The sequence below is a fragment of the Camelina sativa genome, chromosome 14 (assembly GCF_030686135.1).
Source record: "Camelina sativa cultivar CO46 ecotype springtype chromosome 14, ASM3068613v1".
In the NCBI taxonomy this organism is placed as follows: Eukaryota; Viridiplantae; Streptophyta; class Magnoliopsida; order Brassicales; family Brassicaceae; genus Camelina; species Camelina sativa.
This window is the reverse complement of record NC_141893.1, coordinates 24,571,432-24,643,520: the sequence shown is the minus strand read 5'-3', so window position 1 is coordinate 24,643,520 and position 72,089 is coordinate 24,571,432. Positions and strand designations below refer to the sequence as shown.

At 37.6% G+C, this 72,089-nt stretch overlaps 1 protein-coding gene, 3 long non-coding RNA genes and 2 other non-coding genes across 19 annotated transcripts; 4 read left to right on the top strand and 2 right to left on the bottom strand.

Moving 5' to 3' along the window:
* Positions 1 to 2,210: 2,210 nt before the first annotated feature.
* Positions 2,211 to 2,317, bottom strand: LOC147928554 (small nucleolar RNA R71). The gene has a single exon (XR_015581035.1). It is a non-coding gene; the product is annotated as a small nucleolar RNA R71 (small nucleolar RNA).
* Positions 2,318 to 9,030: 6,713 nt separating this feature from the next.
* On the bottom strand, positions 9,031 to 9,137 carry LOC147928553 (small nucleolar RNA R71). The gene has a single exon (XR_015581014.1). It is a non-coding gene; the product is annotated as a small nucleolar RNA R71 (small nucleolar RNA).
* A 20,661-nt stretch (positions 9,138 to 29,798) lies between these two features.
* On the top strand, positions 29,799 to 31,268 carry LOC109128782 (uncharacterized). Its single transcript, XR_002035097.2, has 3 exons — positions 29,799 to 30,074; positions 30,638 to 30,723; positions 30,890 to 31,268. It is a non-coding gene; the product is annotated as an uncharacterized LOC109128782 (long non-coding RNA).
* A 15,906-nt stretch (positions 31,269 to 47,174) lies between these two features.
* Positions 47,175 to 48,600, top strand: LOC104742105 (uncharacterized). Of its 11 annotated transcripts, none has more exons than XR_015580750.1 (6): positions 47,175 to 47,250; positions 47,527 to 47,605; positions 47,706 to 47,788; positions 47,942 to 48,004; positions 48,093 to 48,179; positions 48,315 to 48,600. It is a non-coding gene; the product is annotated as an uncharacterized LOC104742105 (long non-coding RNA). The 11 variants fall into 11 exon arrangements; XR_015580748.1 differs by having other exon boundaries at positions 48,083 to 48,179; XR_015580744.1 differs by having other exon boundaries at positions 47,177 to 47,250; positions 48,278 to 48,600.
* A 636-nt stretch (positions 48,601 to 49,236) lies between these two features.
* On the top strand, positions 49,237 to 51,030 carry LOC104742104 (uncharacterized). 4 transcript variants are annotated; one of them, XR_015580739.1, is made up of 5 exons: positions 49,237 to 49,601; positions 49,779 to 49,872; positions 50,157 to 50,233; positions 50,593 to 50,634; positions 50,727 to 51,030. It is a non-coding gene; the product is annotated as an uncharacterized LOC104742104 (long non-coding RNA). The 4 variants fall into 4 exon arrangements; XR_015580738.1 differs by having other exon boundaries at positions 49,241 to 49,705; positions 49,800 to 49,872; XR_015580737.1 differs by having other exon boundaries at positions 49,246 to 49,601; positions 49,757 to 49,872.
* Positions 51,031 to 55,374: 4,344 nt separating this feature from the next.
* Positions 55,375 to 62,077, top strand: LOC104742103 (L-ascorbate oxidase homolog). The gene is made up of 8 exons (XM_010463073.3): positions 55,375 to 55,802; positions 56,000 to 56,109; positions 59,589 to 59,859; positions 60,382 to 60,481; positions 60,582 to 60,927; positions 61,035 to 61,400; positions 61,487 to 61,565; positions 61,654 to 62,077. Exons 1-8 carry the CDS (start codon positions 55,659 to 55,661, stop codon positions 61,864 to 61,866), a joined length of 1,629 nt encoding a protein of 542 aa, XP_010461375.2. The 5' UTR covers positions 55,375 to 55,658; the 3' UTR covers positions 61,867 to 62,077.
* The last annotated feature ends 10,012 nt before the right edge of the window (positions 62,078 to 72,089 follow it).

Below are 72,089 nucleotides of genomic sequence, written 5' to 3'. Positions count from 1 at the left end.
GGATTGGACATGGGGCCCATTGAAAGGTGGTGGTCGGGCGTTACAGTATTTGATTGTTTTAACTTTTTATCTATAACTCTACCCCATACCCGGACTGGCACTCAATCACCAGCCTCGTGTACACCCTTGAGTTGTTGATCTCTGTGGTCTTGTTTTTTTTCTGTTATCTGACCACCCACTCAGTCTGGTACTCGATTGCTTCCATCATGTACTTAGGTCGTGTGGTACTTGTTTTTTATTTATTTTCTTCTTGTTTACCTTATGTATATAGTCAAAAATCCATACTATTGCTTGGTTTGACTTGCATTGTTCTGATCACATTTTATCAACTAACATCACAACCATTTGGATTGATAACCCTTTGTACTACAACTATATAGGGAATTGACACCCTGGGTGAAAAACCTGTTATCAAATATCTTATTAAAATTTATAAAAAAATTAACCCATTTGGATTAAAAAATTAAGATTTTTAAAATAAATTTAGTTTCTAAAATTATTTTACAAAATTAAATGAATATTGGTTGGTAGGACAGGTTAGAGTTGATTTTTAAATACATATTGTTGAGTTTTAAGCCTTCTTTTGCTTAGTTTTGTTGCATAATCTTGTAATTTGAGGTTGTTTTAGGAGCATATGCATCTAGTGTGTTATCTCTCAGGTTATTTAAGTAATCTCATCACATTTGGAGCATTTGGACTTGTTTTGGTGCAAAGAAGCAAAGAAGAGTGATGTGGAGAAGTGGCACAAGATCAGGGGGCATCACTAGCCAAGCCCATGGGCCAAGTGATGTCGATGGAGCCACGAGACTTCACCAATAGGCCAAGACCACCCCTGAGCCGTCTTAAGTCCACACTTGTTTTAGTTTTGACCAGGGTTTGACCTGGTCTATTTTGGGTTGACCCGGGTTCCCTTATGTTTTCCTATATATACATTAACCCTATTAAGGTGCGACTTATCTTTTGTTTTAGCAGCTTTTTAGGGTTCTTAAGCTTTCTTACTCTTGGTGTGTTGAAGGATTGAGTACTTCTAAGTTTTTAATAGCAATTTCTTCTTTATCTTCTCCTAATCTATAATCTCTTATTATAATTCCACAAAGACCAAACTCTTTCCTTTGTGTGATCATGATGATGATTGAGTAGATCTATAGAACTTTGGGCTAGGTAGATTAGGGAGATAGAAGGTTGATCTATGATGTCTAGGGCTTTATTTATGTGTTTTATATATTGTTTAGGGTTAATATTGCTAGATAGCTTTGATCAAGCTTAAATCTAGACTTTAGGATTTCCATGCCTAGAAGGTGTTTGATGAAATTCCTGAACCAAACTATTCAAGAGCTTTGCATTACTAGCCGATGGAAACTGATGATTAGGGTGCTTAGTGGTATTTAGACTTGTTTATAATGCATGCTTACCTTGTGATGGCCTTTGGAAATTGTTGATTATCACTTGATTAGCATAGGATCTCTATCATGGAAATGAATTGATTTGATAAGTGTTCTTAGCCATAGTGTTCTTGATTGTTGCTTAGACATCTAGGATTGATTAGCTATTTCCCAATTCACTAATCTTGCCCAAGGTTCACTTGTTTAATCTTGATTTAAAATCTGTTTTTAGTTGTGTCCTTGTTTGCTTTTAGTTTGTTTTGCTTTGAGTTTGTTAGTTTTCTTTAATCTAGTTTGTTATTCAAGATTGTAACAAAAAGCCAATTCTTGTTTAAGTTTAGATTAAGCACCTTTGTGTATTTTTAGTGAGTTGATTAATGCAGATTGTTGATTGATAATTTGATTGAAGTTAAAGTACTACATCAATTTGGCGTCGTTGCCCGTTTGCATTGCATTTGACCATTAGAATTTCAACTTTGCTTGAGCCTATTCGTTTACTTTACATTGTTACTTGTGAATTGCTTTGGTGTTTTGAATTCTCTTTTTCCAGGTGTATGAACTTGAGAAGTCAACAACAAGCTATGGACAACAACCCTCCTCCCGCTGCTGGTCATAATGGAAATGACCAACCCAATGAAGATAAAGTTCCTAACCATGTACCAAGACAATGGTATCTCTGAAGATACTTTCAAGCTCTTCCTTTTCCCATTCTCTCTTGGTGACAATGCTCACATTTGGGAAAAGAATCTGCCTCACAACACCATTACCTCTTGGGATCAATGTAAGAAGGCCTTTTTATCCAAATTCTTCTATACTACAAGAACAACAAGGTTAAGAAATGAAATAACAAGCTTTTCTCAAAAGGGAAATGAGAGTTTTTGTGAAGCATGGGAAAGATTAAAGGGGTACATCTCTCAATGTCCACATCATGGTTTCTCCAAATAGTCACAGTTGAGTACACTCTATAAAGGAGTCTTGCCTAACTACATAATGCTTCTTGACACAACAAGCAATGGAAACTTCTTAGGTCAAAATGCAAAATAAGGAATCTTGTTGGTTGAGAATCTTGCTCAAAGTGATGGGAACTATGGAGAGGATTATGATAGAACTCTAAGGGACTATATATATATGAATGAGCAGCACTGCAAGGAGATCAAAGCTTTGAATGACAAGGTGGATAAGATGATTAGTGTCACTCAAAAGCCAGTTCACTTTGTCAATGAATGTGAACTTTATCAAGAAGGTATGGACGCTTGTGTTGAAGGTCAAGAGGAGGTCAAATATGTAGGTGGCCAAGTGTATAACAAGTTCAACCCTAATTACTGCAACCATATGAACCTCTCTTACCGCAACACCAATGTGGAGAACCCACAAGATCAGACTTATCCACCACAAAAACCTCATGGTTTTCCTTCCCAACCCACCCTTCAACCTAAACCTAAAGGGAACTACCAAGCCAAGCCTCAAACCTATTCCCAACCTCAGCATCAAATGCCTGCACCACACGTCAAGGTCAAGTAGATGACACAAATGCTCTACTTAGACAACTCCTAGAAGGACAAGGAAGAGGTGCCACTGAACTTGCCACACAAATGAAAGCCATGCACAACAAGGTTGAGAATGTCTATGGTGAGTTAAATGCTAAGATTGAGAAGTTGCAAACACATGTACATGGACAAGCTTTTTCCTCTTCACCAAGACAAATGGGTTTATTAGCGGGAAAACTGGAACCAAACCCAAATGAGTACATCAATGCCATAATGCTGAGAAGTGGTACGCAAATACCTACTAATGAGCTCCATAGGGACTTTGAGCCTAAAACAGGGGAGGTAGTGGTTGAGATTGAAGATGAGGATGAGTTGATAGTGAAAGATTTGGGTAAAGACAAAGAAGTTGATGAAGTTGTGTGAAACAGATATTTTTTTGTGGTGGTGATGAATGATGTATGGAATGATGACTTATGAATGAATGGATGGCAGGGTGTTTTAATTCCCCTTATGCGGTTGTAGTATAAGAGGTGTCAATTCAATCTGAGTGTTTGTGAATAATCAAGATGTGCGTATGAGTCTAAGTCAAGCCAGATGTAAAGGTTGTTTGTCACTAACAATCCTATGATGAAATGGAAAGTGCAGAAAGTAAAACTAGAAGAACTAGGAGCTAAATGCAAATGGAACAGAATGATTATGACAATTATGAAGCTAAAACAGAAATAGAAACTATGATAATGCAAGTATTCAACTAATGCAAGGTAAGTAATGAACATGATACTAAATGAATGCAACAGAAATGCAACTAGAATGAAACAGGACAAACACAAATCATAAACACAAGTTCTGGGTTGGAACTCGAGCAAGCACTCGATCGAGTGTAGATCGAGTGCAGGGTCGAGCTGGACAAATACGCAAAACAGAGCAACACAAGAAAAACAGAGCAATACCAAAACGAATCAAACAACGATCAAACAACAGGATTTAAGCTAAGAAATCAATAAACAAGGAATGTCTTGAGGAGGGATTCATGGGATGGACTATGATTGAGGTCATCTAACTTGGTCAACAAATCTCAAACAACTTGAGCTAATCTCTAGACATATATTTCTAAGACATGTTTAATCCACTCTCATGGCAAGAAACAATCAAACTCATGCATCTCTAGACTTGTTCTCACAAAGTAAAGAATCTACACAAGCAGGCATTAAGCAATATGTCAAAAATCAAACAAGACTTCTAATCTCTTAGCAAGCCTAATGATAGTCTATAGATCTAGCCTTATCTATGCTTCTTAGACATTGGTGTGATGCTAAGATGCTTGAAATCAGATCCTACCCTCTCAGATATAGGATCAGCATTAAGAACATCTAGCCTAGAAGAGATCTACAACAATCAAGCTTGACCAAATCAAACAAACCTCAAACACAACCCAACCTAACCCATCCTCAAGATCCTAAGCAACTACTCACAAGCATACATGATGAACATCAAAATCATAAACCCAGAAAATGATGAAACTTGCATGATTAGATAGATAAAGCAAAGATCTACAATATTGAAGAAAGAATCAAACTCAAATTCTCAATATTCTGAAAGTTATGAAACCAACAATATTGAAGAATTTAGTCTTTTTTTTCCTTTTAAAAGAAGTACAAAATCTTAAGAAAATAAAAGTGCAAAAGGAATAATTCCCAAAAAGGTAAAAACTAGGTTTTTGACTCTCTAAAAAGCTGGCTTTCTTTGTGGCTGCTGGTACAAGCCCTTATATAGAAAAAGTAGTGGAAGCCCTAAAAACGCTAAAAGACAAAATAGCCAGGCGGCTCGACCAAGTCGACCTGGTGCTCGGTCGAGTGACCGGTCGAGTTAGCTCCTCTTGTGCTCCTCCCACTCGGTCGAGTCCCTCTCAGCACACTGTTGAGTGTCTGGTCGAGTGGGCAGTCGAGTTGGACTCCGGACCTTGGTTCTTCAGCCTTAGCTCTCTTGCGTTCTCCTCATGATTGCTTCACTTCTCCTCAGCATTGCTTCCATGCTCATTAAGCTCCAAAATCATCTGTTTATGCATGAAAAGATGCAAATGCAATGCAACTAAACTCTAATGCAAGAACAGTCCTAAAGCTATGCAATAATGGTCAAAATGGATAGCAAAAGATGTGAATATATTAAGGGAAAACAGGGTAAAATATATGCACATCAACACCCCCAAACTTAGTCTTTGCTTGCCCTCAAGCAAATGAACAAGACATAAGAAGGTAGGTGAGGTTTGAAAGTGGGATCTCAGCTCCTAAAGCCTGCAAATAGACCATCTAGAATCAATGTCCAAGTTACTAGTACTATGATGCAAGTTGAATAAGCTGTACTTAAAGACTTTAGACAAGCATATCACAACCTTTACTGATTTGAGCCTTAGATGTCCACATGCATTCAAATCAACCATTTCCTTTAACATTCATTAATCAAGAACATGAATCAATTCTATGCAATGCTTAAACTCATTTGGCTTGGTAGTAAAAGGTTTAGAGACAATGATGGTCTCTCTTTAGAGTGGGGCTTATCAGTATCAAGGTTCTTTCATAAAAATGGATTTAGCTTTAGAAGAATGCTAAAGGTAAGAACACTTAGACACATACAAGAACAAAACCTTGTCTACCCAAAGGCACCCAAAGTGTTTATCCTATCAATCTAAACCCAATTGATCCTAGTGCTACCCTTTAACTTCTTCTCTTCTCTTTCACCCTTTTCTCTTTTGATTTTAAAGTCTTAGGAGAGGTTTCTTATATGATCTTTCTAGTGGAATGGGAGATTCTTACTTATTTGCTATGGTTTTCTTTACTTCTTATTCTTAAGACATAAAAGCATTTTGCTATACTCTTCTTTTTCTTTCTTTCTTTTCTTTGACTGAAACCATCTTTAAACAATATCATACTTCCCATTCTTTCACTAGACTTTGATTTTACTTAAACACATTCTCCTCCTAAAGACTCTAACCTTTTCTTTCTCTTTTCCTCTTTTCTTTTCTTTCTTTTTCAAACAACCAAATCCCAAACCCAACAATTAAACCACCTAGTCCTATCTAGTTTGAAAATTGCAAACTAGAACTACACAAGGCTTTACTCTTGTCAGCTCAAACCTAACACTTTCTACCAAGCTCAATCCCAAAAAGGCCTCACACACTCAAGAATAAACATGGCTTGAAAGAAGGGTTGGTTAAGGGTATTGGAAACTGATTTTAATGATTCAATCAGCTACTTGGATCAACAAGAGTGGTAAAAAGGAGAAAGATGATCCAAATATGTATATGATATCCATGAGTTTAAAGCAATGCACACATTGATATTTAACAGTCAATATTAAGTTCTTATAAGTAGGAAATGGCATCAAATTACAACATGCTTCAATTTAGACCAAATGCAATGCAGGAATTCAAGGCTTGGTTCAATCTTATGCTTCTAACCACTCAACTAGCATCAAAGTACTATTAACTTAGGCATTGATCCTAGTCTAGTGAATAAAACAAGCTAACAAGGCAAAGCTCATCATAGATCCCTAATGCAAATATTATACAATCCTACATGAAACATGCTAAACAATATCCTAATATGCAATGCAAACTACATGAACACTCTTTTTTTTATAAAGATTTTTGCAAAAAAAATCAAATTTTTAGGGTTTTTCTATGCCTTAGATGCTATGCAAATACTAACATGATGATGCTAAAAATTTGAAATAAGAAAACAAAACACAATATCAAATGCTATCTCAAACCCTCCCCCAAACTTAAACCACACAGTCCTCTGTGTGAAAGAAATTTGTAAGAGGATTCAAGATCAAAAACAAAACACAATATCAAATGCAATGGTATTTACAAGGGAAGGTGATTGTGGTACCTTAAGGATTGGAGAAGAAACTGTCCACATCCTCTTGCATGCTGTCAAAAGTGTAGTTGGGGTCTTGTTGATGACTTGGAGGTGGAGATTGGGGCAGTTCGACGATGGGAATCGACCGGAACTCGGTGGTTTCAAGTCAATCGGATGTGTTGTTCAAGAGTTATCCCGAGTTTACTGAATAGATATAATCCTGATCGAAGACTCGAGCTACGTGACGGACCAACCACTCGACCATGCACTCGACCGAGCACATGGTCGAGCACTTGCAGTCGACTTTCTATTTTGTCAGCTAGCCAAATCAGGGCTTCCTTCCCTCACTATATATACCCCTTGTACCTTGTGCCGCAAAGAGGGCAGAAAATATCTTTTTAGGAGTGAGAGAGAGTCAGAAAACCTAGTTTTTCCCCTTTGGGGATTTATTTACTTTATTGCATCATTATCTACTTTTGTTCTTATTTTTTCCAGAATTTTCTTAGTTTGTAATCTTTATAACTTTCTGTGTATTGAGAATCTGAGTTTGCTTCTTTATATTAAGTTGTTGTTCATCATCTCATCTTGCTTATCATGCTTGTTTCATCATTTTCTAGGTTTATGTTTATTATGATCATGATCTGTTCATATGAGTAGTGAGATAGGGTTCTGGAGATGGATTAGGATGGTTTAGGTTTGTGGTTACTTAGACTAGTTAAGCTTGATTGTTTAAATATCTCTTCTAGATTAGGTAAGCTCTATGTTGTTCTTATATGTGAGAGGGTAAGAACATATCCTAAGCTGCTTAGCATCATACCAATGTTTAAGTTGCTAGATAAAACTAATGCTAGAGAATACTGTGCCTATCCCAACAGAGTTGTTGTATAGGATGGTTTTTGACAAATGATGATCTGGAACTTTAATGCCTGCTTTTATATGTAATAGCTAGTGAGAACTAGGTCTAGGAGTGTCTAAGCTTGATTGTTATTGTCATGAGAATGGATTAACAAGTATTAGTGGATTATTGTCTAGGGATAGCTCTTATTTGTTTGAGGTTTGTTACCTAGTTTAGGTAGGCACAATTCAATACCAGCCATGAATCCATCTCTAGAAGCCTACTTTGTTATTTGATTGTTTGTTATTGCATCTAGTCGTGTTTTGTTGCATTCTGTTCTATTTTAAGTTGTTTGGAATTGCTTCTGTTCATTTGTTATGATCCACTCGACCCCCCCCCCCACTCGACCATGCACTCGACCGAGTGCTACTCGAGCTCTAGTTTACTTTCTTATTTATACTATGCTTTTATCTAGTTTGCTCTTGTTTACTTCTGCTTATTAGTTAATTCTGCTTAGTCTTGTTTATTGCACTTGTTTACTAGCTTAATTTCTCCTTAGTACTTCTTTAAGTTATTTTAATCTTCTGCATTTACATTTGTGTCATTAGGCTGTTAGAAACAAATCAACTTGATATTTGGCTTAACTTAAATGCATTGATCAAGTCTTGACTGCTTACATATCACTCTCTTTATGGATTGACATCATTTATGCTACAATTACATAAGGGTATTGAAAAACCTTGCATACCATCTGATCATCTTAGCCTAAGTCTGTTTGTTTGTTATCATCCATTCATTCATAGGTTAAGATAGAAAAATATGAAGTTTCAATTGGCGTCGTTGCCATTAGCGTGTTTATATGTTCCAGTCGAGATTTCATTTTTTCAAGATTAAACTATGTTACTTTTTATTCTATTACTCACCTCATTGTTGTTCTCGTGTTCTGTTTTGATCCTCAGGTACCACTCGACCAGGCCCTCGGCCGAGCACCTAAAGCCAAACGGTCAAGTGCTTGTTCAAGCACCTGGTCGAGCACCTGTTCAAAGTTTCAAAAACACAGAAGAGGAGGTGGAAATGGAACTCCAACAGGATCAGATTGAACCTCAAAGGAGAAGGAAGATTGGTGATAGTGATGCTCCTACTACCCATACTCAGAGATTTGGGATAGTGCCTCCTCCTATCTACAACACAACCTTCACAATCAAGAGTAGTCTGATCTCAATAGTTAAGAGCAACATATTTCATGGACTGCCTACTGAAGACCCCCTTGCATATCTTAATGAGTTTGACAGGCTCTGTAGCCTCACCAATATAAATGGAGTTAGTGAGGATGCCTTGAAGCTGACCCTTTTTCTCTAGGAGATTAAGCCCATCAGTGGGAGAAGATTCTACCTGCTGGAAGAATCACCTCTTGGGTTGATTGTAAGAAGGTTTTCCTTGCAAAATTCTTCTCAAGTTCAAGGACTGCAGATTTCAGGAATGAAATATCAAGATTTCTCCAACAGAATGGTGAATCTTTCAGTGAAGCATGGGAGCGCTTCAAAGGCTACCAGAGACAATGCCCACATCATGGATTCAGCACTGAATATTTGTTGTGTGCTTTGTATAGAGGTGTTCTTCCCAAGATCAGGATGCTCCTGGACACAACCTCCAATGGAAGCGTAATGAATATAGATGTAGATGAAGGTTGGGACTTAGTTGAGAACTTTGCTCAGTCTAATGGCAATTACAGTGAGGAATATATTAGAAGCTTACGAGAAGTTGTTGCTTATGAGGAAGGGCATATAAAGGAACTACAAGCCTTAGATGAGAATTTTGGGAAGCTATATAAACTATTTCTAACCCAACATAAGCAAGTACCTGTTTTTTGTGAAGATGAGAAGTTTATGGTTCAAGTCTCTCCACAACAGCCCCAACAAGATCCTACTCAAGATCATGAGATGAAGAGTATGCTTCAGCATATCCTACAAGGTCCAGCTAATGGAGTTATGGAAACAAGTAAGAAGCTCATAGAGATGAATAACAAGATGGACTGCACATACAGTGACCTTAATATAAAGATTGAAGCTTTAACTTGCAGAATGCTTCTCCTAGAGAGCAAGAGTGAATCTTCTTCTTAGACAACTCATTGGGACATCAATTGACAATCTAAAGGAGTTTGCCACTTCCTAAGCTATCTCTCTCAAAGAACTATCTACAAAGCTCACTGAGGACAGTGACGACCAAGTTGGGGAGGATTTTCTTCAACCGGAGGTGCAGAATGAGAAGAGAACTGAGTTTGATAAACCACTCGACCATACACTCGACCATGCACACGGTCGAGTGCCTGGTCGAGTGCCTGATCGAGTCATTGCTCAAGAATCTAGCAAGCCGGTTCGGTTCATTCCTCCTCCCTATCAGCCACCTTTGCCATTTCTAGGACGGTTTAAGGAGCGAATGCTGAAAAGGTACAAGGCTTCTATTAATCAGCAAGCAATGATGGTCTTGAGTCATGAACCTTTGTTAGAAGATGCTGAAATGAAGGATAAGTCACAAGTTAAAGAGCATGAGCAGAAGAAGCCAACTATTGATGGGCAGACCTTAAGGATTGAAGTGAAAGGTCATGAAACTGAGTCTAAAATCTTTGAGGGTGTGAATGGGGTAGAAACAGAGATTTTAGGTCGCTCGACCAACTGCTCGACCTACCACTCGACCGAGCACCTTAAGTCACTCGATCGAGTGGTACCAAGTCACCCAGAATGTCCAGACCTCATCCCCAAGCTTCACCAACAACAAGGGCCAAGAAATCCTTCCTCTGATGGTTTGTCTGAGCTTCAAACTATCAACTGTCTACATGATTCAGTGAGGGAGTTAACAACTAAGGAAGAGGAGATAAGTGGGCAAATCAAGCAGCTCTATGGTAAAGTCAGAAGTCCCTCCCCAAAGAAAGCAAGGCAAGGTCTGAGCATTATTAGCAGACACAGCTCTTTTAGCATTGACCCAAGAATAAGAGGAGCAATGCAATCTTTAAGAACTGAGGGGACTTCATCACATCTCTATGATCCTTCCAAACCATAAGAAGTATGCAAAGTCAAGCTTAGAGACTTTAAACAAGCTCACTTGGGAGGAAGTCCCAAAGGTATCCTTGTACATATTGGTCAGGTAATAGGAAGGGAGTTTAAGCACTTGGTGATATTCCAACAAATGAATCACACCCTCAGCCCATCCCAAGTAATACTCCAACTCTATCTTTGTATATACCATTGCATTTCTTGTTTTTATGTTTTTCTCTTGATTCTTGAATCCTTTTCCAAATTTTTCTTACACAAGGGACTGTGTAGTTTAAGTTTGCGGGAGGGTTTGAGATGACATTTGACATTGTTTTCTATTTTCTTATTTCAAATTTTTAGCATTGTCTTGTTAGTACTTGCATTTCATTTAAGGCATAGAAAAAACCTAAAAAAAAATAAAAAACTTTTCACAAAAAAATCTTTAAAACACAGAGTGTTCATGTAGTTTGCATTGCATATTAGGATCTTGTTAGCATTTTTCATATAGGACTGTTTCATATTTGCATTAGGGATCAATGATGAGTTTAGCCTTGTTAACTTGTTTAAATTCACTAAACTAGGATCAATGCCCAAGTTAATAGTACTTTGATGCTAGTTGAGTGGTTAGAAACATAAGATTGAACCAAGTCTAGAATTCCTATATTGCATTCTGTCTAAACTGAAGTATGTTGTGATTTGAAGTCCTTTCCTATTTATAAGAACCTAATATTGATTTTTAAATATCAGTCTGTGCAATGATTTAAACTCATGGAAACTATATACACATTTGAATCATCTTTTCCATTTTTACCACTCTTGTTGATCCAAGTAGCTGATTTCATTATTGAATCAGTTTCCCCCACCCATAACCAACCTTTCTTTCAAGCCATGTAATATCTTGAGTGTGTGAGGCCTATTTTAGGATTGAGCTTGGTAGAAAGTGTTAGGTTTGAACTGACAAGAATAAAACCTTGTGTAGTTCTATTTTGCATTTTTTAAACTAGATAGGACTAGGAGGTTTAAATTCTGGGTTTGGGACTTGGTATGTTTAAAAACAGAAAAGAAAAGAGAGAAAAGAGAAAGAAAAGGGTAAAGTCTTGAGGAGAGAAGTGTTTTAAAGCAAATTTAAACTCTAAGTGAAAGAATGGGGTGTATTAAAAGTTTTAAGTAAGGTTCTGGTCAAAGAAAAGAAAGAAAGAAAAGAAGAGTCTAGTAAAAAGCTTTGTGACTTGGGAAACAAGTAAGAGAAAGAGCCTTAGCATTTAAGAAAGAAACCCCCATTCCACTAGAGAAATCAGTAAGAAACCTCTCCTAGGACTGAAAAACAAAAGAGAAAAAGGTCAAAAGAGAAGAGATGAAGTTAAAGGGTAGAACTAGGACATTATGGGATTAGAATGATAGGAACAAACACGTTGGGTACCTTTGAATAGACAAAGTTCGGTTCTTGTATGGGTCTATGTGTCCTTACCTTTAGCCTTCTTCTAAAGCTCAATCCACTTTTTGTGAGAGAAACCTTGTTATTGATGAGCCCCCACTCAAAAGAGAGACCATTTTTGTCTCTAAACCCTTATTACCAAGCCAAATGAGTTTAAACATTGCATAATCTGATTCATGTTCTTGTTGAAGGAATGTTAAAGGAAATGACTGATTTGAATATGCATGTGGAAGTCTAAGGCTAGAATCAGTTAAGGTTGTGAAAGGCTTGTCTAAAATCTTTAAGTATAGCTCATTCACCTTGCATCATAGTATTAGTAACTTGGACATTGATTCTAGCTAGTTTATTAGCAAGCTTTAGATTCTCAGATCCCATTTTCAAACCTCACTTCCCTTTCTTGTCTTGTTTATTTGCTTGAGGTCAAGCAAAGACTAAGTTTGGGGGTGTTGATGTAACTATATTTTACCATATTTAAGGCCTTGATTAGTTCATGCTTTGCATCATATAGAAGTGATTCCTTAGGTTTTATAGCCATTTATGTCCAAATATGCACTTAGGATGTTTAGAAACATGCATTGCATACATTTGTGCATTTGGAGTATTATTAGGTGTTATGGAGCTCTAAAAGGGTAAGGAAGGACTTGGTGTTATTTCTGGAGCTAAACAAGAGGATTGGACGTATCAGGAAGGGAAAAGAAGGCATTCGACCATACTACTAGAGTAGGCACACAGTCGAGTACTTGGTCGGATTCATAACGATCTCCTCAAAGATACATTCGAATGAAGATCTTTTATTGCGATTCAGCTTCCGCCTTATTCATCATAGTTGTAGGAAATTGAGTTACCTTTCCAATGCCGGTGGTTGCAAGTCAATCGGATGTGTAGTTCAAGAGTTATTCTGATTTTACTGAACAGATATCATCCTAGATCGAAGACTCGAGTTACGTGATGGACCAACCACTCGACCATGCACTCGATCGAGCACATGGTCGAGCACTTGCAGCTGACTTTCTATTTTGTCAGCTAGCCAAATCAGGGTTTCCTTCTCTTACTATATATACCCCTTTTACCTTGTGGCCGCAAAAGAGGGCAGAAAATATCTTTTTAGGAGTGTGAGAGAGTCAGCAAACCTACTTTATTGCATCATTATCTACTTTTGTTCTTGCTTTTTCCAGAATATTCTTAGTTTGTAATCTTTATAACTTTCTGGGTATTGAGAATCTGAGTTTGCTTCTTTATATTAAGTTGTTGTTCATCATCTCATCTTGCTTATCATGCTTGTTTCATCATTTTCTGGGTTTATGTTTACTATGATCATGATCTGTTCATATGAGTAGTGAGATAGGGTTCTAGAGATGGATTAGGATGGTTTAGGGTTGTGGTTACTTATACTAGTTAAGCTTGATTGTTTAAATATCTCTTCTAGATTAGGTAAGCTCTATGCTGTTCCTATATCTGAGAGGGTAAGAACATATCCTAAGCTTCTTAGCATCATACCAATGTTTAAGTTGGTAGATAAAACTAATGCTAGAGATTACTGTGCCTATCCCAAGAGATTGGTGGTATAGGATGGTTTTTGACAAATGATGATCTGGAACTTTAATGTCTGCTTTTATATGTAATAGCCAGTGAGAACTAGGTCTAGGAGTATCTAAGCTTGATTGTGATTGTCATGAAAATGGATTAACAAGTATTAGAGGATCATTTTCTAGGGATAACTCTTATTTGTTTGAGGTTTGTTAACGAGTTTAGGTAGCCATAGTTCAATACCAGCCCATGAATTCATCTCTAGAAGCCTACTTTGTTATTTGATTGTTTGTTATTGCATCTAGTCTTGTTTCGTTGCATTCTGTTCTATTTTAAGTTGTTTGGAATTGCTTCTGTTCATCTGTTATGATCCACTCGACCCACCACTCGACCATGCACTCGACCGAGTGCTACTCGAGCTCTAGTTTACTTTCTTATTTATGCTCTGCTTTTATCTGGTTTTCTCTTGTTTACTTCTGCTTATTAGTTAATTCTGCTTAGTACTTCTTTAAGTTATTTTAATCTTCTGCATTTGCATTGTGTCATTAGGTTGTTAGAAACAAATCAACTTGATATTTGGCTTAACTTGAATGCATTGATCATGTCTTGACTGCTTACATATCACACTCTTTATGGATTGACATCCTTTATGCTACAACTACATAAGGGTATTGAAACACCTTGCATACCATCTGATCATCTTAGCCTAAGTTTGTTTGTTTGTCATCATCCATTCATTCATAGGTTAAGATAGAAAAATATGAAGTTTCAAACATAGAAATGTCAAGGTATATGTCTATATAATAGTGGACTTTCTTCTATTCTGTGTGGACAACAAACTAAAATCTTCCCATAGTAGGCCACATTAACATGAGGCCGCAAAACACAAGATCCTGCTCAAGATTCGTCGTAACCCGCAAACTTCACGAGATGTGGTTTGTGTTTGGCGGCCACCCAATCTGTTTCAGCCTCTGAGAGTTAAGTCTGCTAACAGGTCTCAATTGTAATCCTTATCCTTCACAGTTGTAGATGAAAATTTTGGAAACGCCAGCTGAAGGGGACCAACCTTACTGGTACACTCTGGTTGGTCCAAAAGATTCGTACTCTATTCGGGACATTGTCCTCATGTTAAAGCGATACAAGATAAATGTGTTAATTATGCCATGAACAATAGATAACTTTCACGCATATGCCATTTTACATAACTCATTTTCCCGCCTGCCACATAGTGTTCGAAAAAGACCCATCTGCCCTCAATTGAGGGGGCTAGTGATTGAAGCGTCGGGGTAGGGACACAAAAAAATAAAAATAAAAATATAATGATGAAGTGATTTAAAGTTGTAAGTGGAGTTAATTACTGCATTGGAGATGGTGTAGTACTTTTACTTCAATTAAATTATCAATCCACAATCTGAATTAATCAACTCACTAAGAATACACAAAGATGCTTAATCTAAACTTAAACAGATATTGATTTATTGTAACATTCTTAATTAACCAAATAGATTAAAGAAAGAAAACAAAACAAACTCAAAACAAACAAAGACACAACTAAGAACAGACTTCAAATCAAGTTTAAACAAGTGAACCTTTGGGCAAGGTAAGTGACTTAGGAGATAGCTTATCAGTCCTAGATATCTAAGCAAACCATCAAGACTATTCCTTAGGCTAAGATCCCTTATGTAAATCAATTCACTACCATGATAAAAATTCTATGCAAATCAAGCAATCATCAACAATTTCCAAAGGCAATCACAAGATAAGCATGCATTAAAATCAAGTATTTATACCATTAAACACCCTAATCATCAATTTCCATTGGCTAGGAATGCAAAACTCTTGAATAATTTGGTTCAGGAATTTCATCAAACACCTTCTGGGCATAGAAATTCTAATATCTAGAATTAACTTGATCAAGGCTTATCTAGCATTATAATCACTAAACAAGAAAGGAGTTACATAAATAAAGCCTTAGATATCAAAGATCAATCATCTATCTCCCTAATCTACCAAGCCCAAAGTTCTAAGAGATCTACTCACTCATCTTCATGATCACACAAAGGAAATGGTTTGATCTTTGTGAAATCATAATAAGAGATTATAGATTAGTATAGTAAGGAAAACATGATATTAAAAACTTAGAAGCACTTAATCATTCAACAAATCAATAGTAGAAAAGCTTAAGAACCCTAAAAGCAGCTAAAAAGAGATAAACAAAAGATAAACAAAAGATAAGTCTCCCCTTAATAGGGTTAATGTATTTATAGGAAAATAGAAGGGAACGCAGGTCAACCCAAAATAGACTGGGTCAAACCCGGATTAAGGCTAAAACAAGTGTGGACTCAGGTGGCAATCGGGCAAGCTTTGGCCGATTGGAGTGGCCGATGGTGTCAACTGCGCAAGCTTTGGCCGATTGGAGTGGCCGATGGTGTCAATCGGTCAAGCTTTGGCCGATTGGATTGGCCGATGATGGCTCCTGACTTTTTGTCTGATCGAGTGAAGCGGGCAGGGTTTGGCTGATTGAGGTGGCCGATGGTGCCAATCTGTCGAGCTTTGGCCGCGTGTGCTGGGCGCGTGTGGCTCATGTTCATCGTCTAGGTGGATTCAATTGGGCATGGTTTGGTTCAACTTAAACCCCTTCTCTTCTTTATTTATGGTCTTATTCACTTCCCTTTTTTTTTTATAAATTACTAAGGTTACTCTTTACTATAAACACTAGCTCTTTTTATTCATTCTATTCTAGCCTCCCAATCTTACTAGACTTTGCTTTAACTCTCCCTTTTCTTTGGTTGAAGCTTTTCTAGGAGACAATAACAAAACTTTACTCTTTCTTTTTACTTAGAGACTTAGAGCTTTTAATCAATATTAACCTTAGAGACTCTTTTTTTTTTATGACCATGTAAACCTTCATTTTTTTTTTCATTTTTTTTTCTTTCTTTTTTCCAAACCCAAATCAACATTTTAACCACCTATTCCTTTCCAAACCAGTCCTTTTAGCTAGTTCTAATGATTCCAAAGCTAGCTAAAACAAGAGCCAATTCTTTGTCATTCTCAATACTCTCAAGGTTTAACACCCTATAACACTATCAACAAAGAGGCCTCACTCAACAAATCAACACAAGGCTTGAAAGAAAAGGTATGGCAAGAGATTGGGTTAATCAAAATAGAGTGGCAAATAGAGATTGTTAACCCAAATGAAAGTTCCATGAGTTAGCATTCATAGTCCATAAGCAAGATAATTTAAAGATCAAATTAAAGTCCAAATAATATAGAGATGCAGCAATGATCATGCAAGCTTTACACTAGAAGAGAGTGTTTTCAAGTGACATAATGCTTAACCTTAGACTCTTCATTTTTCCCCAAAGATTAAACAAGCACCAATGAACTATAAATGAGGGTTGTGGGTTCAATCCTAAGACTCTACTTCTAACAAGGCAACTTAATCATAATCCCAAATGCAAAATGCATAATATATACTTCTAGACTCAATCATAAAGACAATAATGAATATGCAAAACTACATGCATTTGTTTTTGGTTTTTGAAAATTTTCAAATTTTGTTTTTGATTTTTCTCAAAACATAGATATAAACAATGCATCACACAAAATATGAAAATCAAAACAAAACACAATTTTAGATGGTTAGTCCCTCCCTCAAACTTAATTCACACTGTCTCGGTGTGAGAAAAGCTGAGAAAAAAGACTAACAAAAAACAAATAAAAATGTAGACTCAAAGTGGTATAGACAATGGTAAAGTTAGGACCATACCTTGGCCCTAGTTGTGAACCTTAGGGAATGGAGTGAGTGGAGGTTTAATGCTCCCTTGAGATCCTATTGAATTGGTGGAAGGAGAGTGGAGGTTGATAGTGATGACTCTTGAGAGATGGTCATGAAGCTTATCTTTGTCATATTGATTCTTGGGATCTAGCTTGGCTTTGACACTTGCAAAGGGTGAAGAAGGACATTTGTGCCTCACTTTGTACTCTATTGCTCCATCAACAAGCCCCAAGGGATGCAAACATAAAGTCATAGGAGATAAAACAATTGTGGGAGGGTGGGTTTGTTTCTTCTTCCTCCTCTTCTTGTCAACAACTTTATTTACTTGACCTAGATCCCCTTCTCTAGAATCTCCTTTGAGGTCATCAAATAAGGAGTCTAAACACTCACCATCCAAAATGTCATCATCAAGCTTTATAGTCTCTTTAATCCCCACATTAGCAACTTGGAGCTTTTCATGTTGATCGTTCAAGTCTCTTGGCTTCTCCTTAGTTGCCACTTCTTCACTAGTGTTTGTTCCACAAAACATTGTAGAGGAAGGTTTGATAGGATAGGATGTGTTGGGATTCACTTGAAGAAGAGTTACTCTCTTGCTTTGGAAATCAATGCTTGCCCCCACAGTGTTGAGAAAAGGAGTTCCTACTATGAGAGGGAGCTTGTTGGTTTCTTTCATCTCAACTACCATGAAGTCTGTTGGAACTGTGCAATCACCAACCTTGAGTGGATAGTTCTCAATCAAACCAAGTGGATTTGTTGAGGAAGCATCCCCAAACATGATGGAAGAAGAGGGCTGCTTCATGTCTTTGATCCCCAGACTCTTTACCATCTCAAGTGACATCACACTAACACTTGCTCCTGAATCACATAAGGCATCATCAAGTTGTAAAACATCAAGTGAGCAAGGTATAGTGAATCTGTTTGGATCTTCAAGCTTGGAAAGATTTTTATGTCTAGGTTGTTGTTCACTTGGTGAATCAAAGATTCCCCTAATTTCTTCCACCTTCTCTTTGTTTGTTAGAAGAGCTCTGATGAACTCTATATGGAGAGGAACTTGAGACAAGCTGTATTTTAATTGAGAATTGGGCCGGTTTGTTTTCATTTCAAGCCCATTAAGAACCTGAGCAAAATAATTAAACGATAAAGGCCATGTCGTTTGTACATGTATCGTGGATGTATTTTCTTCAGCCGTCAAAAGGGAAATGCAAGCCTCAACTCTAAAACCAGACCAGCAGCCACCGAGAGTGGGAGAGAGACATCTGAGCCACTGTTCGGTTGTTATTGTTGTTCTGTCGTGGTGCTGTGTTTCAAAGAATCCGAGAACGTTGAGATGCGAGACAAGGTTGTTGCCGTCGACACCACCGCCACCGTGAGTTGCAACTAGAGGTCGCAACCATGAGTCACCGGATGCGGCCGCTGTCATCGGAGCAGTGGTCCATCGGAGATGTCGTTAAGGGTAAGGAAACCCTATTTTATTATGTAGCTTGCGGAATAAGCTTCTGATATTGCCTTGATGGATCTGTTGCTTTGTGTTGTTTGATTGTTGAGAGATGAGGACGTGAAAACCATGGGCTTGAAGCTTTGTGCATCGGCGTTCCTGATCCGTCACGAGTCGTTGGGTGTAAACGCCAAGGAAAGTAAACGGCGAAACTCTTTCTCGTGTCTGTTGCATTGATTATTGAACCGAGAAGCTTAACCAACTAAACCAGATGATTTAAGTCCAGAACCGAAACTTGTTTATGGAACGTGCATGAGTTGATTTGTGGTGGTATGCATGGTTACGTACGTTGTCGATAACGTTGGTTAATATAAATATTGGTGAATCGTGTATTGTGGCTGGTTTAGGAATTGGTATTGTGGGAGCATGTGATCGTAGGTGGACTAAATGGTGGAGTTATGAATTATTAGATTGTTGGTTTGATTTAATTATTAAACTACATCTAATTAATTTTCGGAAAAGCACAGCATATTTAAATCAGTTTGGTTATTAGATTAAATCAAGGATTATTATTGGAATATACTCTTTGATCAGTTAATCTAAACCGTTGAAGGCTAATACTGTTGTTGAATCGGGTTTTCGTTGTTGCAAGTGCTAAACCGAGGATTATATTCGTGTGGCCAAGGTGAGGAGTAGTTGGTGACTTCTACATATTCAAATGTGTTTGGATAGTTGCTTAGTCTAAGGTTAAGCTGAGTATACCTACTAGTTGCATATATTACGAGTAACCGTATTTGTTTGTTGAGTGTATTAATATTTATAAATATATAAATATATATATTTTATAAAGTATAAGAAAGAGAATTAGTATCTTAGAGTTAGATATTGAACTAACATGGATATTTTATGCTTGTTGTTTGATGATTGCGTGAATGCATTTTTTGTTATGGTAAAATAAGTGCTTGTGTGTGAGGAGATAGGTGCCAAAGGCACGTAGATGCGGGTGAGCCGCAGAGAGTCCTGCAAGGAGAATTCCTTATAGTTGTGTGGTGGTCTACGGGCACGGAATGCGGGTAGATTAGGATGGCTGACGAGTCAAAGTGCGTGCAATGCTAGGAACAAGTGCAAGAGGCGCTTGGGGTCCGTAAGCATGAGCACGAGTGATTGATGCTAGGATGAAGTGCAAGAGGCATGGAGGTTCCTTAAGCATGGCGCATGAAGAAGTGCGAAAGCATGAGGGATATGATAATGCACGAGGATAGCGTGTGTTGACACGTTTTATCCGACCCGTCTTTAGGGCGGTTATGGGACGTAGTTCCATTTGCGTGATGTGTGCGTATATTTGTGTGTCACAGGATGTAGGACACAATGATTGCTGCTTGATTTGGGTTTAGACTTTGTGATTGTCTAAGCGTACTTGGTTGTGGAGACTTCGGGAGCCCTGAAGCTTTCCCTCACTGAGTAATTGTCAATTACTCACCCCTCTCTTTTTGCAGGTTGGTTAAGCTAAGAGTTTTTTTTTGCAAGGTTAGTTGGTGGTTTTGCATTTAAAGAGTTTTTTTGGGTCGGGCCAGGAAGTCCACCCGTTGACCAGTTCCGGGGATCGAGTTCAGGTATTACCATTTTGGTATCAGAGCTTCAGGTTATGTTAAACCGGTTCCGACCCGAGAGGCAGTCATGAGGGAGATTGAATTTCTCGGCCATATAGGCTTAGAAGCTGAAGTTATAAGTTGACTTGGAGAAGTTAACGTTGATGGGAAAGAATGCTACTAAGGTCAGTAGTTTTTCTTAGAGTCACATGTAGCAATCAGAAGTTAAAAAAAGAGCTTTCTAGTATTCTTAAACCAATTACTTGACACACATGGAAGGAAGTGATGCTCGAGTGGATGGAGGTTTGGGATACTAGTTTCTGAAAATTCAAATGGACATTTGATGAAATATTATTGAAAGATGTTTTTCGAGATGGTGCCACAAATTTAAAGATGAGGTTTTGCATAAAGATCACTACTCGAGGTTATTTAAGTGTTTGGAGAGCACACAAGGGAATTGCTGCGAAGGAAGTGGAAAAGAGCAGTGTGGGAGGACACCATACAATAATTCACATTATGGAAGTCTACAGACAATGCGTGTTAAAGATGATAAAAAAAAATGTGTGTTGGTCATGCCAATGGAGATATGTTGTTTATAATTTGAAGTTGTCTTTAACCTGAATGGAAAAAGGTGTGTGACCATGAAGATTGTCGGAATACGACGGATGACTAGGAGTAAGGATGCAACTTGTATAGTGGTAGAGCTTGATGACTCAAGACGGAAGATGTTGAGAAAAAAAAAAAGAGAGAGCTAGATAGTTCTTATATTGTGGCTTTGAGAAAAGTCTTAGAAAATGGATGTTATTCAAAAAAAAAATGCATGGAAGTGTGAAAAAAAAAGGAACAGAACTCCTTAGAAAGTGTTCGGAAACCACTATGATAAGTTCAAACACTGAAACCTTCACACGGATGTTAGCATTGCAAAGTGAGCGCAGCGGAAGCATGGTGGATCATAAAACCACATGTTGCATAAAACCGTAATGGTCACGGTTAATGTGTATACTTCTGAGCATTGTTAGAGGTAATGGAAAAACCTTTTGTTGGAATTGGAGAATTTTATTCAACTTTGAGAACTAATTGAAAGATGTGTGTTATAATGACTAAGCGTTGAAAAGTGAAAGGAACTATGTCACTTGACACCCCATGTTACGTTGGATTAAATCATAGTAATGGAAGAGTTGGGTTTTTACCTAATCAAAAGCTGAAAATGAGGAGCACGAAGAAATTATTTCTAGTAGACAGAGACTACATTGATTACAGTATAACCAAGTGGAAACTTGTGATTCGTTGTTGATCGGGAAAGTTTGAAAAAAAAAAAATCGAACCGAGCATATAGGAGATGGTCACTCCAAGTTGGATTGGATAATCTAAAACGTTAAAGATCAAACAGAAGGACACTCCAAGTTTGGGAAGGACACTAAGTGGGGGAGAAACTAATTCGCAAATTCGAGGACGAATTTATTTTTGGTGGGAGAGAATTGTAACCTCCTGGATTTTAATTGAGAATTGGGCCTGTTTGCTTTCATTAAGAACCAAGTGAGCAAAATGATTAAACGAAAAAGGCCATGTCGTTTGTATATGTATCGTGGATGTATTTTCTTCAGCCGTCAAAAGGGAAACGCAAGCCCAAACCCTAAAACCAGACCAGCAGCCACCGAGAGTGGGAGAGAGACATCTGAGCCACTGTGTGGTTGTTATTGTTGTTCTGTCGTGGTGCTGTGTTTCAATGAATCCGAGAACGTTGAGAAGCGAGACAAGGTTGTTGCCGTCGACACCACCGCTACCGTGAGTTGCAACTAGAGGTCGCAACCATGAGTCACCGGATGACCGCCGCTGTCATCGGAGCAGTGTTCCAGCGGAGATGTCGTTAAGGGTAAGGAAACCCTATTTTATTATGTAGCTTGCGGAATAAGCTTCTGATATTGTCTTGATGGATCTGTTGCTTTGTTTTGTTTGATTGTTGAGAGATGAGGACGTGACAACCGTGGGCTTGAAGCTTTGTGCATCGGCGTTGCTGATCCGTCACGAGTCGTTGGGTGTAAACGCCAAGGAAAGTAAACGGCGAAACTCTTTCTCATGTCTCTCGTTGTGTTCTGTTGCATTGAGTATTGAACCGACAAGCTTAACCAACTAAACCAGATGATTTAAGTCCAGAACCGAAACTTGTTTATGGAACGTGCATGAGTTGATTTGTGGTGGCATGCATGGTTACGTACGTTGTCGATAACGTTGGTTAATATAAATATTTGTGAATCGTGTATTGTGGCTGGTTTAGGAATTGGTATTGTGGGAGCATGTGATCGTACGTGGACTAAATGGTGGAGTTATGAATTATTAGATTGTAATACCCGAACTCGATACCTGGAACTGGTCAACGGGTGGACTTCCTAGCCCGACCCTAAAACACTCTTCAAATGCAAAACCATAAACTAACCTTGCAAAAAGAACTCTTTGCTTAACCAATCTGCAAAAAGAGAGGGGTGAGTAATTGACAATTACTCAGTGAGCGAAAGCCTCTGGACTCCACATTCAAGTACGCTTAGACAATCACAAAGTCTAAACCTAAGACAAGCAGCAATCATTGTGTCCTACATCCTGTGACACACAAACTTACGCACACATCACACAAATGGAATTACGTCCCATAACCGTCCTAAAGACGGATCGGATACAACGTGTCAACACACACTATCCTCGTGCATTATCAGATCCCTCATGCTTTCGCACTTCTTCATGCACCATGCTTACGGAACCTCCATGCCTCTTGCACTTCGTCCTATCATCAATCACTCGTGCTCATACTTACGGACCCCAAGCGCCTCTTGCACTTGTTCCTAGCATTGCACGCACGTCAGCTCGTCAGCCATTTTGATCTACCCGCATTCCGCGCCCGTAGACCACCACACAACTACAAGGAATTCTCCTTGCAGGTCTCTCTGCGGCTCACCCGCATCTACATGCCTTTGGCACCTATCTCCTCACACACAAGCACTTATTTTACCACAACAAAACATGCATTCACGCAATCATTAAACAAAAAACATAAAATATCCATATTAGTTCAATATCTAACTCTAAGATACTAATTCTCTTTCTTATACTTTATAAAATATATATTTATATATTTATAAATATTAATACACTCCACAAACAAATACGGTTACTCATAATATATGCAACTCGTAGGTATACTCCGCTTAACCTTAAACTAAGCAACTATCCAAACACATCAGAATATGTAGAAGACACCAACTAGTCCTCACCTTAGCCACACGAATATAATCCTCGGTTTAGCACTTGCAACAACGAAACCCCGGTTCAACAACAGTATTGGCCTGCGACGGTTTAGATTAACTGATCATAGAGTATATTGCAATAATAATCCTTGATTTAATTTAATAACCAAACTGATTTAAATATGCTGGTGCTTTTCCAAAAATTAATTAGATGTAGTTTAATAATTAAATCAAACCAACAATCTAATAATTCATAACTCCACCATTTAGTCCACGTACGATCACATGCTCCCACACTACCAATTCCTAAACAAGCCACAATACACGATTCACCAATATTTATATTAACCAACGTTATCGACAACGTACGTAACCATGCATGCCACCACAAATCAACTCATGCACGTTCCATAAACAAGTTTCGGTTCTGGACTTAAATCATCTGGTTTAGTTGGTTAAGCTTCTCGGTTCAATAATCAATGCAACAGAACACAACGACAGACAAGAGAAAGAGTTTCGCCGTTTACTTTCCTTGGCGTTTACACCCAGCGACTCGTGACGGATCAGCAATGTCGATGCACAAAGTTTCAAGCCCACGGTTGTCACGTCCTCATCTCTCAACAATCAAACAACACAAAGCAACAGATCCATCAAGACAATATCAAAAGCTTCTACAAGCAGGACTATGGTGGCCAACTCTGTTCAAAAACACTCACAAGTTTATTACAAGTTGTGAAGCTTGCCAAAGGATGGAAAATATTACAAGAAGGAATGAGATGCCCCAAAACCTAATTCTAGAAGTTGAGATATTTGATTTTTGGGGGATTGACTTCATGGGTCCTTTCAACCCACCATCAAATGGCAATGTTTATATATTGGTAGCTGTGGACTATATCTCCAAGTGGGTAGAAGCTATTGCAAGCCCCACCAATGATCACAAAGTGGTTCTTAAACTTTTCAAAACCATAATCTTTCCAAGATATGGAATTCCAAGGGCTGTGATCAGTGATGGAGGAACACATTTCATTAACAAGGTCTTTGAGGGAATGTTGAAGAAGTATGGAGTTAAACACAAGGTATCCACAACTTATCACCCTCAAACAAGTGGGCAAGTAGAGGTCTCAAACAAGCAGATCAAAGCAATTCTATCAAGAATAGTGGGAGCAACAAGGAAAGATTGGTCTAGCAAACTTGATGAAACACTTTGGACCTATAGAACAGCATTTAAGACCCCAATAGGAAGAACCCCATTTCAGCTTGTTTATGGAAAATCTTGCCATCTTTCTGTTGAAGTTGAGTATAAGGCTCTGTGGGCAATCAAACTTTTGAATCTGGATTTAGAGACAGCCAGGCAAAGAGAAGCTTAGATCTGCATGAACTTGAAGAGATAAGACTAGAAGCTTATGAGAGCTCCAGAATCTATAAGGAAAGAACAAAAGCCTTCAATGACAAAAAAATTCTGATTAAGGACCTCAAGGCTGGGGATCAAGTTCTAATCTTCAACTCAAGGCTTAAGTTGTTCCCAGGAAAGTTGAAGAGCAGATAGGGAGGCCCTTTTGAAGTAAAAGAAGTTTTACCAGTTGGAGCTGTAACACTTCTCAACAAGGATGGTAGTGAGTTCACAGTTAGTGGTCAAAGAGTCAAGAAGTACAGGGAGAAAAGGAGAAACAGTATAAGTTAACAATGTTTCTCCAAGATGCCCCTCAATCTTAAAAAGCCGGATAAAGTCAAGCTTAGTAACTTTAAACAAGCTCACTAGGGAGGAAGTCCCTAAGGTATCATTGTACATAAGTTTAATTTTCCTTGTAGTTTTGATATTTTTCTTTCATGTTTGTGTTGAGCAGGCTTTTTAAGGGGAGTATAGATGGGTTTGAGAAGAATTGGACTTGTAGAAATAGGTTTTTGGGGTCACTCGACCAGCCCACGAGAGGTACTCAATCGAGTGACTATAAGCCCAAGCCCAATCGAGAGAAGAGAGCTGTGAACTTCTAGCCACCATCAAGTTGCATCTCTTTACAGGAATGAGCCAAGACATGGGAGCTGGTTACATTGACTTCACCATCAAGGGCAAGAAGTATGAGCTGTCACTCAAGCAGCTAGCCACACTCAATGGGAATGAATTTGGAAGTGAAGAGGACATGATCATACCAAAGGATGAACTCTTTGCTGTTTGGGAAAAAATTGGAGATAACAAGCTCTACTTTTCTTCTCAGACCAAGAGTTCAAAGATAAGGAGTTCAGTCCTACGGTACTTCCACAAGGCCTTAGCAAACACATTCTTTGCTAGGAAGGAAACTGGAAACTTGAATGAGGGAAAGCTTAAGATGATTGATGTAGCACTCTATGGGATCATCACACAAGCAAGAGATGGGACCATTATCCTTGGGAGTAGTGTGGAGACTGATTTGGCTATGGTCGTCATTGACCAATTTATCTATTATAGAAGCTGGGTGAGCAAGCTACACAAGAGGAACTCAACTGGAGTTCTAACCATTGGAGGCATCATCACTCCAATCCTAGTATCTTCCAATGTACCACTTCAAGGAGAGAAGGCCAAACCAAGATGGATAGACACCCAATATCTCACTTCCACCCTCATTCTAGCAAAGGAGATGCACCATGGGAAGCACCTTTTTCAACTTTGAGCATCCAACAGTGGGGAATACTCAGCTTGTTCTACCTAGTCAAGCACTCACCACCATAAGGGAAGGGCTAAACATTGACTTTTGGCCAGCTGCTGAGTTTTTGTTTGATGGTACAACCCAAGTAAGAGAAGACCAAGCTATAGATGTGGAGATGGCGGATGGGGAAGAACAGTTTTACTTTGAAGATTATGAACCAAGTCCAAGAGATAGTAGAGGAGTTAGAGAGACAAGCAAAAGGGTGACACTTTTACAGAAGTGGAACAAGTGGCATGGCAAGACTATGGATAAATTGAAGAAGAACATGGGTAAGATGGCTAAGTCCATCAAGGGTTTAAAGAAGGAGATTGCTGAGTTGAAGAGTGGAGATTCATCACCAGCACCATCAAGACCTTTGAGAAGGAGTAGCTCAACTAGAGCATTGTCTAGAGCAGAAAACCCGGTGATACCAGCTAGAGCCTCGCTGCATGAGCCGATTTAGAGGGAGAGAGGTTCAGTTCTCACAGAACAGCAGTTTCCAGGGAACTCGACCAGTGGACTCGAGCACCCACTTGACCAAGCACCTCCAATGTACTCGGACGAGTACCTGCCCAGACCTCCCTATGGGTTTTCAGCTCCTACAGGTTATCCACCCTATCCCTATGGTCAAGCTTACCCACCCCTTCCACCTCATTACTTCATGGACCCAGCCCTCTTGCAACAATACTATGGGCAGCAAGGTCAACCATTCTACCCACAGCAGCCCACTCGACCAGCCATACAACCCAGCACTCGACCGAGCACTCGATCGAGTCCCAACCGATGGCCATAGTCGAGTACCCTGTTTCTCCATCTCCAAGTCAGAATCAAGACCCCAACTACACCTATGACAGCATGAGTGATACTGTAGAGAACTTCTTCCACAATCCATGAGGTACCACAATCACCATTTCATTATAAATACCATTGCATTTCTTGTTTAGTTTTATTTTAAGTCTTGAATCCTCATTCAAATTTCTCTTACACAAGAGACTGTGTAAATTAAGTTTAAGGGAGGGTTTGAGATGACATTTGACATTGTTTTCTATTTTCTTATTTCAAATTTTTATCATTATCATGTTAGTATTTGCATTTCATTTAAGGCATAGAAAAAACCTAAAAATTTAAAAAAATTTCACAAAAATCTTTTAAAAAACAGAGTGTTCATGTAGTTTGCATTGCATATTAGGATCTTGTTAGCATGTTTCATATAGGATTGTTGCATAATTTGCATTAGGGATCTATGATGAGTTTAGCCTTGTTAACATGTTTAAATTCACTAAACTAGGATCAATGCCCAAGTTAATAGTATGCTAGTTGAGTGGTTAGAAACATAAGATTGAACCAAGTCTAGAATTCCTAAATTGCATTTTGTCTAAACTGAAGCATGTTGTGATTTGAAACCATTTCCTATTTATAAGAACCTAATATTGACCTTTAAATATCAGTTTGTGCATTGCTTTAAACTCATGGATACTTATACACATATTTGGATCATCTTTTCCATTTTTACCACTCTTGTTGATCCAAGTAGCTGATTCCATTATTGAATCAGTTTCCCCCACCCTTAACCAACCTCTCTTTCAAGCCTTGTTATATCTTGTGTGTGTGAGGCATATTTTTAGGATTGAGCTTGGTAGAAAGTGTTAGGCTTGAACTGACAAGAATAAAACCTTATGTAGTTCTAGTTTGCATTTTTCAAACTAGATAGGACTAGGAGATTTAAATTCTGGGTTGGGACTTAGTATGTTTAAAAAGAGAAAAGAAAAGAGGGAAAAGATAAAGAAAAGGGTAAAGTCTTTAGGAGAGAAGTGTTTTAAAGCAAATTTAAACTCTAAGTGAAAGAATGGGGAGTATTAAAAGTTTTAAGTAAGGTTCTGTTCAAAGAAAAGAAAGAAAGAAAAGAAGAGTCTATTGAAAAGCTTTCTGACTTGGGAAACAAGTAAGAGTAAGAACCTTAGTAAATAAGAAAGAAAACCCCATTCCACTAGAAAAACTAAGTAAGAAACCTCTCCTAAGACTTAAAAACAGAAAAGAGAAAAGGGTAAAAGAGAAAAGAAGAAGTTAAAGGGTAGAACTAGGACATTATGGGATTAGAATGATAGGAACAAAACACTTTGGGTACCTTTGGGTAGACAAAGTTCTGTTCTTGTATGTATCTAAGTGATCTTACCTTTAGCCTTCTTCTAAAGCTCAATCCACTTTTTGTAAGAGAACCCTTGTGTTTGATAAGCCCCACTCAAAAGAGAGACCATTTTTGTCTCTAAACCCTTATTACCAAGCCAAATGAGTTTAAACATTGCATAATCTGATTCATGTTCTTGCTTAATAAATGTTAAAGGAAATGGTTGATTTGAATGAATGTGGAAGTCTAAGGCTTGAATCAGTTAAGGTTGTGAAAGGCTTGTCTAAAATCTTTAAATACAGCTCATTCACCTTGCATCCTAGTACTAGTAACTTGGACATTGATTCTAGCTAGTCTATTAGCATGTTTAAGGTTCTGAGATCCCACTTTCGAACCTCACTTCCCAACCTATGTCTTGTTTGTTTGTTTGAGGGCAAGCAAAGACTAAGTTTGGGGGTGTTGATGTTCATTTATTTTACCTTGTTTTACTTCAGTTTATTTGCACATTTTGCATGATTTACTACCTTGTTAGGTTAAAATTGAGTAGTTTTAGGGCTGTTTATGCATTATAGTGAATTTGCATTGCATTGCATTATTTCTTGCATAAACAGGTGATTTAGTACCAAATAGAGCATGGAGAAGTGCTGAAGGAGAGTGGAGCCATCAAGAGAAGCAGACAAAGGAGCTAGAGCAGAGCAGAACCAAGATCTGGAAGTCCACTCGACCACCACACTCGACCAGACACTCAACCGACTGAAACGAGCAGAAGAAGACCTGACTCGACCATGCATTCGACCGAGCACATGGTCGAGTTGACCGAGCCGCCTTCTTATTTTGTCTTCTAGCTATTTTAGGGCTTCCCTACCTTCCTATATAAACCCCCTGTACACTATGGCCGTTGACAAGCCATTTTTAGGGAGAAAAATATCACAAAAAAACTAGTTTTTACTTCTTTAGGAGTTTTATTTTTTTGTTTACATCATCTACTTTTTATGCATTTTCCTTAGATTTTCTTACCTTGTTGCTTCTGTAACTCTTTGGGTATTGAGAATTTAAGTTTATTTCTTTGTTCAATATTATAGATCTTTATCTTATCTTTCTAATGATGCAAGTTTTATTTATTTCTGGGTTTATGATTTTATTTATCATGTTTAGTGATCTGAGTAGTGTGTTAGGACCTTAGAGATGAATTAGGCTGGATGAGAGTTATGATAGCTTCGACTGATCAAGCTTTGTTCTTATATCTGAGAGAGTAAGAACAGATCCTAGATTGCTTAGCATCATACCAATGTTTAAGACCATTTTTATCCGGACTTCTTAGTCATACATCTTAACTTTAATCTGATTAAAAATTAAAAAAAAATGACAATATTACTAAGAAGAGCCTGGCGTTTAAGAATCTTTAAGAAGCGTCGACGCGCTCAAAAATGGTTGGGTGAAAAAATTACATTTTTTTTCCTCTCTCTCGCAATGACTGAGATTTCTCAGTGATCTGTTGGAAGTGGAGTAGATTGATTCGATTTGTGGTCACCATTCGTCTGTTCTTGGCCGTTAGCTCAGCCTCTCCACCGATGGTGGATCTCAACGGTGACTTTCGGTGAGTTAATCGACGACTTGGTTGGATGAAATCAGAGAGCACCAAATCGGAGCCTTTCCTTCACTAATTCGGAGATGTTCAATCACCAATCTCTTTCTCATAGTATGTTTGTCTTTATTTTTGAATCAATTTTTGTTTAGTAAGGATTCAGAAATTAGTGTTCATTGATTTTTGAAATTAGGGTTCAACTGGATTTTTTAAAATTATGTCTTCTTCTTCGGCTAGAAACTGTAATTTTTGGATCACATTTGAAATTGATTCAGAGGCAATGTTGATGTTTTCTACTAAAATCTTAAAGCTTTGTAAACTGGTGACATAAAAATTCAGCTTCTGTCATTAGGCTTCTGATTCGTTGCCTTATTGTGGTTAAGATATACTTTAAGTCTCTGTAGTTTATCAAGCATTGTCTTTTGCTGCAGACTAGTATGATTGAATCGAACAAATTTTGTTTGTACGTCTTCTTGATAGATTGTTCTCTTCATATTGAAAGCCTTCAGCTTTGGTTGAAACTATTACCTGTCAGTTTGTGTTCATGGACTTTTAAAATGTGTATTCCTGAATTTTGTAGAAATGATTCGTATATTACAAGGTTACCTGTTATGTTAGTAGTAATCTCCTATGCCTAAAGTCTGACCTTTTTCTTGTTTTGTTTCTTTGCAATTCAGGATCTGTGAAGATGTTCTCCGCTTAGAACAAGATCAAGAAGGATAAGAATGCTGAACCAACAGAGTGCCAGGAGCAAGTTGCTCAGGTAACTAATACCTTTTTTATGTCTTTGTTTGTAATTTTGTCCTCCTTTGTGGAATTATTCATCTTCTCTTAGGCTTTGTTTGTTGCTCTATTTAGTGTCTTCCCCTTCTCATTTAATGGTTGCATTCTGTTATACAGAGGGAAAATAATTTGATTTTTCATTGCAGGCACATGGATATCTCTCGAAACCGCAAAGTCGTTGTGATTTAATTACATCCCATTCAGAAGGATAATGCGTCCTCCCAAGAAAGGTGCTGCTGTTCAGAGGCCACGTAACAGGACTCTAACCTCTGTTCATGAAGCAATGCTCGAAGATGTTGCTTTCCCTGCTGAGATTGTTGGAAAGCGTACTTGTTACCGTTTTGATGGTTCCAAGATCATGAAGCTATTATATCATCTATGAAAGAGTAAACTCAGATCTTTCTCTTCATGAGTTTAAGCTCATCTTTACCTTCTCTTTTAAATGTGTAAACATTTATGTTCTACTTCAAATATTTTTATTTTGAAAACAATATTTTTCAAAAATAAGAATCTCATTAAGAAACTGACCATTGGAGGGGGATAATTTTATTTCACCTACAAAAAGTTCTTAGTTTTAAAAAGTACACAATTTATTGTTAAAAGATTCTAAGAGTTTCAAAATTATAATCTCCCGATAAAGGTGCTCTAAGTAGCTGGACAATACTAATGCTAGAGATCATTGTGCCTATCCCAAGAAATTGGTTGTATAGGATGGTTTTTGACATATGATGATCTGGAACTTTAATGCCTGCTTTTATATGTAATAGCTAGTGAGTGAGAACTAGGTCTAGGAGTATCTAAGCTTGATTGTTATTGTCATGAGAATGGATTAACAAGTATTAGAGGATCATTGTCTATGGTTATCTCTTTGTTATTGGAGTTTTGTTGATCAGTTTAGGTTATTATAGCTTAAGTCCATCCTTAGGACCTTCTGTGTTTATTGATTTCTCTATTTGATCACTGTTATCCGCTTTCTGTTTGATTTACTTTCATATTGCTCTGTTTGATTGTTTATTTTGTTTCTGTTCTTCGAAGCTTCCCACTCGACCTGCTACTCGATCGAGCATACGATCGAGTGCTAGCTCGAGCTACTTTTCAGAATTCTTGTTTATGTTCTGCATCTTTTTACTTTAATTTTTGTTTCATTGCATTCGTCTTTGTTTCAGTTAATGCCTTGCATTTAGTCTGTTATCTTAGTAGTTTTACATTCTGCACTTTATCATTATCATTAGGTTGTTAGTACAAAACCATTTTCATATTTGGCTTAACTTAGATAAGTGTTCACATCCTGATTACTTGCATCTTACTCATTATGGATTGACATCTCTTATACTGCAACTGCATAAGAGTAATTGAAATCCCATGCATTCAATCTGATCATTCATCTTGGTTTTAGCTTAAGTATGTTTGTCTGATTGCATCATCATTCATTCATAAGTCTATACCACAAAAAGATATGTTTCAGAACCCTTATGTAAATCAATTCACTTCCATGATAAAGATTCTATGCAAATCAAGCAATCATCAACAATTTCCAAAGGCAATCATAAGATAAGCATGCATTAAAATCAAGTCTTTATACCACTAAACACCCTAATCATCAATTTCCATTGGCTAGGAATGCAAAGCTCTTGAATAGTTTGGTTCAGAAATTTCATCAAACACCTTCTGGGCATAGAAGTTCTAATATCTAGAATTAACTTGATCAAGGCTTATCTAGCATTATAATCACTAAACAAGAAAGGAGTTACATAAATAAAGCCTTAGATATCAAAAATCAATCATCTATCTCCCTAATCTACCAAACCCAAAGTTCTAAGAGATCTACTCAATCATCATCATGATCACACAAAGCAAATGGTTTGATCTTTGTGAAATCACAGCCGCCGTACTACTCCGGAAGCCGCTGAAGTATGACAATCTCAAACTGATGAATTTCATCTTTCAGACCCTTCTACGGGTCAATCCTCCACCTTTGGCTCCGGCGACCGCGACAGGGAAAGCCCCAGAAACTCGTGCCGAAGTTGAGAACCCCGACGATTGGTATGATTTCGGATGAATTTGCCCTAAATTCCAGTTATTTAGTGTTGTTGTTCTTTTTGCCCTTACTTTCATTTGTTTCTCTGGTCCCTGATGTAGTATTTTTACTACAATTAAATTATCAATCCACAATCTGCATTAATCAACACACTAGGAATGCACAAAGCTGCTTAATCTAAACTTAAACAAGAATTTGTTTATTGTAACAATCTTAACTAACAAACTGATTCAAAGAAAGAAAACAAAACAAATTCAAGCAATGCAAACTCAAAACAAACAAGGACACAACTAAGAACAGACTTTAAATCAAGATTAAACAAGTGAACCTTGGGCAAGGTTAATGACTTGGGAGATAGCTAATCAATCCTAGATGTCTAAGCAACAATCAAGAACAATCCTATGGCTAAGAACACTTATTCAAATCAATCCATTTCCATGATAGAGATCATATGCTAATCAAGTGATAATCAACAATTTCCAAAGGTAATTACAAGGTATGCATGCATTATAAAAAAGTCTAAATACCACTAAGCACCCTAATCATCAATTTCCATTGGATAAGAATGCAAAGCTCTTGAATAGTTTAGTTCAGGAATTTCATCGAACACCTTATGAGCATGGAAATCCTCATGTCTAGATTCAAGCATTATCAAGCCTATATAGCATTATTAACACTAAACAAGATAGGAATCACATAAATAAACCCCTAGACATCAAAGATCAATCATCTATCTCCCTCATCTACCAAGCCCAAAGTTCTAAAGGATCTACTCACTCATAGTTATGATCACAGAAAGGAATGAGTTTGATCTTTGTGAAATCATAATTAGAGATTGTAGATTATAGAATATAAAAGATGAACTTAATATTAAAAACCTAGAAGTACTCATTCATTCAACAAACCAAGAGTAGATAAGCTTAAGAACCCTAAAAATTGCTAAACAAAAGATAAAACAAAAGCTAAGCAAAAGATAAGTCTCCCCTTAATAGGGTTAGAGTATTTGTACGAAAATAGAAAAAGACCAAGGTCAACCCAAAACAAACTGGGTCAAACCCGGATTAAAACTAAAACAAGTGTGGACTTAGGCGGCCACAGGGACAGCTTGACCGATTGGCAAGGCCGATGGTGTCCATGGGTCACCTTCTGGCCGATGGTGGTGGCCGCTGCTATCTCATGTTGTCGTCGTGGAGAGCTCAACCGGCCACCGTTTGGCCGATGGGTCCAATCGGCCATCACTTGGCTGCTGCTCTTGGCCACTGGTAGCTCCTGTTCGTGGCATGGAGGACTCGATCGGCCGTGGTTTGGCCGCTAGTTCTAGCCGCTGGTAGCTCCTGTCCTCACTTTGGCTGTATATACGTTCACTCAAACAGATATAACTCTTTACACACACATCTGATTGGCCTGAAATCACCTCCATTGCAAATCTTACTCAATTTCTAATAACTTATATGAAGAATTCTGGAGCTACATCCCAAGGAAAGGTCTTCATACGAGTCGATCTTTGAGGGACTGGAGACTGGTTCCGAATCATCAATCATCTTGTGTGCATCCAAATGTGTATCTTCCATTATATTGCTAATTATTGACTTATTTGTCTCCAAACCACACTTTCCTTGTACATCTCTACTCCAACATCTGAGATAACAAACTTGATGCAAAATGCAACCTAAACAACCTAAATGCTCATTAATATGCACAAAACAATGAAGAATTAAACTCTAAAACTACATAAAAACACAAGATATCAACTCCCCCAAACTTATATTTTGCTAATCCTCTAGCAAAAACCAAGTGGAAAACAAGAGAGAGAGGTTTAAAAATGGGACTCATAACCTAAGAGCATGAGACAAAGGATTCAAACCATAGTCCTTAAATGTAATTCAATGGTGTTACAATCAATCAAAGAGCTAACAAATAATTTTCTAAGCTTGTCACAATGCACCACTCTAGTTCACCTTCTATCTATTGGCAAAGACTTGCAATCCTATTGAACATCTCTTTCACATTCATTAAAGTATTTGGTGTGATCTTGCAAATGGAAAATAACTCAAGCTCAATTGGTTTAGGGGAAAGGCTTGTTATAAAAAGGTGGTTGGCAATGGATTTTTTGGGTGGTTTACTCTCAAACAAAGAGGAATGCTAGACAGTTGTGAAACCAATCTAAGACTGAGAATAATTTGGGCATACAAATCTTAGCTCTTGATGTTCTACCCACCCAGAAGCATTTCTACCATTTTTCTCATCCTTCTTTTCTTTCTTTCTAACCCCAAAACTCAACTTAATTCAACTTAGACCCCTTCTCTTCTTTACTTATGGTCTAAAACTTTTGAATATCTCTAAGGCTTCTCTTTAAATATAAGCTCTTTTTTTATTTATTTTTTACTTCTTTGAAACTTCTTTTGATGAACTCTCATTCTTATTCAACTATGGTTAGCATTCTTTTTTTTTTTGATGAGACTTTTCTAGGAGACATCAGCTAGACTTTTCTTTCTCTTTTTCTTCTTCAGTGACTTAGAGCTTTTAACCAAACTTAACCTTAGAAACAAATCTTTTCTTTTCTTTTGACCAAGTATACCTTTTCTCCCCCTTAATCTCTCTTGTTTCCAACCCTTTACCCAAATCAAAATTCTAACCACCTATTTCTTACAAAACCAGTCCTATTAGCTAGTTTTAAAGATTCCAAACCTAGCTAAAACAAGAGCCAGTTCTTTGTCATTCTCAATACTCTCAAGATTTCACAACCTATAGCATTATCAACAAAGATGCCTCACTCAACAAATCAACACAAGGCTTGAAAGAAAAGGTCGGTGTTCAAAGGTATGACAAGAGATTGGGTTAATCAAAATAGAGTGGCAACTAGAGATTGTTAACCCCAAATGAAATTTCCATGAGCTAGCATTCATAGTTCATCTACAAGATAATTTAAAGATCAAATTAAAGTCCAAATAATATAGAGATGCAGCAATGATCATGCAAGCTTTACACTAGAAGAAAATGCTTTCAAGTGACACAATCCTTAAGCTTAGACTTGTGACAACCCATCCCGTGGACCCCACTAGCCCCCCGCTAGCTTGCACCCATAGGTACCAAGTTGGCCCTGCAGGGCATCGAACCTAACCCATCACTGTGGATATCTCAATCCACCAATAGGTTATTGGTGCGCCAGGCGTTCCTCGAACCTTGATCCCCACCCTTTAACAACCTTCCCACAGGGTAAGCTAGCGGGGGGCTAATGGGGTCCATGGGACGGGTTGTCACAAACCTCCACACTCCTTCCACCAATTCAACAAGATCTCAAGAGAGCACCAAAGCTCCTCCACTCACTCCATTACCTAAGGTTCACAACTAGGGCCAAGGTATGGTCCTAACTTTACCATTGTCTATACCACTTTGAATCTACATTTTTATTTGTTTTCTGTTAGTCTTTTTTCTCAGTTTTTCTCACACCGAGACGGTGTGAATTAAGTTCGGGGGAGGGACTAACCATCTAACATTGTGTTTTGTTTTGATTTTCATCTTTTGTGTGATGCATTGTTAATAGTTATGTTTTGAGAAAATCAAAAAAAAAATTTTAAACCAACAAAAAAAAATGCATGTAGCTTTATATTCATTCTTGTGTTTAGGATTGAGTCTAGAAGCATTTAGTATGCATTTGCATTTGGGGATAGTGATGAATTTGCCTTGCAAAAGTTGAGTCTTAGGATTGAACCCACGGCCCTCATTTATAGTTCATTGGTGCTTGTTTAATCTTTGGGAAAAAATGAAGAGTCTTGTAACAACCGCGAATCGAAATCCCGGTTTGGGATGTGCATTGGTCGATGCTGGTGATGCATCGGTCGATGCATAGCTGGTTTAGTGCAGACGAGTTTAAGTTAAACGCCGCGTTTTGGGTTAGGGAAAACCCTTAAGTCGTGTTTTTGTCTCATTAGTCGAGTTTAGCCGCTTCTGAGAGAAACGAAAGAGTGAAAGAAGAGTTCTTGGTGTTCTTGAGCGTTCTTGGGAGATTCTTGGAGTTGGAAGCTGTTTCTATAGAGATTTGTAGTTGGTATCGTTGTAGGAGCTTCCTAGGAGCGTTTTCTTCCTGTGTTAGGGTTGGATTTCTTCTGTGGAAAAGGTAAGTGCATGACCATGGCTTATCTAAGTTAGAGATTCTATGATCTGTGTGTTTTATGTGTTTTGTAGCTTGTTAGAACGTTTTCTAGGTTCATGTGAGGCTTTCTTGAGGCTTGTGATCGAGTTTCTGGCTTGTAGGAACGAAGATCCGACGAGAAGCTTTGGGGAAAACGATGCTCGGCATGTGCGTCGGTCGATGCAGTGCGAGGACGATGCGGATTAACCTACGAGCATCGGTCGATGCCATGTGGAGCCGTCTGTCGATGCAATTAGGGCTTCCGTGTAAAGTCGAGCATGCGTCGGTCGATGCATGTTTAGCGTCAGTCGATGCAGTGTCTGGTTTGTTTGTTGATTGTTGTTTGATGGTTAGAGTATCTCTATTGCTTGTGTGTATAGCCCAGTTGATGGGAGGATTGCCTTACTGAGTGTTTATAAAATACTCATTCATTGCAATTTGTGTTTATGGTGCAGGTAAAGGCAAAGTGTGATCGTGGAATCAGGGCAATGAAGAGGGGGATGTTCTAGTGGCTCGCTTGGTTGTCTGGCTTCTGTTAGGTTGCTAGAGTTGAGTCCTGGAATGTTGTTAGGATTGCTGGTTCACTGCTTTATGTTGATTGGATCACTAGTTTATGGTTTTTTTGGAATTTATACTGGATATCATTCATTGGTTATTGAATTATTGGTATTGTTATTTCCACTGTTTTGGTGTGTTTGTGGTTAGGTGGCTAGTGGGTATGGGACCACTAGATGTAGAGTATTTCTTATCTATTATTTATTAATTAAAAAGAAAAAAGAAAAACGGGTCAGGTCGTTTCAGTTTGGTATTAGAGCCCTTACGGTTCTAGGTTTAGGTTCACTAGGCTTTGTGCTGTAGATGCTTGGGATTGCATGTCTTGATTGATTATGTGAGTTAGTCAATTGTGTGTGGCATGGAGTCCTAGAACATCCTCTTCGAGCCTACAGTGTGATTCCACGGTGAGTTTATGTTTTTGTGTATATTTAATTGTGTGCTTAGCCTTCTGTTCATGGTAGTGCAGATGGTTAGAGAGGATGCTGTTGCTGGTCGTGGTCGTGGACGCGGACGTGGTCGTTGACGCGGACGTGGTCGGGGTAGGGGCAGAGTCCCAGTGGTTAGCGAGACTGCAGACCAGAGTGTGACAGCAGAGGGTGTTGGCAAGTCGCAGGGTGTCCAGTGGGATTCCATATGTGAGTTAGCCAATTGTGTAACGCCCCCGAACCGCCCGCACGGCCGGACTAACCTAAGATCGGCCCGGTGGTCATCACAATCAGACGATTGCCTGCTATCCGGCCGAGGTTCCACCAACGAATTAGGTTCTCTAGCCAGTCCACTGACATCCGTCTATCCGCTAGGTACATACCTTAGGCTTTGCAACCCTCGGTCCGTACACGGCGTTGCTGGACCCGGAATATCTCCGCAAACAGCTCCACTTGTCCAAATTATATATGAAAATAATCGATTTATTATATATAGAATAAAGTTTACAAAATCCATAAAAATACAAATCAAAAACGTCGGATCCAACTTAACCAAGAACAAAGGATAAAAATAACAAAAAGAAGCAAGGACTTTGCAACACAACATGAAAACATCCTATCCGATCCATTAAACTCGGTACTACCCTCTTAAGTTTCCCTGCAAGAAAAAGAATTGTGGAGAGGGGTGAGTAATCTAAGATCACTCAGTGAGTTGGGCAACCCGCTAACCTGCTAACCCCCTAACATGCTGACTCCCTATAACATGCTATCTTCCCATAACATGCTATCTCCCCATAACATGCTATCTCAACACATCCAACTACCCCACAATCAAATCACCCAATGCGGAAGGATAACAAGCAATCAAACAACACCCAAACAAACAATCAAGCAATCAAGGAACAAACAAGACCTGACTTGCCTAGACCTTGACTCTAACTTGGCCTCCACACCATTTCACTTTGCAATCACTGCCAAAGTGGAAAGAGCTAGCCGTGTATGAAGATAACTTGTCCACGCTTGACTCCAAAGTCAGGTATCCACACCATGACTGACACTACCAGACCTTACCCAGGGATATCGCAATCAACCTAGGGAACACATACCCGATAATAACTCCACAACCTAGGGCCCATCGATCCTCTGTCCTGTCCCAACACTCTTCCGCGCTGATACCACAAAGGCAACCAAACGGACACACCCCCAATCATCCGAATTGTCACTCATCCCAGGTACACAATCGGGTAAACCGTGCCGCATCGTCATGCTGTTCAGGGTAGTAGCTAGCTAGACCCGAATCCATCCTGCCATGAGATCCCTCTGGATTAGCTCACCGGACTTCCACACACACGTCAGGAACAGAGTACGATCTCTAGCTAAGGACCGAGACATTTAACCCGCGAACTAGCTAGGACAACACTTAACTCTAGGACTCAAGACTCCAAGAATTAAGCACAACACACTAGTTGCAAGCTACACATGCTCACAACAGCAAACAATCACCACACACAAACTTAAGCCACAAGAAACAATCATGCAACTTAAGAAAATCCTACATGCATGCATCCTATATGCTCCCAACCCCAAATTTTTAAGTCTTTTAGATATTAAATTTTACATGCATTTAAAACCCAAATTTCTCTTATGCATGCGGCTCTTTCCTACCTGGAGATTCTCGCATGTCCTTAGGAAACAACACTCCAATGGTTCGCTCTTCCATCAACACCATGAGGTTCAATTCCTTGGTTTTGGGTTCACATGCGGAACTCTTCCTCGCATGGCCTCCCCAACAACCCTGCTTCCCAATTTTTGAGGTTAAACTTACTTATTAAAATTTTGGGTACATCAAACGGCTCTTTCCACCCTTGGAGATTCTCGTATGGACTCACCAAAACCAACCCTTTTTCCTAGACTGATCTCCCATCAGAACTAAGGGTTTAACCTCCCTCAAAAATTATGCAAAATTAAATTATAATTTTAACATGCATTTCTCAACCCCAAATTTCCAAAAATCGATCATGCAAGGCATTCCACACTTGCATGAGATTTTTAAATTTATTTTCCACACTTGGAAAATTCTTAAAAACTCCAAAACTCAACATGCAAGGCATTTCACACATGCATCTAGTCTAAGATCAAGCCATTCTCCCCCAAGAATGCTTTAAAATCCCCCTTGTCTACATGCAATCTCTAGATCTACATGCAACACTACATGCAACAACAACAACAACAACAACAAGGGCCGATGCAAGAGCTAGAGAGCTCACAAACCTCCCATCCCCTTAAAACCACAACTCACCTTGGCTTTGAAGACTTTTTGGCCGATTAGAACTTCACCACACCACGCCGATCTGACAGCACTTCCCTTTGATCTTTAGCTCCTCTCGCCGCCAAGATCTTCACCTCTTCTTCCTCCTCACTCGAAATCAAGAGATTTTCTCTCCAAAAGCTTGAGAGAAATTATGGCAATGTTTTGGTATTTTGAGAGAGTGGTGTCGAAAATGAGAAGCCAAAGAGGAGTATTTATAGCCCCTTCACCCGACTTCAAGATCTAGCAAGTGGCAATTTTGGCTTGACAAGTGTCAAAAAAATTGCATGTACTCTCCCCCACGCGCGCGTGCATCTCAAACGTTGGCGGAGGAAGCTTAATCTGACGACAAGTGGCATTTCTCTCCCATGCAGAGACTCTTCCACTTCCTCGTCTTTCCCTCGTCTCTCTTGCGTCCCAAGCTGTCGTGCTTGTCCGTAAAGATGACTCACTCGTCCGCGAGTCCAATTCCTCGGTAGTCCTCAGTCCTCCTATCCGTGACTCTGGTCCTTCTTGGCTTTCTTCGGACCTCTCGTCCGTGACATCGGCATTTCTCGACTCTCTTCGGACCTCCCGTCCTATACGTCCGATCCGTCCGTAGTACATTGACCGTTCGGCTGGTACATGGCCATTCCACTTCCATGGTCCGTCTTACTTCCTTCGTACTATTTTTCCACAGCCGTTACTTTCCTTTTCCCCTTCCTTTGGTCTTTTCACCAATTCTCTCGATCATTCATTCACCATTAGTCCGGATGTCCCAACAGTTCCCGTCCATTCTTCGGTTTTGGACCTTACGCGTCTTGGTAACATTAGGTACAAGTTACTTGGGTCATTATCCAAGGCATCTCCACGTCCTTCGTACATGTCCTTTGCGTCTGGTACGTACTTCATGATACGGGTCATTACACCAGTAGCCGGTGATGTTAGGGCCCCAGGTGTGGAGTCCCAGTGGGTGGAGTCCCGGGTGTCGACCTTGCGGGTTTGCTGACATAGTTGTTAGCGCCGTTACCGGGTGTGGTACCGGCTCAGTTGCGGGGGTGCAGTAGCCAGAGGCTGCAGATTCAGAGGTTCATTCTCGTTATGTCAGCATGCAGAGAGATATGAGCCGTATTGGCACCAAGCAGTTTTCAGGAGGTACTGATCCGACTGTTGCGGATGCATGGAGGACGAGAGCGGAATGTAACTTCCAGTCTCTCAGATGTCCTGAGGAGTTTTGGGTTGATATAGCGGTTCACAACCTTACTGGGATGCTCAGTTGTGGTGGGGTTCTGTGGCTGCTAGGAGAGTGCAGAGGGAGATGTCTTGGGCTGACTTCGTCTTGGGGTTCAGCCGCAAGTATTTTCCTATAGAGGCACTAGATAGGTTGGAGGTGCAGTTCTTTCAGCTAGCTCAAGGGACCCGGTCAGTGCGGGAACTTGACTTGGAGTTCAGTCGTCTTCTGACGTATGGGGGTCGGGATATGGAGTCTGAGGAGGCTCAGATCAAGAGGTTTTTGAGGGCCCTACGTGATGACTTGAGCGTTCACTGTAGAGGGCGGAGTTATGCTACGCGTGCAGAGCTGGTTGAGACTGCGACAGAGATCGAGGAGGACATCCGGGCACAATTAGTCGCGATTAGTCCAGCAGCTCAGCCTAGTAAGGCTCAGCATCTTGGAGGTTCTAGCAAAGGCGGCAAGCCTGCGCAGGGAACCAAGAGGAGGTGGGAGTCTATGCAGAGGCCTAGTGGTGCGAGTTGCTTCGGTTGTGGGAGCAAGGATCACAAGATTGCTAGTTGCCCCAAGAGGAGTGCGCCGACGGCAGCAGCTCGTGTATGCTATCATTGCAGGGAGCCAGGGCACATCAGGCCCTTGTGCCCCAAGTTGCAGCCGGTAGTAGTGGTAGCGTTGCAGCAGGTGCAGCCGGGAGGGAAGCAGGTGGCACAGATTGAGCAGGCGCCACGGGTTTACACGACTGCAATGACTTGTGGAACCAGTGCTGGGGCGATCACATGTATAATTTCTGGTACTCTATCTTTGTGAATTCTTAACAAGTTCAGATTTTATGTTGCATGTGATAAATTGTTAGGTTCTCAAAACATGTGGTTTGTGTAGGGACCTTGTTGGCGGGTGTGTTTAAGTCCCACTGTATGTTTGATTCTGGAGCTACTAATAGCTTCATTACCCCGAAGTGTGCAGAGAGTGCGGGTATCAGAGGAGATCCCGGAGAGCGTGCGGGAGTTATCAGATTTGCTGGAGGCAAGTTTCTGATAGTTATTAGTCGAGCGAGGGGTATCGATATTCAGTTCGCGGGAGAGTCTTGGCCTGCGGATTTGCTTATCAGCCCAGTGGAGTTGTATGACGTTATCTTGGGGATGGACTGGTTGCATCGGCATATGGTGCATCTGGATTGTCATCGGGGTAGAGTGGAGTTTAAGCGTTCAGGAGGGAAGTTGGTTTTCAGGGGATTAGACCGACTTCGGGGAGTCTCGTGATCTCGGCCATTCAGGCTGGGAAGATGATCGAGAAGGGCCGTGAGGCTTATCTGGTTACCATATCTATGCCAGAGTCAGTGGGGAAGTCAATGGTTAGCGGTATTCAGGTTGTGGAGGAGTTTGAGGATGTGTTCCAGTCATTGCAAGGATTACCACCATCTCGGTCTGATCCTTTTAGGATTTTACTGGAACCAGGGACGACACCATTATCCAAGGCTCCTGACAGGATAGCTCCAGCAGAGATGGCAAAGCTGAAGAAGCAGCTAGAGGGTTTGTTGAGCAAGGGATTCATCCGTCCTAGTGTATCACCATGGGGAGCGCCGGTGTTATTCGTTAAGAAGAAGGATGGGAGTTTCCGCTTGTGTATTGATTACAGGGATCTCAACCGGGTCACTGTGAAGAACAGGTACTCTCTTCCGAGGATCGATGAGTTGTTGGATCAGTTGAGAGGTGCTACTTTGTTCTCCAAGATAGATCTGGCGTCGGGTTATCATTAGATTCCGATAGATGAGGCAGATGTGAGGAAGACTGCTTTCAGGAAGAGGTATGGGCATTTTGAGTTTGTGGTGATGTCGTTTGGGTTGATTAACGCACCAACAGCGTTTATGAGATTGATATACAGCGTGTTTCATGAGTTTATGGACGTGTCTGTCATCATTTTCATTGACGATATCCTGGTTTTCTCTAAGAGTCCTGAGGAGCATGCAGTGCATTTGAGAGCAGTTCTGAAGAAGCTGTGTGAGCAGAAGTTGTTTGCTAAGTTGAGCAAGTGTTATTTCTGGCAGCGTGAGATGGGTTTTCTGGGTCACATTGTGTATGCAGATGGAGTTTCTGTAGATCCAGAGAAGATTCAGGCTATTAGGGAATGGCCTAGACCGCAGAATGCCACAGAGATCAGGAGTTTTCTTGGGTTGGCAGGTTACTACAAGAGGTTTGTGCAGGGGTTTGCGAGCAGAGCACGTCCAATGACTAAGTTGAAAGGGAAGGATGTTCCTTTTGTCTGGTGAGGAGGACTTTGCAAGCCTAAAAGAGATGTTGACTACTGCTCCAGTTTTGCTTTGCCTGAGCAGGGAGAACCATATGTGGTTTATACAGATGCATCCAGAGTTGGTTTGGGGTGTGTGTTGATGCAGCATGGGAAGGTGATTGCCTATGCTTCGCGGCAGTTGCGGAAGCATGAGGACAACTATCCTACTCATGACTTGGAGATGGGTGCTATGGTGCAAAGATACATGTGTTTACAGATCATAAGAGCCTGAAGTATATATTCACTCAGCCCAAGCTGAACTTGAGGCAGAGGCGGTGGATGGAGATAACTTATCACCCTGGTAAGGCTAACCTGGTTGCAGATGCTCTGAGTCGGAAGAAGGCAGCTTCGGCTCAGGAGCAGGTTATGGATTCTATGGTAGGAGAGACCAGTGCGTTGAGTTTGTGTGCGGTCTCTCAGGAGCGTTTAGGTTTGGTTGCAGCTGCTAGAGCGAATCTGCTGAGGAGAGTGTGTTTGGCTCAGGAGAATGATTTGGGGTTGGTGAGTGCCTCAAAGGCTGTTGATTCTGAGTATCAGGTCTCAGCTAATGGTACTATTTTGGTACATGGGCGGATCTGTGTGCCTAAGGATGAGGAGTTGAGGCAGGAGATCCTGAGAGAGGCTCATGCGAGCATGTTCTCTATTCATCCAGGAGCGACTAAGATGTACTGTGACCTCAAGAGGTACTATCATTGGGTAGGGATGAAGAAGGATGTGGCTAGCTGGGTCGCGAGATGTGATGTGTGTCAGGTAGTGAAGGCTGAGCATCAGGTACCAGGTGGATCACTGAAGAATCTTCCCATTCCAGAGTGGAAGTGGGATATGATTACTATGGACTTCGTGGTTGGTTTGCCAATGTCTAGGACGTTTGATGCTATTTGGGTCATTGTGGACCGGTTGACTAAGTCGGCACATTTTCTTGCCATTAAGAAGACTGATGAAGCAGCGGTCTTGGCTAAGAAGTATGTGAAGGAGATAGTCAGGTTGCATGGGGTGCCAGCGAGCATTGTGTCTGATAGGGATTGCAAGTTTACTTCGGTGTTCTGGAGGGCATTTCAGGCAGAGATGGGCACTAAGGTGCATATTAGTACAGCTTATCATCCCCAGACATATGGACAGTCAGAGAGGGTAGGATATGATTTCAAGCCTCTTAGCATCACACCAATGTCTAAGGAGCATAGATAACGCTAGATCTAGAGACTATCATTAGGCTTGCTAAGAGATTAGAAGTCTTGTTTGATTTTTTGACATATTGCTTAATGCCTGCTTGAGTAGATTCTTTACTTTGTGAGAACAAGTCTAGAGATGCATGAGTTTGATTGTTTCTTGCCATGAGAGTGGATTAAACATGTCTTAAAAATATATGTCTAGAGATTAGCTCAAGTTGTTTGAGATTTGTTGACCAAGTTAGATGACCTCAACCATAGTCCAGCCCATGAATCCCTCCTCAAGACCTTCCTTGTTTATTGATTTCTTAGCTTAAATCATGTTGTTTGATCGTTGTTTGATTCGTTTTGGTATTGCTCTATTTTTCTTGTGTTGCTCTGTTTTGCGTATTTGTCCAGCTCGACCCTGCACTCGATCAGCACTCGATCGAGTGCTTGCTCGAGTTCCAACCCAGAACTTGTGTTTATGATTTGTGTTTGTCCTGTTTCACCCTAGTTGCATTTCTGTTGCAATCATTTAGTATCTTGTTCATTACTTACCTTGCATTAGTTCAATTCTTGCATTTCCATAGTTTTTATTTCTGTTTGTCATAATCACTCTGTTCCATTTGCATTTAGCTCCTAGTTCTTGTAGTTTTACTTTCTGCACTTTCCATTTCATCATAGGATTGTTAGTGACAAACAACCTTTACATATGGCTTGACTTAGACTCATATGCACATCTTGATTGTTCACAAACACTCGGATTGGATTGACAACTCTTATACTACAATTGCATAAGGGGAATTGAAACACCCTGACATCCATTCATTCATAAGTCATCATTCCATACATCATTCACCACCACCTACAAAAATAGTCAGTTTCAGTCTGATGAGGAGCCAATAAAAAACTCAAGGTTTAGGCCTATGAGTAAAGAAAAGTCCAAAAGTCGAGAGCAAATAATGCCTGGAGCGTGAGTCTATCGCCTAGATGTGACCTTTCGTAGTTTGGTCGGAGGAATGCGGGCCGTGGAAACGGTTGCACGGGAGTCCTTGGCTGATGGTTGTTCAAGATTCGAGGACGAATCTAGTTTGGTGGGGGAGAATTGTAACACCCGCGAACCGAAATCCCGATTTAGGGATTGCATCGGTCGATGTTGACTGTGCATCGGTCGATGAAGGGTTGAGTTTCTGCGTTTTGACTTAAGGTAAACGCTGCGTTTTGGGTTAGAAAAACCCTTAAACTTGAGTTTTGTCTCATTAGGCGTGTTTAGCTGCTTTTGAGATAAACGAAAGAGGAAAAGAAGAATTATTGGTGTTCTTGAGTGTTCTTGGTGATTACTTGGAGTTGGAAGCTGTTCCTGTAGAGATCTGTAGCTGGGATCGTTGTAGGAGCGTCCTAGGGTCATTTTCTTCCTGTGTTTGGGTCGTTTTCTTCTGTGGCAAAGGTAAGTGCAGGACCATGGCTTATCTAAGCTAGAGATTTCTTTGATTTGCTTGTTATGTGTTGTTAGACTTGTTAGATTGTTATTTGGGACGCTGGGAAGCTTTCTTGTTGCTTGGGATCGAGTTTTGTGGTTGTAGGAACGAAGATCCGGCGACAAGGTCCGGGGGAAAATGATGCTCGGCATTGCATCGGTCGATGCACTCTGTGCGTCGGTTGATACAAATGCGAGCACAGCGCGTAAACTCTAGGGTTTTCGTGCTATGTCAAGCATGCATCGGTCGATGCAATGGGAGCATCGGTCGATGCAAGTTAGCCTTGCATCGGTCGATGCAGATCTTGAGTCGGTCGACGCAACCTCCAACTGGTGTCGGTCCATACGTGTTGGTGTCGGTCGATGTTGAGTCCTGGTTTGTTATTGTTGATTGTTGATTGTTTATTGATGGTTAGAGATATCTCTATTGCTTGTTTGTATAGCCCAGTAGATGAGAGGATTGTCTTACTGAGTGTTTATAAAATACTCATGCATTGCAATATGTGTTTGTGGTGCAGGTAAAGGCAAAGTGTGATCGTGGAATCAAGGCAATGAAGAGGAGGATGTTCTATGGACTCGATTGGATGTTGTTTGACATTACTAGGTTGCTAGAGTTGGGTCATTAGAAACATTGTTAGGTTGCTGGTTTCATGTTTTCTGATGATTGGTATTGGATTGTGCTATATTTGATTATTAATTATTTATTGGATATTGATGTTGGTTATTTCCGTTGTTGATTGAGATTGTGGTTAGGTGGCTAGTGGGTATGAGACCAATAATTGTAGTTTATTTATTATTATTATTATCGATTATTTATTGTTTATTAAAAAAAAAAGGGTCGTTTCATTTCGTATCCTCGCTAAGTCAATCCTCGTACTTTATATGTCATACTCACATTACGAAGAAGAAAGTGAAAAACGAGGCCAAAGTGGGTATAATCAGATTATAGTTCTATATGATATTCTTATGTTGATTGAGTAATCATATCTATGTTTGTGTTTACGACTGTAGAGGAAATCAGTTTTTTTTTTTTTTTTTTTTTTTTTTCTCGATATGAAATTACCCTTTTTCAAAATAGCTCACTGCTTACAAGGAATCAATCGAACTGAATATTGATCCCAAACTGAAACTTGAATTTGAGAAGGTAATATTTTTTTTTAAGTAAATTTTGAACATAAATTTGTTCTTCTTATATTCTCTGCAGTAGATGTGGCCTTATCTAGTTGCGAGTTAGATGGACAGGCAGCTTTGTAGTTGTCTATTTGTCAGGATTCACTTTAGAAGTAAGTTTCTCTTCTTTGAATTTCACTTGATGCAACTACAGGGTGACAATTATTCTCATGAGTATTTGACCTTCTAATAGCCTCATTTTTTTTTTTGCAGATAGATCTAAGCTGTTTTCCTTGGTGATCTGAGTTTTTTTGCAGACTGCTAACTAAAGTTCCATAGACTTGATGTGCTCGCAGGTAAGCTTAAGGCGTTTGACTATAATTTATATTCTTGTTCTGAGATTGATCTTCACCAAGAAAACCTTTCGTTTTTAGATCTTCTTCAAAGTCACAGATTCTTTGATTCTCGAATCTTGAATTTGCTAACTGGTTGTTGAATTTTTTTTTCAGGTTTGAATCAAGGATCTCAAGGACAGGTTCATGGAAGAAACTGTGTGACTGTTTAGTTTCTAGGTGGTTTAGCTTATGAAGTTTTTGTTATGTTAACATGTTTAATGGATTTCATACTCGTTAATGAGTTATTTTGAAAAGTGTATCTCAGCTGCTGTACAAGGCTATGAAGGAATCAAGAGAGTCAATGGAAGTTGGGCATATCACAAGATTGTGTTGCTGCTAGTTTACAACTCAGGTATGGACAGTAGATTTGCTGGTAGCTCAGGAATTATGTTTGGCCACACATAAATTGAGCATGGCTAACATATTGTCTAAGACCTTCATGGTTCTAAGAGGGAATTCACGAGGATGATTCAAATCTTGCTTCAAGGTAGATAATTGGTTGAGCTTCTCTATTGGCGAGGATTAGATGTATGAGAATTGGTTTGAGTATTCTAAAGAGATTACGATTTCCTATAGTGGATGCAACTGGACTCAGTTTATTAAACTCACGCATGTAATTTCCCTTGGGGGGTTGCACTGATAGTGAGTATCAAGTATCAAAGAGGAAGGATAATGTGTTCATCTACTTATTTTTAATCATGTTTTTTATTTTATTTTGTAATACAGTTTTTTTTAAATGATGGTTCATAATAAATATAGTATTTTTATTTTAATATCATTTCATTCCAAAAGTAAAAAACATTATTCATAATTTTAAAATAATTACTAAAAATATTAATTAGAGAGAGCTAGTAGCAGGTTGTATCTATTTGTTACATTTTTGTTTGTTATTTTTTGTAGCTATATGAGTTACAGGTAAAATGTAGTTATATATAACTATTTGAGACACATATTATTGTGAGAATTTGTAGCTAACTGCTATAAGGATAGTGAAACAAATTTGAAGCAATTTGACACTGTTTTATTTGTAACAAATTTGTAGCAAATTTGTTACGATTTTCTACAACGCTTAATTTGCTTCAATCCTATAGGCGCAAATAGTTTTTTTAAAACTAATTTGTAGCAAACATAAAATTGTGACAAAAACTACAATATTTTTGGTAGCTATACAAACTATAAACTGTAGTGAAAACATAATAAATTGTAGTAAAAATTATTAAAATAATGTCTATTCTTAAAAAAAAAATATTAACAATTTACTACTAATTAGTTTTAACTAAAGTGACAAATTGCCTTAAAAAAGGCATAGCAAAAAAATACTAACATTGCGTTAATTGTTTTGTTTCTGAATAGAGTAGTTCAATTCCTTTCATTTGTAACTACTAAAATAACGTCAATTTTTAAACAATAAAAGATTTGATTATTCCTCTCCTCTATTCTTCTTCTCAATTACTCTCTCACTCTCTCTCTCTCTCTCTCTCTCTCTCTCTCTCGATTCTATTAAAATGCACAGATCATATAATCTATCTGAATCCCCAATTCCCTCTTCGAACTGCACAAAATCCCCAATTTCTAGGACCCCTAATTTCTCAGAACCCTATTCATGTGAGAGGAAATTACCGGATTTGTGAGAGAGAAGAGTGTTTTATTCGATTGAGAGTTAGAGTGGTTCGTTCGGAGAGGAGCTTTCTTTGGAGAGTTAAGAAGAAGAATGTGTCTCTCTCTTTGTCTCTCTTTATCTCTTTTGAAAAAGGTATCACAATCGCTGTTCCAGGTAAAACCACTGGTGTCGCTTCCGCTTCTCTCCGATTCAGATTCTGGATCTGAGACTAATTCTGATTTTGATGCCTTCTTCTTCGTCTTCCTTGTTCTCTCACGGTGATCTCTCTCTTCTTTGTCTTTATCACCTTCTTAAATAACTTGTTTCAGTTTACGATGCTGGTTTTCTTAGATTGGTTTAAACTCCGCTTAGGCGATGAGACTTTAGAACGGTCTAAGCAGATGTTCAAGGTCTTTCTCCAATTTCATTGCAAAGATTTTGCGGGGTTAGTTCTCTCTGTTCCTTTCTATTTTTGTATTATGAGTTTGAGATTTACTTTCAACGTTTCAGATGCGTTCATTGTTTTTGTAAGCCTTAGTAAACGTTTTTAATTTGCAATGCTCGGCTCAAATATTTTGTGCTCTTTAGTATATGTCAATGGATTATATCTTCAATTTACATATTGAGGGAAACCCATGGATAGTAACATTTGTGTACAAAGAGCTCTGTTAAGATTATACAGACAAACAAATCAATACATTTTGAAGTAGTGTTGTCTTTTTATCACAGATTTACAATTGGAGAAAATGGGAATCCCAAGCTATCATCATGGCTGAATAAGATATCCCTCCTTCAAATAAAAGCTTGTATGTTTCTTTGATGGGTTTCATCTTGAGGGCGCATGAATGACTCATTTATCTTAGGGAACAACATGAAACTAAAACTATGTTCAGTATATATAGGTTGTTCATTCATCAACTCGCTTGAGTGTGGTGATGCTTTTATGCAGCATATGCAAAAGTTTCTTCATCTTTACTAGCAGATCAAATCCACTGACTCATTTTTCTTGATAATTACTCAACAACTAGTCGCTTTGGATTTATGTTATAGTATGCATCTGCATAAATGTTCATGGTAACTCATTGGTTACATAAAGACAAAGTGCATTCCATTTATATCTCCGTAACTAAGCCTTGTCTTTACTAATTTCATGATTTCATTGCAGATCCTGAATATGTACTTTTGGTTATCATTCATCCCTTCCATTGTAAGTAAACAAAAGCAAGAATAAGTAAAAAGCTTGAAATTCATAAGACACTAACACTAAGAGAATGTGTTTGTATTTGTTCGTTGTTTAAGTTTGTCATCTTGGTTGGAACTAAACTAGAGCACGTTGTCTCGAAGCTTGCGCTCGAGGTTAAGGAGCAGCAGACATGCACAACTAATGAGGCTCAAGTCAAACCACGTGACAGACTCTTCTGGTTTGGAAAACTCTTATCTTTTTTTAACGTGTTTATATATCTTCAATTTGTAAGTGGTTCTTAACCCTGTTTGTTTGAGAGTTTAAAACTATATTTTTTTTGAATGTATGATATTAAACTTAGGTTTAACATTAATTGTAATTGTGTATGTTTTGCAATTTAATTTTGAACATACTTTCACATATTTGGTGCTAGATATAAAACCTTTCAATAATTTTGATTTAATAAAAGCTAAACTTTTTACAAATATTTGTCTTTTTTTGTAACAAGCTTATGACAAGTAACCATGTAGCTTGTTGTGAGTCTATTAGTCACCAAAATTTTGTAACTTTTTGTATATAGTTGCTATTAATGTTTCTGACGCAAATTGTAACAAATGGTAGTAGATAAATGTAACAATTAGTAGCAATTTGCGACATATTACTTTGTATCTAGTTTGTGGCAATTTGCGCTAACTTGTTATAAAGAGAAATTTTGTGAGGACAAAATAGATACAAATTGTTCTTGTCTCAAAACTGTAACAAATTTATTTAGCTACGCAAAACGTGTTATACCTACACAATTTTTAGTAACAATACAATACAATTTTTTTAATGCACTCGGCCAATCCAATCGGCCAAGTGAGGTCCGATGGAGCCACGCGACTTCACCAATCGGCCAAAACCACCTCATAGCCGCTTAAGTCCATACTTGTTTTAGTTTTGATCCAGGTTTGACCTGGTCTGTTTTTGGTTGACCCGAGTTCCCTTCTGTTTTCTTATAAATACATTAACCCTATTAAGGAGAGACTTAACTTTTGTTTTAGCAGCTGTTTAGAGTTGCTAATCTTTGTTACTCTTGTCTTTTTTGAAGGATTGAGTATTTCTAATTTTTTAATAGCAATTTCTTCTTTATCTTAACATGCAAACAGTAGCTTAGCTGCCGGCCAAAAATCAATGTTCAGCCCATCTCTTGTGGTTGTTGCTTCTTCATTGGGCAGAACAAACTGAGCCTTTCCAACTGTTGGGTGATGAAAGTTGAAGAGGTATCTCTCTTGATGCTTCTCTTTGGCTAGGATTAAGGTAGTGGTGAGGTATGGGACATCAATCCACCTTGTCTTGGTCTTCTCAACATGAAGTGGTGCATATGCAGCTACAAGGATTGAAGTAATGAGACCACCAATGCATAAAACTTCAGTTGAGCCCTTCTTGTACAACTTGTTGACCCAACTTCTGTAGTAGGTCATTTGATCAATGAGGACCGTGGCAAAGTCAGTTGGTACTCTACTTCCACAAATAGTGGTCCCATGTCTTGTTGAGTTGATGATCCCATAGAGTGCCATGTCTATCACCTTGAGCTCTCCCTCATTCAAATTCCTGTCTAATTTCCTAGCAAGCACTATTGTTTGCTAAAGCTTTGTGAAAGTACCTTAGGATTGGACTCCTAATCTTTGAGCTCTTGGGATGTTGAAAGTGATGTAACCAGCTTCTTTTTTTGGGTCAATCATTAAGTATTGCATTTGGAGGGTGGCTAAGAACTCACAGCTTTCTTCTCTATAACCCTCCATGTTCATGCCCATGAACTTGCTAAGAATGCATTTTTCAAAGAGAAGCTCCACATCTTCAGCAGTACCAAGCTTCTCCATGGTATCCTTGTGTGGATATCTGGTCCCTTGGAACTTCATGGTCATGAAGGCTTCATAGAGCTGGCTTGGTGTTAAAACTCCAACATCTACCTCATCTTCACTTTCACTCTCCTCTTGTTGCACTTCAGCTATTGGCCTCTTTCCACTTGCTATGTTCCTCCTATGCTCTTCATAGGAGGATCACTCTCAGTTCTCTCCAAATCTTCCTCAACAAGCTGGTTTTTCCTATTCGGCTTGCCACTCGACCTAGCACTCGAACCAGCACCCGGCTGTATGCGTGGTCGAGTGGGGGATCGAGTGCTCTCTCCCACTTCTCTTCTTGAAACAATTGGTGCATCATGAATTCCCTTGAAGTGTGCAGCAATGTTCTGGGCAGCAGCTCGGCGAATAACAGCTTGTTTTGGTGTTTCCTTGGCTTGGGAAGACATTGTTAAAGAAAACTTGAAAGAAATAAACTCAAAGCTCAATATTAATAGATTATTAACCCATAAAACAAGAGAACTAAGCTTTGAGTAAAACAATGAAAGTAGAGAGAGATTTCTAGCTAGATTTTGTATGCAAATGAGAGAATGTGAGGAGCTAGAATCGAGTTCATTTATAAAGAGGCTAAAGGGACAAGGAGACAAGGGTGAAGCGTGTATAGAATTCAAATTTGAATTTGGAATCTTTGACTCACCTTTGCACATGCTCGACCCTAATACTCGACCCCACTTGGTCGAGCACTTGACCGAATTTGAAATTCAAACTTCTTCTTCCCTCCACTCGATCTTGTAAGTTGAAATTGGATCGATTGGGCTTGGGCATGAATAGTGCTCAATCAAGTGCTCTTAATGGGCTGGTCAAGTTGCCCTTAAAACACCTCTAAGCCCACTTATAGTCTCATATAAAGGCCTTCCCAACACAAACATAAAAGAAAGAAATCAAAACTACAAGAAAATAAACTTATGTACAAAAATACCTTAGCAACTTCCTCTCTAGTGAGCTTGTTTATAGTCTCTAAGCTTGACTTTTGGTGCCTTTTCAGGCTTTGTTTGGAGACCAGAGAGGTGATGAGATCCCCTGGTTCAATTTGATCACCATACAGCTTGTTCTTGATCATAACAGCCTTGACACTTGAACCTTGTTTTTTCTTGAGTTTAAACTTTGGTCTTGCTTTCTTCAAATATTTCTTGTTGAGTTGCACTTGAAGATCTTTCACCAGATCAGTCAACTCTTGAACTAAACCTTTGAGGTCTTGAACAGATTCCTCATGAGCTGAAACCTGAGCTTTGGAGTCCACTTCATCTTTAAAAGACTCACTATAAACTTTCTCTTCTATTGTAAAGGGTTGGCCTCCTATGGTGGGTTGATTGACTAGATTTTTAATATCAAACTTCATTGTCAACCTCTTAGCAATTTTCAAGCTGACCATACACTTCTTCACATCAATAATTGCTCCTGCTGTAGTTGAAAATGGTCTCCAAATAATGATTGGGTCTTCAAGCTCCTTTACCATTTCTATTATGATAAAATTAGTAGGTATTTTGGCTTTGCCTATCTTCACTAAAAAATTCTCCATTTTACCAACCATATACTTATTTGAACCTTCAGCTAGATTTATATAAATATTACTAGGCATGAATTCTTCATATCCCATTATTTCTACTATTGAGAAAGTCATAATTTTCAGTAATTTGACCGAATACTGTATCAATTTTATTGATTGGACATTAATACTGTATCAATTTTATTGATTATTTTGTATGTAGAAAGAATGTTTTTTGAAAACAGACAATACATATGAGTATTTTTTTAAAAAGATAAAAAAAAATATAAAATTTTTAAACAATATCCCAATAATTTTAATGGAATTACTGAAATTAATTAGCTAGAGGGATAACAATAATTTAATTCCACGGACCTTTAAGGGGTGGAATACAGCCACATTTATTTGAGTAACAATGCAGATATGTTTTTAACCTACAGTAGGTAGCAAAATGAAAAGAATAAAGGCTTATTTAGCAAAGCACATGCAAAAAAATTCACGAGACTCAAAACATTTAAAATCCACCGACTAGTTAGTAATGCTATCAAACATATTAAAATAATTTTGACAGAACCATAAAAAGTATATTTTATTTTTTTGGCCTGACTTAACATATAGAATATTTAAGATGGATAGATCAACACGAGGACGTGAAAACAAAACAAGCCCAAAAATGAAGAAAATAAAAGCAGCCAACTTAACCACATGGGATACAGATCCACCGGGAGGCTCACCAATTTCCACCGACACTAATTTTAACTTACAATAAAACTTATACTTTTTTTGGTAAATATTGGATTAGATTTGCAATATCAAGCGCTAATTAAATTTAGAAAATTTATTATTATAAAAAATAATAAGAAATCTTTAATAGTAAAAAATCGATAACAAATGCATATAGAATTTATTTATTTGGTGAGAAAATATACAAACTCTTTTCTTTACATTAAAGCGGTTGCCGTAACCTAGCTTAATTGTTTTCCCTGCTAGATTTTTTTGGTTGGTTAGTAACTATCCCAACCATTCAGTCATTAATAGTATTTTTTTTGGTTGATTAGATTTGTGATTCCCTTTTACTCTTAAAGACCTCAGCATTGGCAACAGTTTATGTTTATCATGAATTGCATTGATCAAACTAATTTGAAATGTTAAAAGTTTAAACCACCTAATCAAGTTGCACACAGCACACTTATTATAAGATGAAAACGAAGTATATTCAAATGAAGAAAACACGTAGAACAGTGCAACGAAATAGTACAAGTTTTCATTTTGTATTTGTCTATTTGTTTTTGAAAACAACGAAATAGTACTACTAGTTATCATGAACATAGATTTAGACACTATAATTATGTAGCGTTGTTTTAAAAAAACAAAACTAGATTAATACGTTTAATTGTCTTGAAAAATATTAAATTCTTCTTCGGATTATAAAAGTCAACGCAGTAAATTCATAGTGTTTTTTTTAACTTCTTATATTCAAATATTTATACTTTTTCTTTGTTGGGCCAGAACTCTTCCGTCGACGCACTTAAATTTACATAACTGAGTGTGTCCACTCATATCACTAACTCTCTCTCTTCGTCACTCTCACTTTTCCCTCTCCCTCTCCCTCTCCCTCTCCCTCTCTCTCTCTCCACAAGAAACGCCGTCGCTCATAAAAAATGATGGCGTTGGGAAGATCCGGAGGTACCGTCCTATTGCTCTGCCTATCGTTCTTGGCCACGGTCACCGCCGAGAGTCCATACCGATTTTATGACTGGAATGTAACATACGGCGACATTTACCCACTCGGTGTTCGTCAGCAGGTTTTCATTTTCTCTACTCGACCCACATTCCATTATATCACGTTATTAACAAAAACAAAATAAATTTTTTGTTTAAACTCTTCACGAACAGACTACATCATTAAAATGTGACAATGCCTTAGATCCGGTGAATTGAAATATTAAATCAGTCGATGGTGCTTATTGTGTTATTTTTTTTCTCGTACTAAAAAAAACAGGGAATATTGATTAATGGGCAATTTCCGGGACCGGACATTCATAGTGTGACAAACGACAATCTCATCATTAACGTACACAACAGCTTAGACGAGCCTTTCTTAATCTCATGGTAACATTGCTTTTTTCATTATTTGGAACTTTGTTCTCTTTGCCTTCTGTGGTTCTATTCTGTTGACTTGTCGAAGTTGCATATAGCTAGGAACTTGTTATTTACAAGAAAGAACACATTTATTTTTCTCTTTTTGTCACCAAAATAAAAATGTTGTCATATGTAAATCCTTATTAGTTTAGGTATTAATATTATCATCTCCGATTCACTAAGTTTAAGTTACTTATTTTATACATATCTAAATTAAATTACAGGCATACTTCCTTCCTAAAATTAATGTTTTGCGATAATTTGTCCCACAAAAATTGATGTTTTGTAAATTTCAAAAAATAATTATTTAAAATATTTAAAATTTTGAATTATTATTGGATAAAATTAAATAATATCTCTAGTCACTTAATTAAGTTAAATTAAATCTCCATCGTTTTCGTGATTTCCTTTATTTCACACATATTCATTTAGGGATTTTGTCGAATTTAATTTATTTTTGTTAGATCACGGAAATCACGGATAGAAGATTCATGAATACATAGACGTTGACATAAAACAATTAAAGGCTGATCTAGATTTTGTTTTATTTTTTCGAAATGCCTGACTAAGTAACGTTGATTAAAATAACAAAGGTTTGAACTTTGAAGGCTGAATTTGGGACGCCTCTCCTATATCCTCGTATATATTAGTTTGATAACGTTTATATATAAAAGAAAAATGGTCTGAATTTGTGACGCGTAGTTTGGTAAAATAGATAAATATTTGTAGAAATGTGTACCATTACGAGAGCAAAGCATGTGAGTGTGATAAATGTACACTTGGAGCAACTCGAAATGGTCCATATTGACTTATCTCATACGTCTGTAAACAATTAACAGAAAAATCTTAACTAAACAAAGATAAATGTATTGGCAGTCATTCTCTGTTATAATTTTTTTTTCAGTAATAAGCAATTCTACTGGAACACACAAGTAATGATGATACTTCTGTACTAATATGTTCTCGTCATTAGCGACAATTATATACATATATATGTATATGTATAATGTTGTTTTTTCATGATAGAATATGATTATATATGATGCAAGTATGCAACAACAATGATAACAGAATAATATTGGTTTCAACATTTAGCCACGTGTCTCCCTAATTTAGTAGCTGTCTTCCACCCGGACCACCCCCTTTCGGTGAACCATGTTGGTGATGTCGTCGAATTTACGTTGTCTTTTAAAAGGGTCCCACCCACATCCACTAACTAGGCCATCTTCATGAGATTTTTCATAACCCAACCAGAAAAAGGTGACAAAGAGATTGAATTATTGAATGAACATAGTTTTAGTTTTACTTTGTAGAGTTTTCTCAAACTTTTAACGAATCACATAGGTGAAAACTAGAAAAAGAAGTTTATCTATAATATTCCTTTTGTTTTTAATTAATTGTTATTTGACTAATTAAATTTTGTTATAATTTTGATATTATTTTATATTCTCTCTTTCGTAATATCGAATGTTTATATAAGAAAAATTGATTGCCAACTACTTAAAGTATAGGCCAACACATGACCACACATACAAACAATACACATACAAACAATATACATGTCTGGTTAACTATGTGAACTATTGTCATCACATAAAGACACCATAAACATTCAACTCCGATGTTTGATTAGCTGGAATCCGGCATTGACCAGAGTTTACCGATACTGACCATTGTTAACCGCCGTTGACTAGTATTGATCGGCGTTGACCAGAAAAAATATTCAATTTTTTTTTTCCTAAAAGTAATAATTTTTTTGCTTTTATGTATTTTTGATAAATAAAAAAAAAATATAAATGATTTGTATTATTTGTAAAAACAAAATATAACAACAAAAAAATACTAGAAAATTATATACAAAAAAAAAATTAAAAATTTTTTGACAAACAAAATTTGTGGTATCTAGTAACTAATTTTGTTAATACAGAAAATATACCAAAACAATATAATATAACTATACCAACAATACTTTATGTATAGTAGATATTTTCATCAAACTATAACAAACATATACATTTTCCTTTTCAAAATCATTTTTTATTTTGTAATTTCAAAGGTAGGGGTTTTAATTTTTTTTTTCCTTTTTACTTATTTATAAGATTATGTCATTTGAAATATATCCAAGGCATTGCCAACTATTTCTTTGATTTTACAAAACTAACCTTTGATTTTACAAAATCAACTTTTTAATTATGTCTTTCATGTAAATAAATATAATTTTTATTATTTTCTTCCTTTCTTTTTCTTAGTAAAAAAAAAAATAGTTGGCAATGTCTTGCATATATTTCAAATGACATAGTATTATGAATCAGTAAAAAGAAAAAAAAAATTTAAACCCCAACCTGTGAAAATACAAAATAAAAAATGATTTTCAAAGGAAAAGATATATATTTGTTACAGTTTTATGAAAAAATCTACTACACATAAAATTTTTGGTGGTATAGTTTTATTATATTATTTTTGGTATATTTTCTGTATTAACAAAATTAGTTACTAGATATACCACAAATTTTATTTGTCATATAATTTTTAATTTTTTTGGGTATATAATTTTTTAATATAATTTTTGTCATATAAATTTTTGTTGTTATTTTTTTTTGGTAAATTATACAAATCATTTATCTTTTTAATTATTTATCAAAAATACATAAAAATATATATATTATTTCTAGAAACAAAAAAATTGAATGTTTTTTTTGGTCAATGCCGGTTAACACTGGTCAACGTCGGTCAACACTGGTCAACGCCGGATTTTGGCCAACTAAACACGGGAGTTGAATGTTTATGGTGTTGTATACATAACCTATGTTTGTTTATAAATGTCTTTATGTGATGACAATAATTCACGTAGTTAACAAGACATTTATATTGTTTGTATGTTTGACCATGTGTTGGCCTATACGTCAAGTAGCTGGCAATCATTTTTCCTTTATAAAAATATTTTTGTTTTATAATATAGAATGTTTTAGACTAATTTTATATTTTATATTATACACATTTGTTTATGACTGATTAAACTTTTTTTTTAAAATTATTTATTAACTGATTACGTTAATTCGACGAGTATTTTTATATTAACTAACTAATTAATTGTTATTTGACTGATTAGTTTCATATTATATATTATGCACATTTTTATATTAACTGATTAGTTTTATAGTTTCATATTTTATATTATGCACATTAGTTTTATATTAATATCTTGTTTTAACTAAAACATCCTATATTTTGAAATAGATTAAGTATTTTTATTTTTGATAAACTTTCCATATCTCTAGTCTTTTATTAACTGATTACGTTAAATAAAATAATAAAGTATATTAACTAAAAGTTAAACAGAAAATTAAATGTTTTATTAACACACGTAAAAAAAAATCTTAAATACCATCTAATTTGGAATGAAGGGAATATATGTTTGTGTTCTAATAGTGAAATAAATGGATGGACAGGAACGGGGTACAAAACAGAAGGAACTCTTATGTGGATGGGATGTCCGGAACCACGTGTCCAATTCCACCAAGAAGCAATTACACATACATTTTGCAAGTGAAAGACCAAATTGGAAGTTTCTACTACTTCCCATCCCTTGCGTTTCACAAGGCGGCTGGTGGGTTCGGAGGCATCAGGATCCTTAGCCGTCCGGGAATTCCAGTTCCCTTCGCTGACCCTGCAGGAGATTACACTATCCTCATTGGAGATTGGTACAAGTCTAATCACACGGTAATAAAAAAATTATTGTCAAAAAAATTCCTAGAAGATGTGTGATTGAATTTAATAGTATATAAGAGGTTAGAGTCAATTTACTCATTGTAAATTAGTTATAAGTTAGAAACTTATAATAAATCTTGATTTAACATGGTATTAGAGTCTAAACACACGTTGATCTATTAATGAATCCGGTTCAAAGAGTAAGAGTCCAAAAAAAAATCCATTTCCATCAAAATACCTAAAAGAAACATTATCTTGAGAGGACGTGATGGAGATGGATTATGTCGAGATTAATAAGTAGAAAAAAGCACGTGTGGAGAATGATCACACATAAAAAAAAATGTGATGAGACTTATAAGAGGTCAGCACTAACTCACTCATTATTATCTTGTTTTGAATTGGCCTTAATTTAACAACCCTACACCAGTATACAGATTCATGCAAACGTTATTCTTGAAATGATCAACTTATTGTTTTTTTTTTTGAATATTAAGATTCTTATAATTAGTGCTTTTTCTTTTTATGCTTCATCAGGATTTGAAGTCTCGTCTTGACAGAGGAAGGAAGTTACCTTCTCCTGATGGTATTCTTATCAATGGCCGAAGCAACGGTGCTACTATAAACGTTGAGCAAGGTGTGTTAGCATTACATCGTAATCTATTTCTTACGTTCTGTTCGTTCAACATATTTTTCTTAGAAAATTCTGTTCTTATCTGTGTGTGTGGATGTACTAGGAAAAACATACCGATTGAGGATATCAAACGTTGGATTACAAAATTCTCTAAACTTCAGAATCCAAAACCACAGAATGAAGCTTGTGGAAGTTGAAGGGACGCACACACTTCAAACCATGTTTTCCTCACTGGACATTCATGTTGGCCAGTCTTACTCCGTTCTCATTACTGCTGACCAATCTCCTCGTGACTACTACGTGGTTGTTTCGTCTCGGTTCACGGATAAAATCATAACAACCACTGGTTTTTTTCGCTACAGTGGCTCGTCTGCCTCAGCTTCTGGTCCAATTCCTGGTGGTCCCACTATTCAGGTCGATTGGTCCTTGAACCAAGCACGTGCCATCAGGTATTCTTTCTTGCAAAAGTAATTAGGTACGGTGCTTTATGCTCCATAAAGAAGCTAAGATGTAAAAGTTACTACAATTACAAATATGGTATTTATTTTTTTGGTAGAACCAACTTGACAGCTAGTGGACCAAGACCAAACCCGCAAGGTTCATACCATTATGGTCTTATACCGCTCATTAGGACTATTGTGTTCGGTAGTTCAGCCGGACAGATAAATGGAAAGCAAAGATATGGTGTCAATAGTGTGTCATTTGTGCCTTCTGACACCCCTCTAAAACTGGCCGACTTCTTCAAGATAAGCGGTGTCTATAAGATCAACAGTATCTCGGACAAACCCACTGGTGGAGGTTTATACCTTGACACATCAGTTTTGCAAGTCGATTATAGAACCTTTATCGAAATTATATTCGAGAACAAAGAAGATATCGTCCAAAGTTATCATCTCAATGGTTACTCTTTCTGGGTTGTCGGGTATGTTTATTTTGCAAGCTCTTTATTTGCTACTTTGTTTGTTGTCTTGAAGTTTAACAGTGTACTTGTGGTTGAATATAATGCAGCATGGATGGTGGACAGTGGAAGACAGGGAGCAGAAATGGTTATAATCTACGAGATGCAGTTTCACGTTCCACTGTCCAAGTGAGGCATTCGTTTTCCCTCTTCATTGTCAATTTAACACATTCGGTTTTACTTGTTCTAATTATAAACATAATCCGTATATGTTTAGGTGTACCCAAAATCATGGACAGCCATTTACATTGCATTGGACAACGTAGGAATGTGGAACTTAAGATCAGAGTTTTGGGCAAGACAATACTTGGGACAACAGCTTTACTTGCGTGTCTTCACGTCATCTACGTCTTTGAGAGATGAGTACCCTATCCCAAAGAATTCGCGTCTGTGCGGCAGGGCAAGAGGACGACATACTAGGCCTCTATAAAGAAGACATACGAGCTTACGTGAAAGTCATATTGATACAGGTATAAGTTATATATATGTTATTCTTGCAAAGACTTGCGATGTTATCATGAGAGAGGATGTCCTAAAAGTCTAGTTTAAAGAGATCTCAGCTCGAGGTCTCAATTTGAATGTTATTCGAGTTTGAATTCTTGTGTTGCTTTCTATGCTTTTATCATTGATGTTCTTTTTCTTTCCTCTTTTGCCGAGTTATGTTTCAAAAAAAAAAAAGAAAAAAAAAAAAAAATCTGATTTGTACATCAACAATGTTGATTCAACATTAATTGAAATTACTCGTTTGGATCATTGTAATATTTCTCTTTTACATGTAAGAGAAAGTTCACAGAAGAACCAAGTTCACCACAAATTTGCAAGTTTGCACATAAAAGAAGATCGATGTTATCCGTTCGAATAGTAAAAAGTCATATACTAATTCAAATGTATTTTGAATTAGTTAAACTTCAAAATAATTAAAATTTACATGAAATACTCATTATGAAACCATGTTTTAAAAATCGCTAGGCGTTAGTCGGGCGGTGAGGAAGGGCCTAGCGATTAATCGGAAAATCGGATTTGTTGATAATTCCGATTTGTTGGCCGATTACAGTAAAATACCGGCGGTAAGGAGTCGCCTAACGTGTAACCGGCGATTACACGGGTGCCTAGACCGATTTTTAGAACAAGGTATGAATTCATTATCTCTATTATTAATTAAGAAGACAATAATTACATATTTTTTTGAAAATTACAAGATTTTTCCTAAGACCATTTTAATATTTCTCATAATGATTAAAGACGTTATTCAAATTTTTTATTTATTTTTTATTTTCCACCAGAATTGTTTTATTATGTTTAGATTATAAATTGAAAAATCAGAGAGCCTTTTAAATTCAAAATCTGCTCCCGAAAATGGTCCAAATGTACAAAACACCAATTGTCGTGCCACAAGCTCTCTTAGAGCTTTTCAAAAATGTATTATGGGTCATAAAGGTTCTCACGGTGTAGAATTTATGATGATTTGTATGACTATTGTCTTGGGAAACAAAGAGAAATAATAAAGGATGCAACGCGAGGACTTCCCGAGAGGTCACCCATCGTACTGCTACTCGAAAACAGGCCATAACCATGTCCGAACACAGCTTTTGATCTCCAAATTGTGTCAGGATAAAAAAAACCCCAAAAGCCTGTTAAAGTCAAAATCTGGTATTAAAATGGTCAAATAGTACAAAGACCCGCCGCCTTGCCAAAATCTCTCTTGGGGCTCTTCAAAAAGGTATTATAGGTCATGTAGGTTCTCACGGTTTGAAAGTTACGACGGTGGATATGTACTATCATCTGGCAAAACAACCAAAAAAAAGAGGGATGCAACATGAGAACTACCCAGGAGGTCACCCATCTTGTGCTACTCTCGCCCAAGCACGCTTAACTGCGGAGTATTGATGGGATCCAATGCATTAGTGCTGCTATGATCGCATCCATTTGTAAATCTCATGCAATCGTATTTATCCATTTCTGAAGCCTCTAATGATCATTCAATGTGGATCCCAAGGCGTCCTTCCAAACTCGAAAAACAAGCCATAAACATATCTTAATAGAGTTTTTGATCCCCAAATGGTGTCAAGATAAAAAAAAAAACCCAAAAAGCCTTTTAAACTCAAAATCTGCTCCCAAAAATGGTCCAATGGTACAAATACCCATTACCTTGCCAAAAGTTCTCTTGGGGCTTTTCAAAACGGTATTATGGGTTGCTTAGGTCCTCCCTGTATGAAAGTTACAACGTTGTGTATGTATTATCGTTTTGAGGAACAACCCAAAAATAAAAAAGGGACGGATGCAACACAAGGAATTTTCGAGAGGTCACCCTTCCTAGGACTACTCTCGCCCAAACACGCTTAACTGCAAAGTTCTGATAAGATCCGTTGCATTAGTGCTGCTATGATCACATTCATTACTATATACCATGCAATCACATTTATCCTTTTCCGAAGACTCTTAAGGATCATTCAATGTGGATCCCACTTGATATGTGGCTGGTTTTGTCACCATAGACGTGCTTCCAAACTTGAAAAACAGGCCATAAAAATATCTGAACATAAGTTTTGATCCCCAAATTGTGTAGGGATCATAAAAAACCCGGAAATCCTTTTAAAGTCAAAATCTGGTCCCAAAAATGGCCCAATGGTACAAAGACCCATCGACTCGTCAGAAGCTCAGTTGGGGCTTTTTAAAATGGTATTATGGGTCACGTAGGTACTCACAGTGTGAAAGTTACGATTGTTTACGTACTGTCATCTTGCGAAAAACCACAAAAAAAAGCGATGGAGCACGAGGACTTCTTGGGGGGTGAACCATTATAGTGTCACTTTCGCCCAAACACGTTGAACTGCGGAGTTCTGATGGGAACTGGTGCAGTAGTGCTGCTATGATCACATTCGTTAGTATATTTCATGCAATCACATTTATTATTTTTTGAAGACTCCAAGGATCTTTGATATGATCATGAGACCATCCAAGAAGATCCTTGAGCCTTGTTCAACACAAACAAATTTGAAGATCAATTCTTCCAGCCAAACAACCATTTGGGATTCATTTCATTTGCCAAAGGAGGTTAATCTAGTTGTTCACTTGAAGAGTTTTAGGTGCAATTGGTTTAAGAGCTTCCATAATTATGTATGGCAACCAGGTGTTGTTTCTACTAAGCCAAAAGTGAAGAAATATTACAGCCCATGTTGTTTCTCATCAGCAAATTTAGACCAAGGAGTGAAAGAGAAAGTTCAAGGATACACTTATTGGGCTAGTGCAAGAGATTATGGGCAAGGAGAGCATGGGGAATTCTATTGGGGATGTTGTCTACCAAGTCTAGTCCACTGTTAGCCTAATACAAAAAGAAAGCCCAAAATAATCATTTTATTTTGTGGTCAAAGAGGAGTGATGAAAATGGAGTTCAACTCACCTTGGAAATGACACCTTGGGAAGAGAAACATGCACCAAGAGTTGAATCTTCGTTCAACTATCTATATTTATTTTCTTTTAGTTTCAAGAACAATTAATACTTGGCCTTGTTACCAAGTTTCTTATCTCTATATAAACACATGTAATCTCATTTGAGAATAATCAATCGATTTCCTTTTCATTTTATGATTCTATCTCTTTGTTCTTTGTCTAGAACACTTTCTTGTTTCTTGGTGTGTAATATCCAAACAACAGCCTCCTCTTGCTGGACTAGTGTCTCATATCTAGCAGCGATTGGAGTTGGGAATATCAGCAGCCTTCTGCAACTGCTGTGCGACCCCTCAATCCATCAAATCTCCCTTGTTGCACCTTGCACCTTAACAATTTTCTATCCTTTCTAATCCGGCTGAGTGGTCCTCGAATTTGGGCGTATCAAGTGGTATCAGAGCCACTCAACCGGTACTTATCTTTTGATTTTCTATCTTTTTCTTTCTTTCATCTTCTATATATTCATCTTCTTTCAAAACAAAAAAAACAGCAAAAAGAAAAAAAAAAGAAAAAAAAATAGAAAGAAGAAAAAACAAATCGAAGACGTGGGATCATCGAAGACGGAGGGCTTGAGAACATGGGATCATCGATGACGGAGGGCTTGAGATTCCAAATCTACAATTTCAAGCACTTATGGGAGAAATGCGAAGGTCGTGGGAGGTTGAGATGAATGCCATCTACAAGAGGTTGGATGAAGTTCAAGCGGAGGCACAACCGAGACGACCACAAATGTTACATCATAGAAGAGAAATAGATCAACCTAGAGTAGCAAGGGCTGATGATTATTACAGTAGCCAAACCTCAAGAGAGAGCCACTTGAGACCAAGAAGTGCTAGAGAAGGAAGAGGAAGAGTGGATGATAACATGGGTATTTTGAAGTTGAAGATTCCTACCTTTCAAGGCAAGAGCGACCCTGATGCATATCTTGAGTGGGAGAAAAAGATCGAGTCGGTTTTTAGTTGTCAAAACTATTGGAAGATGAAGAAGGTACGATTTGTAGCCACTGGATTTTGTGATTATGTTATTACTTGGTGGGATCAGTTAGTGATAAGCAGTAGGATAAATGGAGAACACCCCATTGAGACTTGAAACACTAACAAAGCTGTTTACAGATTCTAAGCCATGTTTTTTCGGTTTTAGCATGTTTTGGGACAAAATGGGTATAAGTGTTTTTTAAACTCTCCAAATTCATCTCAAACTCTTATAATTAGTCAGTTGCATTGGATTGTGATACATTTCAACCCGAGAAACACTAACAAAGCTGTTTAAAGCTTCTAAGCCCTATTTTCTCGGTTTTAGCTTGTTTTGGGACAAAATGGGTATAAGTGTTTTTTAAACTCTCCAAATCTATCTCAAACTCATATAATATGTCGGTTGCATTGGATTGTAATACATTTTCACTCTAGAAACACTAATAAAGCTGTCTACAGTTTCTACGCTATGTTTTCTCGGTTTTGGGACAAAATAGGAATAAATGTTTTTTAAACTCTCGAAATCCATCTTGAACTCTTCTAATTAGTCAATTGCATTGGATTGTGATACATTTTAACCCGAGAAACACTAACAAAGCTGTTTACAGGTTCTAAGCAATGTTTTCTCGGTTGTAGCCTATTTTCTCGGTTTGAGCCTGTTTTGGGACAAAATGGGTATAAGGGTATTTTAAACTCTCCAAATCCATCTCAAACTCTTATAATTAGTCAGTTGCATTGGATTATGATACATTTTAACCATTAAAACACTAAGAAAGCTGTTTTGAGCTTCTAACCCCTGTTTTTTCGGTTTTAGCCTATTTTCTCGGTTTTAGCCTGTTTTGGGACAAAATAGGAAAACGTGTTTTTAATCTCTCAAAATCCATCTCAAGCTATTATAATTAGTCATTTACATTGGATTATGATACATTTAGAATTTAGAAACACTAACAAAGCTATTTACAGCTTCTAAGCCCTGTTTTCTCGGTTTTAGCCTGTTTTGAGACAAAATGGGTATACGTGTTTTTTAAACTCTCCAAATCCATCTCAAACTCATATAATTTGTCAGTTGCAATTAATTGTGATACATTTTAACTATAGAAACACTAACAAAGCTGTTTACAGTTTCTAAGGTATGTTTTTTCGGTTTTAGGACAAAATAAGAATAAGTGTTTTTTAAACTCTCCAAATCCATCTCAATCTCATATAATTAGTCATTTACATTCGATTATGATACATTTTAACCCTTGAAACACTAACAAAGCTGTTTACAGCTTCTAAGCCCTGTTTTCTTGGTTTTAGCCTGTTTTGGGACAAAATGGGTACACATGTTTTTTAAACTCTCCAAATCCATCTTGAACTCTTATAATTAGTCAGTTGCATTGGATTATGATACATTTTAACCCTAGAAACACTAACAAATCTGTTTACAGCTTCTAAGCCCTATTTTCTCGGTTTTAGCCTGTTTTGGGACAAAATGGGTATAAGTGTTTTTTAAACTCTCCAAATCTATCTCAAACTCTTATAATTAGTCAGTTGCATTGGATTGTGATACATTTCAACCCGAGAAACACTAACAAAGCTGTTTAAAGCTTCTAAGCCCTATTTTCTCGGTTTTAGCTTGTTTTGGGACAAAATGGGTATAAGTGTTTTTTAAACTCTCCAAATCTATCTCAAACTCATATAATATGTCGGTTGCATTGGATTGTAATACATTTTAACTCTAGAAACACTAATAAAGCTGTCTACAGTTTCTACGCTATGTTTTCTCGGTTTTGGGACAAAATAGGAATAAATGTTTTTTAAACTCTCCAAATCCATCTCAATCTCATATAATTAGTCATTTACATTGGCTTATGATACATTTTAACCCTTGAAACACTAACAAAGCAGTTTACAGCTTCTAAGCCTTGTTTTCTCGGTTTTAACCTGTTATTGAGACAAAATGGGTATAAGCGTTTTTTAAACTCTCCAAAACCATCTCAAACTCTTATAATTAGTCAGTTGCATTGGATTGTGATACATTTTAGCCCGAGAAACACTAACAAAGCTGTTTAGAGATTCTAACCCCTGTTTTCTCGATTTTAGCCTATTTTCTCTGTTTTAGCCTATTTTGGGACGAAATAGGAATAAGTGTTTTTTACACTCTCCAAATCCATCTCAACCTCTTATAATTAGTCATTTACATTGGATTATGGTACATTTTAACCCTAGAAACACTAACAAAGCTGTTTACAGCTTCTAAGCCATGTTTTCTCGGTTTTAGCCTGTTTAGAGACAAAATTGGTATAAGTGTTTTTTAAACTCTCGAAATCCATCTTGAACTTTTCTAATTAGTCAATTGCATTGGATTGTGATACATTTTAACCCGAGAAACACTAACAAAGCTGTTTACAGGTTCTAAGCAATGTTTTCTCGGTTGTAGCCTATTTTCTCGGTTTGAGCCTGTTTTGGGACAAAATGGGTATAAGGGTATTTTAAACTCTCCAAATCCATCTCAAACTCTTATAATTAGTCAGTTGCATTGGATTATGATACATTTTAACCATTAAAACACTAAGAAAGCTGTTTTGAGCTTCTAACCCCTGTTTTTCGGTTTTAGCCTATTTTCTCGGTTTTAGCCTGTTTTGGGACAAAATAGGAAAACGTGTTTTTAATCTCTCAAAATCCATCTCAAGCTATTATAATTAGTCATTTACATTGGATTATGATACATTTAGAATTTAGAAACACTAACAAAGCTATTTACAGCTTCTAAGCCCTGTTTTCTCGGTTTTAGCCTGTTTTGAGACAAAATGGGTATACGTGTTTTTTAAACTCTCCAAATCCATCTCAAACTCATATAATTTGTCAGTTGCAATTAATTGTGATACATTTTAACTATAGAAACACTAACAAAGCTGTTTACAGTTTCTAAGGTATGTTTTTTCGGTTTTAGGACAAAATAAGAATAAGTGTTTTTTAAACTCTCCAAATCCATCTCAATCTCATATAATTAGTCATTTACATTCGATTATGATACATTTTAACCCTTGAAACACTAACAAAGCTGTTTACAGCTTCTAAGCCCTGTTTTCTTGGTTTTAGCCTGTTTTGGGACAAAATGGGTACACATGTTTTTTAAACTCTCCAAATCCATCTTGAACTCTTATAATTAGTCAGTTGCATTGGATTATGATACATTTTAACCCTAGAAACACTAACAAATCTGTTTACAGCTTCTAACCCCTGTTTTCTCGGTTTTAGCCTGTTTTGGGACAAAATGGGTATAAGTGTTTTTTAAACTCTCCAAATCCATCTCAAACTCTTATAATTAGTCAGTTGCATTGGATTGTGATACATTTCAACCCGAGAAACACTAACAAAGCTGTTTAAAGCTTCTAAGCCCTATTTTCTCGGTTTTAGCTTGTTTTGGGACAAAATGGGTATAAGTGTTTTTTAAACTCTCCAAATCTATCTCAAACTCATATAATATGTCGGTTGCATTGGATTGTAATACATTTTAACTCTAGAAACACTAATAAAGCTGTCTACAGTTTCTACGCTATGTTTTCTCGGTTTTGGGACAAAATAGGAATAAGTGTTTTATAAACTCTCCAAATCCATCTCAATCTCATATAATTAGTCATTTACATTGGCTTATGATACATTTTAACCCTTGAAACACTAACAAAGCTGTTTACAATTTCTAAGCCTCTTTTTCTCGGTTTTAACCTGTTATTGAGACAAAAAGGGTATAAGTGTTTTTTAAACTCTCCAAAACCATCTCAAACTCTTATAATTAGTCAGTTGCATTGGATTGTGATACATTTTAGCCCGAGAAACACTAACAAAGCTGTTTAGAGATTCTAACCCCTGTTTTCTCGGTTTTAGCCTATTTTCTCTGTTTTAGCCTATTTTGGGACGAAATAGGAATAAGTGTTTTTTACACTCTCCAAATCTATCTCAACCTCTTATAATTAGTCATTTACATTGGATTATGGTACATTTTAACCCTAGAAACACTAACAAAGCTGTTTACAGCTTCTAAGCCATGTTTTCTCGGTTTTAGCCTGTTTTGAGACAAAATTGGTATAAGTGTTTTTTAAACTCTCGAAATCCATCTCGAACTCTTCTAATTAGTCAATTGCATTGGATTGTGATACATTTTAACCCGAGAAACACTAACAAAGCTGTTTACAGGTTCTAAGCAATGTTTTCTCGGTTGTAGCCTATTTTCTCGGTTTGAGCCTGTTTTGGGACAAAATGGGTATAAGGGTATTTTAAACTCTCCAAATCCATCTCAAACTCTTATAATTAGTAAGTTGCATTGGATTATGATACATTTTAACCATAAAAACACTAAGAAAGCTGTTTTGAGCTTCTAACCCCTGTTTTTTCGGTTTTAGCCTATTTTCTCGGTTTTAGCCTGTTTTGGGACAAAATAGGAAAACGTGTTTTTAATCTCTCAAAATCCATCTCAAGCTATTATAATTAGTCATTTACATTGGATTATGATACATTTAAAATTTAGAAACACTAACAAAGCTATTTACAGCTTCTAAGCCCTGTTTTCTCGGTTTTAGCCTGTTTTGAGACAAAATGGGTATAAGTGTTTTTTAAACTCTCCAAATCCATCTCAAACTCATATAATTTGTCAGTTGCAATTAATTGTGATACATTTTAACTATAGAAACACTAACAAAGCTGTTTACAGTTTCTAAGGTATGTTTTTTCGGTTTTAGGACAAAATAAGAATAAGTGTTTTTTAAACTCTCCAAATACATCTCAATCTCATATAATTAGTCATTTACATTCGATTATGATACATTTTAACCCTTGAAACACTAACAAAGCTGTTTACAGCTTCTAAGCCCTGTTTTCTTGGTTTTAGCCTGTTTTGGGACAAAATGGGTACACGTGTTTTTTAAACTCTCCAAATCCATCTCAAACTCTTATAATTAGTCAGTTGCATTGGATTATGATACGTTTTAAACCTAGGAAAAGTAACAAAGCTGTTTACAGCTTCTAACCCCTGTTTTCTCGGTTTTAGCCTGTTTTGAGACAAAATGGGTATAAGTGTTTTTTAAACTCTCCAACTCCATCTCAAACTCTTATAATTAGTCAGTTGCATTGGATTATGATACATTTTAACCCTAGAAACAGTAACAAAGCTGGTTACAGCTTCTAAGCCCTATTTTCTCGGTTTTAGCTTGTTTTGGGACAAAATGGGTATAAGTGGTTTTTAAACTCTCCAAATCCATCTCAAACTCTTATAATTAGTCAGTTGCATTGGATTGTGATACATTTCAACCCGAGAAACACAAACAAAGCTGTTGAAAGCTTCTAAGCCCTGCTTTCTCGGTTTTAGCCTGTTTTGAGACAAAATGGATATAAGTGTGTTTTAAACTCTCCAAATTCATCTCAAACTCTTATAATTAGTCAGTTGCATTGGATTGTCATACATTTTAACCCGAAAAACACTAACAAAGCTGTTTACAGGTTCTAAGCAATGTTTTCTCGGTTGTAGCCTATTTCTCGGTTTGAGCCTGTTTTGGGACAAAATGGGTATAAGGGTATTTTAAACACTCCAAATCCATCTCAAACTCTTATAATTAGTCAGTTGCATTGGATTATGATACATTTTAACCATTAAAACACTAAGAAAGCTGTTTTGAGCTTCAAACCCATGTTTTCTCGATGTTAGCCGATTTTCTCGGTTTTAGCCTGTTTTGGGACAAAATAGGAAGAAATGTTTTTTAATCTCTCCAAATCCATCACAAGCTATTATAATTAGTCATTTACGTTGGATTATGATACATTTTAACCCTAGAAACACTAACAAAGCTATTTACAGCTTCTAAGCCATATTTTCTCGGTTTTAGCCTCTTTTGAGACAAAATGGGTATAAGTGTTTTTTAAACTCTCCAAATCCATCTCAAACTCAAATAATTTGCCAGTTGCATTGGATTGTGATACATTTTAACTGTAGAAACACTAACAAAGCTGTTTATAGTTTCTAAGCTATGTTTTCTCGTTTTTAGGACAAAATAGGAATAAGTGTTTTTCATACTCTCCAAATCCATCTCAATCTCCTATAATTAGTCATTTACATTGGATTAGGATACATTTTAACCCTAGAAACACAAACAAAGCTGTTTACAGCTTCTAAGCCCTGTTTTCTTGGTTTTAGCCTGTTTTGGGATAAAATGGGTATAAGTGTTTTTTAAACTCTCCAAATCCATCTCAAATACTTATA

Excerpts from the sequence above, each read along its gene's own strand:
- LOC104742103 (XM_010463073.3), top strand. The coding sequence starts at position 55,659 with ATGATGGCGTTGGGAAGATCCGGAGGTACCGTCCTATTGCTCTGCCTA. Across the intron at positions 55,803-55,999 it reads CACTCGGTGTTCGTCAGCAG|GGAATATTGATTAATGGGCA; the intron begins GTTTTCATTTTC and ends TAAAAAAAACAG. Across the intron at positions 61,401-61,486 it reads TACTCTTTCTGGGTTGTCGG|CATGGATGGTGGACAGTGGA; the intron begins GTATGTTTATTT and ends AATATAATGCAG.